We start from the raw sequence: 72,089 nt of genomic DNA on the forward strand, positions 1-72,089 counted from the left end.
TTATAAGCTAGTTACGCTATTAGTAGCTATTTAACCTAATCGTTTTATTTATAGCTAATATAGTATTATAAATATTATTTAAGCGTTTAATTAAGTCGTTTTATTTATCTATCTATTTATAGGTAATAAGCTATACTAAGCTTATATTTCGTCCTTAATTATACTATAAGAGCTTACTAAAACTTAGCTATAAATATACTTCCTCTATTAAAGATAATCTTATTTAATAGTCCGTAATTACTAATAATTATTCGTAGGAATATATATACTAGCTCTTTTATATTACTTACTTCTTTATATAGTAAAAAATACCTATACTTCGTTAGTCTATTAGTAATAATAAATATACTATCGTACTTAATATTAGTTATAGGTTCTTTTAATAGTAGTAGCTTTATAATATAGTCGAAAGCTATCGAATCCTATAGTTTCTCTAGTATTAGTAGCGGTTATAATTCTTTATATAGTTTATATTATTTAGCTTTACTTTATATATAAAGTTCGTATTCTTTAATAACTTATCGTACTACTTCCTTAAGCTATAGGAAGTTATATTATCGTTTAATCCGTTTTATTATTCTTTAGATTCCTTAGTATCTATATATTAAATATTCGTATATATCTTATATAACTTTATCTTATAATTCTAGTAGTATTTAGATTTTATTTTTATATATTAAAACTTTTAAATATTCTATATCGTATCTATTTAGTACTTTATATTCTTTTATCTATTTTAGGATCTTTTAGTATATTAAGTTATTAGGTTATACTTTAAATATTATATTTAGCTATTATTACTAGTAGTTCCCGTTTTCGTTAATTTCTAGGAGCTATCCTTTCGCTATAGGTGCCCCTATATCGTAGTTACTTCGTCGACTAAGGGTATTAGCTCGACCGTTTTCTATTCCTTTTTTATAGATTATTTTATAGTTAAATTCTAATAAATATTCGGCCTATTAGATCTATTATCTATTTAACTATTACGTCGTTATAAAATATAAGATATCCTTATAATCTATATAGACCTTAACTTTATATTTACTTTTAAGAAGGTAGTATCGAAATTTCTTAAAAGCTTAAATAATTATAAGGAATTCTTTATCGTAGATAGGGTAATTAAGTTCTACGCTATATAGCTTTTTCGAGTAAAATATAATTAGTCGTAGTCTTTCTTTATTATCTTTTTATCCGATTTATACTCTTAGAGTAAAGTTTAATATATTAGTTTTAAGTTCGATTTATTATTTTAAATTAAAGGTAGTTAAGACTAGTTCTTATATAATTATAGTTTTAATATATTTAAAAGCTTCGTTAGCTTTATCGTCCTATATAAATTCTTTTTCCTTCTTTATTAAGTTATATAATAGTACTATAATTTTTCCGAAATCTTTAATAAATCGTTAGTAGTAATTTATAAATCCTAGGAAACTTTATATATCCTTAACATTCTTTAGCGTTAGCTATTCTTTAACTAAGTTAATCTTATCTTATTATATATATATCTCTTTTAGTAAGATTATATATCTAAGGAAGTTTACTTCTTATATATAGAACTTACTTTTCTTTAGTTTAACTAGTAACTTTATATTTTAAAGTATGGAGTAGTACTTATAGACGTATTCCTTATATTCTTCTAGGGTATCTAAGAAGATTAGGATATTATCTAGATATACTACTATAAAGATATCTAAGTATTTATATAGGATATTATTAATTATTTATTAGAAGGTAGCTAGTATATTTATAAGTCTAAATAGTATTACTAGATATTTAAATAGTCCGAATTTCGTTTTAAAAGCTATTATCTATTTATATCCTTTTTATATATATTAAGTTATAAGCGCCTTTAAGGTTAGGGCTATAAACTATTTTTACTATATAGTCGATCTTATAGTTTTAATATAAGCGGTAATAGTATTTAGTCCTTTATTATAATATCGTTTAGCGTCTATAGTTAATAACTAGTTATAGCTTACTGTTTTTCTTTAAAATAAATATAACTAGATAGCCTACTTTAGATATTAATATTTATATATATCCTTTTTATAGATTCTTATTAAGGTAGTCGTATAGCGTTTATAGTTACTTTTCGTTTAGGTTATAGATTTTATAGAACGTCGGCGTTATTCTATCCTTAAGATAAATTTCGTAGTCCTATTAGCTATATTCAGGTAACCCTATCTTAAGTTCTTCCTTAAAGAGTTTATTATATTTCTAGTATTCTTAGGGGATATTCTTTATTCTATCTTATAGGCTTTATTCTTTTTTTTAAGAGCTAGTTTCTCTTAACTTAAGCTCTTTATTAATTTATTTAAGGTCTTTCCTTAAAGTAGTAATAACTCTTTAGATCTTTATATTATATCCTTTATTTTATTTATATTAGATACTAGGTTATATAGCTATATTAGTTAGTATATAGGTCTTATTAGTCGATTTTATTATATCCGCTAGTTTAGTTACTATTTTTATTTATATCGCTAAAGCCTATAATAATTTACTTAAACGGTTATCCTTTTTATCCTATTTAGTAGCTAAATTATCGTAAAATTTTACTTTCTCCTAAATCTACTAGTCCTAGAAACTTATATCTTTATCCTAATATAGCTAGCTAGTTTTCTAGTTAATTAGTAGGTTGCTCTCCTATAGCTATAGAAGCCTTAATATAAGGTCATATTCTTTAATATCTATAATATTAAAGTTAACTTATTTATTATAGCCCTAGATATTAATATCGAGGTAATTAATCTCTATATTAATAATTCTATTATTATAGTTAAAGGCCTCTCCTTTAATATTTATAAGTTTATATAGATCTATCTTATATCTCTATATAAGTTAGTAACGATTAACGACTTTAGGTAAAACGTAGTTACCTATCGCGCTATAGTCTAAAAGTATATATATATAATATCCCGCGATTTAGATATCTAATACTATTTAGTCGCTATAGCTTACTATTACTATATATAGGGTCCTTAGATCTTATTATATTATACTAGTCTATAGCCCTTTTATAGATAGCGTACCTCGTTTTTTACTTAGTCCTTATTTATTTTATTTAGGTATTCTTCTTTAATTTATTATTAATATCGTTTCTTTATATTTTTATCGCGTAGTATTATATTAGGGCTTAAGAGACTAATTTCTTATAGCTAATTAAAGATTTCTTATTTCTTAACGCTATATTATTTATATTATATTACTTCGTAGTTAATTATATACTATACTTTATAATTTTATTTATTTTCGTACTAAAGGTTAAGTTTTCGTTTAGCGTCTTTTTATTTTTTACGTAGTATTTCTATATCGATTTTTCCTTAGTTAAATATAGCTTATAGCCTTTATATATATTACTAATAATCTTTTAGTATACCGTTATATCGTTTATACTATACTTATGCTTTTTCGTATTTATAAATTCTATAGTTTAGGTATATATATTTATTATAATTTTCTTTATTATATTTAACTTATTATATAAGTCTTTAAAAGATTAAGGGTTTAGATATCTTAAAGTAAATAGCGTTATACTATTCCTCTATTTTAGCGTATCTATAGATTTTATATATCTCTAAAAAACATCTCGTTAATAAACTATAATTATCGTAGTATTTAAGTAGCGTGCTATAATTAGGTTTTAATAATATAACTTAGTCGTTTAGGTAGCGTTAATCGATTTTCTAGTAGTCTAGTTCTATACTTAGGTAGGGTTTCGAAAGTACTTATCCTTTAAACCTAACTAAGAAGGCGTCGTATCGTGCCTTTATTTAAAAGTATATTATATAATCTAGGTAAACGTATAATATCTATAAAATATACTTATAGTACTTATAAGTAAGTAGTATTTATAGATCGTCTTTAAATTCTCCTTATAGTTACTATTCTCGTTATAGAGCTATAAAGGTATTAACTATAGCAATAGCTATAGCGTAGTCTCCTCTATATAGTGCTAGTTAATATTAAATTAATATAGCTTATTAGTTTTCTATAAGAATTTAAGGTATTTATTAGGTTTTAATTTTAAGTATTTCTTTAAATTCTTTAAAGTATAGAGCGTGTTCTCTAATCGTAGTATTTTCCCTTAGTAGTAAGGGTAGTAGTATAAGTTCGTTCTCGTCTTCTATTTCTCTAAGTATTTCTTATTCTTTAAAGCTTATATCGTCAATACTTTATTATTCCTCCTTAGGTTATTATCTAAGTTTCCTAAGTATAAGGGCTATATTTATATCTTTTTTATTATATTATTTATAGACTACCCGTTATTATTATCGATTTTTATTTCGTATATCTTCTTAGAATCGTTTACTATTCTTCTTAATTTAGTTTTAGGAGACTCTTTTAAGATAAGGGTATTCCGGTTCTATAAATTTAACTTATCTCTATAATTTAAGATCCCTTTATTATATTATTATAAGGGTCTTCTTTAGTAGCTTTAAGAACTATCTAGTACTATTTTTATCGCTTAAGTATACTATATATTCGTTATTATAGTATATAGTCTAACTAAGGAGTTTATACTTTAGTTCCTATCTATTAATAGCGTTTAGGTGTTTCTTACCTTCTAAGGCTAGTACCTAGTAGGTTTTCTTCTCCTTATAAGGTTATCTATATTCTTTAAAGTAATATCTAAGTTTCCTATAGTTAAAATACTTTCCTTTACTTTTTTATATTATATTTAGATCTATCCTACCTAGGTTAGTTATATAAGCGTAGGCAATAAGAGTTTCGCGCTTTTTTTTATAGTTAGCGCGTTAGTTAAAGTTATTCTTATAAGAAGGGTTTTAGTTTCCTCTTCCTTATTTCTTTTCTTAGCGTCGCGCGTACTATCTATCGTCGATTTATACTACTATAGTAATATAGTCTAAGAGGTTATTAAGTCGATTTTCCTTATAGAGCTTATCCTTAACTTCTTCTTTAAGCCTATTATAGAATCGTAATATAAGGGGTTCGTTGTCCTAATTAAGCTTTAAGGTAACTTAACGGAACTTTATAGTATAATTTAATACTAAGATCCTTTATCGGAGTTCTTAGAGTTTCTATTCGGCTTCTCGTTCCTCGTTAGTTATTCTAAATACCTTTATAATAGCTTCTTTAAATCCTTAGAAACTAGCAAAGACTTTATTTATTTCGTTATCTTATCGCGCTAGTTAGTTATTAAGAAAGTCCTTTATAATAGGTTTAAACTAAGCGAGTACCGTTTTAAATAAATAATTTCCTACGTAGAGTACCTTTTCGACTAGGTCTAAGAGTTTAGTAAGGTAAAACCGGTAGTAGGCCTTAAGTTAGGTAAGAAAGTCTCGCGTGCTATAAGTACCGTCGAATAGTCCTAGCTATTTTAGTTTAACTACTTCTCTAGGTCCTAACTTATCTATTACCTCTCCGTTCCTAAGTAACTATACCTTATATCGAAGGGTAATAATCTCGCGTATTATATCCTAAGGCGATATAGTAGCTCTAGAGTTAGTTAATCTAGCTTACTATATAGGTATATTAATAGTTACGATATTACTTAGAGTAACGCGGTATAGAAAGAGCTATCTATCTAAAGTAAAAGTGGTAGCTATATATACCTATAGAGACTATCCTTAGATTATAGCCCTAGCTATAATCGCTAACGTTAGATCGTATAGAGCGTAGTAATCTAGTTAATCCTAGATTACTTAGATCTCTACGATCCCCTTAATCCTATATCTATTAAATAGTCGTGCTAACTATTTATCCGTTAGACCGTGTTACGTGCTTAACGCGGTTAACTATTAGCGGCCTAGTAGCCGTGGTCGTAATAAGACGATAAGGCTAAGTATATCGTTAAATAGATCTAGTAAGCGCGGTAAAAGTAAAGGAGGAAGGGTAGATAGCGATAGGTGCTCGTAAAATAATAAGGGTATATAAACCTATCGTAGTACTTATTAGACGACTTTTAAGAGATAGAAGCTTTAAAGGGATTTAAGAGATAGTAGGGAAATATAAGGGAGAATAATAGAGGAAGGGTAAGAGAAAGGGATAAAGAGAAGGGTAAAAGATAAGAAAGGGGAAATAAAGGATAGAAAGGGGAGAAAGAAAAGGAGGTAAAAGATAAGGGACGCTCGTTAAGAAATAAGAAAAAGATAAAGAAGAACTATAGTACTAAAGGGAAATAATAAAGGATAGATAAGGGATAAATATAGAATAGATAGTAATAAAGGATAGATAAGGATAAGGATAAGGGTAAGATATAATAAGATAAGATATAGATATAGTAAGACGTATTAAAGATACTAACTTAATTTTAACTAACTATAGACGCTTATTAACTACCGCCTAATTACTTTAAAATATTAAGGTATATTTAAGCCTAGCGTATAGATATAATAGCGCGGGTAAGCTTAATATACTAAAATAATAGTTAAAGATAAATAGGAGGATAAAGTTAAAAGAAGAATAAAGTGTATATATAAAGGTTACTTTAATAGTTATTAAATATCCTTTAAGATATATAGTCTTAGAGGGCGTTAATAATAGCGATCGTATCCTTAATATACTATTATTATATTAGCGTCTTATTAAATAAGTTGAGTAATAAATGGAAGGTAGCGTAACAGCGTAAGTATAGTAAAGTAGTTATAAGTACTGAAGACGCTTAATTTTAATAGGTACTATACTATATCTTAATGTAGCGACGTTATTTAGCCTATATAGAGTAAGATAGGGTAGCAGCTATAGTAGTACTATAGGTCGCGCTATACTACTAAGAGATAAGAGATAAGCGTATTAACTAGCGCGAGGGTATAGTATAGTCGCTAGCGTACTAAGAGGTAGGTGCCTTGATGAGAAGCTAGCGGGCGTACGGGCCTATAGTAGTTATAATATGGCGCGGCGCGGCGATAGAAGTTAGGTAGAGTAAGGGCGCGGAAGAATTAGCGTATACGTATAGTTAGTAAGGTATAGGGGTATATATATAGAGGAGGGAAGGATAGGGTAGAACGGGCGTATAAAAGGGCGGTATATAGAGGGATAGGGCGAGCGTAAAGCGAAAAAAAGTAACCGCGTACGCTAAGAAAAAGGGGGATAGCGATAATAGAAAGGTAGTAAGAAAGGAATAAGAGTACTACTAATAAGAGGGGGAGAGTAAGGGTAATATTATAAGCTATACTTATAAAAGGCTAAGGTTATATTATAGTAACTATAATAAAGTTAGGCTAAAGTAAACCTATATATAGGTAAAGCTTAACTTAAACTTAGGCTAAATAGTACTTAAATATAGGTCGAGCTAAGGACTAAGGAAGATAGATAACTATTATAACTAAGATAAAGTTTTCCTCCTTTCTCCTTAGCTTTAAATAAATAATTATTCGGCCCTATACTACTATACTAAGTATATACTAGCCCTTAATACTAAGAGAGCGTTCCTTTAAGTACCTAGCTACTATAGTTTACTTTAACTAATATAGACCGGTTAAAGTCTTACTAAAGTAGTACTAGGGCTTAAGAGAATAGGCCCTTAAGTATATAAAACGCTCCTTCCTATATAGACCCTTAATAAAAGGTAGTTTACTCCCTAGTAATCTCGTTTAAGGGTATTATAATATAAGAGAAGCCCTTAATAAATATCCTATAATAGTTCGCGAACCTAAGGAAGCTTTATACGCCCGTTTATATAGTTAGGGCCGCTTAGTCTTAAATCGCTTAGATCTTTATAAGATCTACTTATATACCTATGCTTATATAGATAATAAAGCCTAGGTATAACCTCTAACCTTAAATTTATACTTATTTAGGTTAAGTAGAGCCTATAAAGTTAAAGGCGCTTTAAGAACCTTTATGCTTTCTATATATAGTCCTTATAAGAGCCGCTTATATATATAAGGATATTATCTATATATAAAAGCGAACTTATTAAGGAAGTCCTAAAGTATATTATTAATATAACGCTAGAAGGTAGCGGGCGCTTTTAAGAGGCTAAAGAGCGTTATAAGCTACTTAAATAAGCTATAGTATATATAGAACGCCGTTTTTTACTTATTACCCTCTAAGATCTATACCTTATAAAACGCTTATTTTATATCTAGCTTTATAAACTACTTTACCTTTAAGAGGTTATAGAGCGTATCTAAGATAAGGGGTAAGGGGTAGCGGTCTAGCCTTATAATTACGTTTAGAGCCCTATAGTTATAGTAGAACTATATCCCGCCCCTTAGTTTATATATAAATAAGACTAGCGCTCTTACTTTAAAGCTATTCTCTTAAATAAAACCCTTATCTAAGAGGTCCCTTAGTATCTTCTTTAGTACTAATAGCTCCCTATATAATATATAATATAGCGGTCTAAATAGTATAGGTAGTTCTTACCCCTTCTTATTAATATAAAGTATAATCTTATAGTTTACCTTAGGCTTATATAGGTTAAGCTTATCCGCTTCCTAAGACTTAAATAGTAGTAAAAGGTTATAAAAGCGCTTTAGTATTTACTACTATAGCTTAGCGGTTAACTTTAGCTTCTTTATTTAAAGGGCTTTATTAATATCTATTAAGCTAACTATATAGACCGCTATATTAGCCGCTACCTAGCCTTCCTTCTACTTTACTTATTATATAGTTCCTATAAAGATAAAAGTAAGGACTTTTGGCTAAGTATAAACATATACTTAGTCCTATACTTATAAAACTATTATTATAGTAGACCTACTATTATGAGCCTAAACTATAGCTTCTTTTAGTATAGAACTAAGTATAACTCTATATATAATAACTAGGGTTTCCTAAGTTAAGGAAACTTTAGTTAAGGATTATATAAGCTAAAATAAACATAATAGCTATTAACCTATAGCTAGCTATATAATACCATAATTACTATACCTTTTATCGCTTAAAACCCTTTACTCGCCTTAAGGCGATCTTCTCTACTAGTATTTATATCTTTTATATAAGCGCCTTATTAACTATAGTATAGTACTAGTAGCCCTTATCTATAAGGGCGGCGATAGGTAAGGAGTTATTAATTATAACTTATATTAAAGTAGGCTCCTCTTTTATATAGGCGGATAATTCCTCCTTTTCTTTTATTAGTACTAGTAATTAAACCTCTAGAGCCCGTTTTTACTTTAGAGCTACTTTTTTTCTTTTAGGCCTAGGGGGGCAAAGTCCTCCTTATTATCTAAGGTAAGAAGTAGTTCTATCTTCGCTACTTAAACTACTATAGGCCGCTTAGCTAAAAGGAAGGGGCATTTTAGTATAAAGTATATAAACGCGCTATAATATAGGTAGCGGTTATTAGCCTTTCTCTTTTTAATTTCCTTACTTATTACTTACTTTACCCGCTACTTAAAGTATAAGGCGGTATAAGGGGTAGTCGACGGCGCCTTCTTACCGCGTTTAGCCCGGTCTATATAAGTAGCCGATATTAAGGTATCCTTATCTATATCGATAGCTAGTTATTTATATTATAAAGGGGCGGTAATCCTATCGCCGCTATATAGTATATACTTATAAAGCTTTTAGAAATATAGCGTTTACTTATAGCCCTATACTACCTTTATTAACCGGCTTATATACTTACTATAGTTAGTAGGTATAATTATAGGGATAAGTAGCTCTTATAGGGCCGGCGTAATTATATTCTATAGCTATATAAGCTTTACGCTATCTTACTATACTATAGTCCCCGCTACTTATAAGAGCGTCTCTTTAAAATTAAGGAGGAATTTACTAAAGGTTTATCTATCTCTCTACTTAAGGGTCTATAGCCTATCTTACGCCTTCTCCCGCTCCTATACGTTACTAAACGTATATATAAGGTATTAAAAGAAGTCTTATAGGTCGCGTTTACCCTTAGGGCCGCCCTTATCTTAGAATCTAGAGATCCGCTATATCTAAGGCTCTAGTAGTATATAAAGGAGCGAATACTACGCTATATCGCGTTAGCTATTTAGGCCCTATTTCTCGTTAGTTATAAACTTCGTCTATAGCTAGCTAAGGAAGAAGTAAAAGGACTCTAGCTTACTATCTTATATTAGCTAAGGGAGCGGCTTCCGCGTTAGTAGTATCGCTACTATAACCGGCGGTATAGAGGTCGTAGGGGTTAAAGCTAGTCCTATAGACGGCTCCCTTAGTATAGCGAGAACCTCGTCCTTCTTACTAGCTATCGCGCTTTTAATCGCTTCTAGGATTCTTAAGGTATATAAGTAAAAGCGGAATTTTAGGAAATTAAGGAATTACGTAAGACTATATAATAAAAGGGAAGAAAGAGTATAAGGTAGGATTTTTAATAGAATTTATTAGTAATATATTAGTATATAGAAGAGGTATTAAAGTTAAAGAATTTCTTTTCTCTATCTACTAGCGGATATACTATCTTATATAGATAATTATAGCTAAATAGAAGAACCTTTTAGGACTCGATTTAGGCTACCGTATAGCCCTAAGAATAAGGAATTTAGTAATACCTCGAGTATATTAGGAAGTGTCTTAGTTCTACTAATATTCGTGTTTAAAGGAGGTTAGTCGTGCCGGTATTCTTAAGAGGTCTTAGCTAGTATTCTAAGCTAGCTCTATTTCTTCTATTCCTAATTATACGATAACCGGCAACCCGTTTAATGTATAATAACATGCAAAATAACGAGTGATTCTTACTCTATAATATAGGATTTTATCTATAATTAATATACTACTTATTAGCTTATATAATCAGGAGAGAATATTATAGCTACTTTATTTATAGTAGGAATACTATTCCTTATAGCCTCCCTTAAAGAGTAGATTTATATACTTTTTACTAATTTATTTATAGTAGTATATATCTAGGTAAAACCTAATTTAGGAAAACTATTCTTATACCTTAATAGGATATATAAAAACCTATTCTTTCTTAGGAAAAAATAATCCTTAGGTATATACTAATAGAAAAACCTATAGTAGGAAAAATATATAGTTATAATAATTATCTATAGGATAACCTTATATAAGGTAAAACTTATTATTACTAGGAAAATCTTAATAGATAAAAACCTAGTAAATATTTCTCTAGGAAACCTAAAAAGAAAAAACCTAGTAAGGGAAAGATATAGAAAGTATAAGAAATATCTAAAAACCCCTTTTAATTACTTAGGAACTTATATTAAGAATAGACCGTCTCTATATTTATAGAGTAATCTAGGTCTTAATTCCTTTATAAAAATATTAGCTATATTATCTTTTAATTTAATATAAAAAACTTTAATTTCCCCTTCTCTTATACTAGTTTTAGTATAGTAATAGGCTAATCTTATATACTTAGACCTTTTATAAAATTCCGGATTTTCTGCTAATTTAATAGTAGTAGTATTATCTATTAAAATAAGAGTATAGTATTAAGAATCTTAATAGATAGATCCTTAGTAATATTTTTAAAAGTATATTTAAATAAATAGCTTCTTTATTTACCTCCTAAAGGCTAATATACTTTGCTTTATAAGTAGAAGAGCAACGGCTTTCTACTTAGAGTAAACCCTAGCATTATATTATTATATATATAAAATAGTAACCGGAACGAATCTAATATAGGAAATTATAGAATATAAGATATCTAGCCTAGTAAATAAGGCTAAGTATAATAGAGATCCTATATCTTTCTAAAATTATAATATATCTTTCTTAAAAGGTAATTCCTTTGCTTTTATAAGCTTAAAGCCTACTATAGCGGGTAAATTTAAAGTTTATAAACCTTCTTTATTAAATTCCTTTAATTTAATTAAGGTATAATTTTCTTAGGATATATATAGCTCTTTATTATCTTAGTTTATTATAATATTTAGACCTAAGAAGTCTTTTATATCTCTTAAGATAGTAAAATCTAGGAATTTAGATAATTCTTTAAATAACGGCTAGAAAGGAGGGGAAAAACCGGCAAAAAGCTCGGTAGTCGAAAGGACATTAGTAGCTTCTTTAAGCAGGATCTTCTTTGTTAATTAAGATGCTAGAAGGGTATAAAGAGGGGCGTTGGATAGAGGAAAGAAGGACAATCAAGGCAATACAACAATCACTCCCCTACCGCAATTAATGCTCCCGTAAGAATTAAATCCCTCTGCCCTGCCTATCCGACCCCTTACTTCCTATTTTACCTTCGTGCATTTTTATGCACTTCTCGTATCTCTCTTCGCGAGAGTTATAAGCCCGGGAGGAATAGAATTCCTGTACCTTCCGGCTACTATAAAAGGCACCTTCTTGCATCCTTTTACCCCTCTTACTAGAAAAGCCGATTTTTAACCGACTTTTCTGCCCCCCCTCTTCTTTCGCAACGATAACGAAAATCGACTCCTCTGCCGTCCCTACGGTCCGTAGGACGATTCTTGCAGAGCCCTAAGATTAGGATAAGTGGGTAAAGGAGCTACGGGCTCGTGTAGACAGAACCATCTACAATTTGGTCTTCTCTGATAAGCAGGACCCTCTTGAGCCCCCTCTTCGTCCTAGGGCAACGGACTTTATAGAGGGAGCTACCCTCTTCTCCGAGCTAACCTCTGCATAATAGAGAGCTTTTTCTGCTGCCTTAGGTGACTACGAGAGTTACCGTAAGGAATACCTTTACGAGACGAAGTTGCTAACTGCTGCACGCACGGCGATAACGGAATCCGTTAGTACCGCAAAGCTAATTACTCTTCGAGAAGAAGAGACTCCTAGGCAGTGGCTTTTAAAGCTCGAGACCTCGACAGCTCCCTCGAGGGGCTATATGACTGACCGTATTAGGAAGACCTATACGGCCTACCTAGGAGCTTTTTCTGCTAGGAACCTACTAGCTTCTTCGTGGCTAGCTAAGTAGGAAGAAATCCTCGAGGAAGCTAATTAATACTTCCTTATAGAAGCTCTTTCCGGCTAGTGGCTATAGGATATATCTCTGCTAATAAAGCCTATTAGTGACGGTTACTCGACTATCTTTCGAGAAGCTAGCCGGGAACTAGACGAAGAGGCTGCCAGAGTGCAACAACAAGCAGTCTTGTTCCTTCGTGGCCAGCACTCGACCTAGACGGCTCGACCTGCTGCCCCTGCAGCTGCTATAGCCCCTGCTGCTGCGGCTCCCGCTGCTGCTGCTGCGGCTATTGCCCCTCCGGCTCCACTACCCTCGAGAGCCTCAACACCGTCTTTAACGGCTGCCCCGGTCCCGGCCCCGGCTTCGCATCTTGCTCCGGGCCCGGCACCGGTCCCGTCTATCAGACCGGCCCGACTAGTCCCCCAATAGACCTTTTAGTCCGTTAGTCGAAAAATCAGGGAACTAGTCGAAATCGAACCTCTTCGTCAACATTAGTAATAAGGGGTAAAAAGGGGGGGTTTTTAAGCAGACCTTCCGGACCGGGACGAGGATTCCTCGAAGAAACAACGTACGAGGAGGAATCGACCTACCTGCCAAGCGTGCAAAAAGCCTTATTGGCTAGAAGACTGCTAGCAGGTCTTCGAGGAAAACCGACCTAAAGGAATTAACCCTTTAAAGAGGCTACGAGAAATAGTATAACAGTCTCTTAAGGAGGACCCCTCGTTGCAGAAGAAGATAGACGAGATTCGGGTTGCTAAGAAATAGCAACTAACGCCGCTGCCCTTATACGAGCCGCAAATTCGAGGAAAAATCGTTGGTATAGCAAATCCGGCCTTCGTCTTCCCTACGGATCAACAAGGCCAAGACCAACCGTTAGAGCCCTCCGATTATCCCCTACGAAAATCAGCTATCCTTAACTCTAGTGCTTCCCTCGATATATATAATATACTCTTACGATTCCGGTCCTTTAAGAAGGCACGAAGGGAATATCTTATTGCCGGGGAATTAACCGTACGGATAGAGGGATACGGAAGGGTAAATTTCACGATAAAATTACCTAACGGATCTATACGAATTCTTCGAAGAAAAAGGGTAGCTTTTTGCCCTCGATTTTTAATAAGCCTGATTTCCTTCCGCCTTCTTCGAGAGGAAGGAATCTTCTAGGATATAACGTCTAAGCCTACGAGGCTAGTCTAGAAGAATTAGACTATTAGGCTTATCGAGGAAAAATTCGGTTAATTTATTCTCGAATTCCGACCTATCCTTAGGAAGGAATCTCTCGAGAAGTTAGCTTTCCCTGCTCGAAGGAGGGTAGGTTTAAAGGACCCTCTTCCGGCAGCCTAAGGAGACGGTCTTCTTTGGCACGCACGACTTAGTCACCCGGGCCCCCTAGCTTTACATAAGCTAGGACAACAATAGGGCGTACGAATAAGGGGCCTAAAGACCGTCGAATGCGAACACTGCGGCTAAGGAAAGACTAGGAGACGAATTTCCAGACGGACCCCAATACGGCCGGACCAGCCGTGTAAGGAAATTTAGGTCGATTAGACCGACGTCTCTAGGGACCAGGAAAGCTTCGTTAGGGTAATGTTTTTCACAGACGCCTTTTTAGGGATGGTTTTCCCCTATTTCTTACGGACCTACCTAAGCAAGTATAACTAGTCTGCCCTCTAGGACTTCGTTAACTAGATGAAATCCTACTTTGGCTACGAGGTAAAGAAGATACGGTCTAACGGAGAGCTATTTACGAAGGATATCTTAAATTGGCTTCGAAAAAGGGGCATTTTACCCCTACCGTTAGCACCGAATACCCAGGCCTAGAACGGAGGGGCAGAAAGATCAGGGGGTGCTGTGATAGAAAGGGCCCGTACGATGAGACTTGCTGCAAGGCTTCCACACGACCTTTGGAGGGAAGTCGTTAAGACCGCCTGTTACCTACGGAACCGGACCCCTAGAGGGACTACCCAAGGAACAGACTGGAAATCCCCCCTCGAGCTCTTTACGAAGAAGAGGGCCTCGCTAGCCCACCTTCGTGCCTACGGCTATAAGGCATACGCAATAACTGCCGATGCATAGCTAAAAAGGAAGAAGAAAAGAAAGCTTAATCCTAGAGCCTTTATTGGTTACCTCGTTGGTTATAATTCTACGAATATCTTCCGGATCTAGATTCCTCTTCTACGGAAGGTTATTTCGACTAGGGATGTGATTTTCGACGAATTTAGCTTCTTTAACGGAAAGAGGGATCAACAGCCCCTCTTACTCTCTTAACGTTAGCTAATTTAGAAGATTTAAATCCCCCCTTCCTAATAGTCCTAAGAAGAGGTCCTAGACGAGGAAACGGAAGAAGAAACCGACGTCGAAGTAGTAGAGGATAACGCCGACTTCGAGGAAGAAGAAGAAGAGGAAGCTGCTAGATTAGATAATCTAGACGAAGAAGGAGACTATAGGAAAGCGGTAGAGCTGGAATACGCCTGCCTCCCTACGCCTCCTCTTACGGAACTAGAAGAAGATCTAGAAGCAGCTTTCTCTATTAGTCTTCCCGTCTCGACCCCTAAGGGGGTGGGAAAGGCACCTCTCTCGAAGGATTACCCGGCTGCCGCGTTCACAGCAGGCCGGCTTTTTAAGCCAATATCAGCAAGGAAGGTACATAAAAGAGACCTCCCGGACCCACTAGCAAACCAGAAGCAGCTAGAAGGACACCCCTTTATAGACCAGTTTTTCCAGGCCCAGAAAGACCACCTAGCCTCACACGAAGAGATAGGGTCTTTCGAAGAGGTCCTAAAGGAAAAAGCAAGAGGAAAACAGGTCCTTGGCTGCAAGTGGGTCTTTATCTATAAGACTAATAAACACGGCTTCCTTTAAAAGTGCAAAGCCCGGCTAGTTGTCTACGGGAACCAGCAGGAAAAAGGGGATCTTCCTACTAGGGCGACTACCCTAGCAGGGATGTCTTTTCGGACCCTTATAGCTATAGCAGTAGAATTCGACCTCGAGCTCGATTAGATAGATGTAGTCAACGCCTTTATTAACTACCTACTCGAGGAAGAAGAAGTTATCTATATGCGCCTTCTACCAGGCTTCTAATAGCTAGGAAAGGTTCTACGGCTTAGGAAAGCTCTATACGGATTACGAAGATCACCCCTTCTTTAGCAATAGCATTTAATAGGTTCCCTCGAAGCCCTAGGCTTTAAGAAAGTCCCTTAGGAACCGTGTATAATGCAGAAGGGTAAAATCACGGTCTTCTTCTACGTCGATAATATTATCTAGGCATACCCGAAAGAGGAAGAAGCTGCTGCAAGGGAGGCTATACGTAGCCTGCAATAAAGGTATAAGATAACCCGGCTAGGGGAGCTAAAGTGGTTCCTAGGGATACGAATCCTTCGGAATAGGTCCTAACGGACTATCTAGCTTACCTAAGACGCCTATATCGATAAGGTCGCGTATAAATTCCTCCCTAATTCCCTCGATAAGAAGCTTCCCTCTACGCCTATATTAGACGAAGAGCTTTTACCTGATCCGTCCTTTTAAGCTAGGGAGCAAGAGAAACACTAATATTAATAGAAGGTGGGCTCCCTGCTTTTTTTAGCTATTTCTACTAGACCGGATATCTCTTTTACGGTCTCCCGGCTAGCTAGGCATAACTAGAATCCTAGCCCTAGGCATTAAGAAGCAGCAGACAGAGCTATCCTTTATCTCTATTCAACGAGATCACATGGTCTGCGCCTAGGAGGGCAGGGAAGGAAATAAGCTGCCGAAATCTTCCTTTGTTCGAGCGATTCGTCCTTTGCGGACAATTCCTTAGATAGAAAGAGCTCACAAGGGTATATTATGTCCCTTTTTAGAGGAACCATTGCTTAGAGAGCTTCGAAGCAGGCCACCGTTACGACTTCTAGTACGGAGGCAGAGCTACTAGCTCTTTTAGAAGCGTCAAAAGAAGCGATTTTCCTTAGCCGGCTATTAATATCTCTACGACTGCAAATTCCGACCCTATTAGCTATAGAATGCGATAACACGCAGACTATACGAATTCTTACGGAAAACAGCAAGCTGTCGACCCGGCTACGGCATATCGATATCTACTAGCATTAGTTACGCTAAGAGGTCTAAAGGGGACTTATTTCCGTCCGTTAGGTTCTAACGGCATCAATGAAAGCCGACGGTCTTACGAAGCCCCTACCGAAGTAGAAGCTGGCTGTCTTTTTACAGCAAATAGGGCTAGAAGACGTTCGAGAGAAGCTGTCCTTAGAGGCCCGCCTTGAGAGTCTACGAGAGGAGCTAATAGCACGTACGAGAAGGTGACGTCTATAGCCGAAGAAAAGGAAGAGGTTTTTCCCTTTAGAGGGCCCCCTATTTTGATTGGGTTTTTCCCCCTTTCTTATAGGACTTTCCCCTCTTTAGGCCCCTTTTCCTTAAGTAGGTCTAAAAGAGCCTAGGGACCCGAAAGGGCCCCTACTTTCCTCGAGTAAAGGGAGAAGTGCAGAGCTAAGAACCTCCTCTATACGCTTACTAGCCCAAAGCCGTATTAGCTATGCCCTTACTATAAGGGCAGGCCATAGCTAAGGGTGTATCGCGAAGCGTGGCCTGATTTCGCAGTTCTCGGAGATATCCTTTAGTAAGAGGACTAAGGAAGCTAAAAACACCCGGTGTAGAAGAAGGAAGAAGGAGCTAAAAAGAGGTGCAGAAAGGAGGGTAGGGGCATAAGGGGAAGCAGAAGTGGCGATGGCTTCCTATAGAGGTGGCGAGAGATAAGACGGATGTGCCGGCAACGGCTAGAAAGGAGGGGAAAAACCGGCAAAAAGCTCGGTAGTCGAAAGGACATTAGTAGCTTCTTTAAGCAGGATCTTCTTTGTTAATTAAGATGCTAGAAGGGTATAAAGAGGGGCGTTGGATAGAGGAAAGAAGGACAATTAAGGCAATACAACAATTACTCCCCTACCGCAATTAATGCTCCCGCAAGAATTAAATCCCTCTGCCCTGCCTATCCGACCCCTTACTTCCTATTTTACCTTCGTGCATTTTTATATACTTCTCGCATCTCTCTTCGCGAGAACTATAGTCCTTATTTATAAATACTCCTTTATTTATTAAAAGAGGAAGAAATCTAAGTTTATTTAATATAAATTTTAAATGATTATACTAGAGCTTAGGACTTTATTTTAGGCTATATAATGCTTTCTTTAGCTTTGCTTTAATCTGACCGGTTTTATATAGGTCTAGGAATTTAGTTAATTTAATTCCTTTAGCTTTATAAGCTAATCTATATTTTAAATAATATTCTTTAAGAGCGTATTCTTTATAGCCTATAGGAAGATCGATATATACTTTACTATTTATATCGGTATATATAAAGGCATTTATTATATCTATTTATAAAGCTTTAAATTTATAGATAATAGCTAAAATAAGTAGAATTCTAATAGATTTAGGTCTAGCTATAGTCGAGAAGGTATCTAGGAAATCTAAGCTATAGATCTACTTAAATCCCTATATTACGAAACGGGCTTTATATTTTATTATATTATTTTAACTATCCTTCTTAATAGTATAGACTTAGCGGCCTCTTATAGCCTCCCTATCCCTAAGGAGGTAGGAAAATTCCTAAGTTTTATATTTAATTAGCTAGATAATTTCCTTAATTATAGCTTCTTTCTAAAATACTACTTCGGGGCTATTTATTGCTTATTTATAGGTCTTTAGAATTTTTAGATCTTAATTTTCTATACTAGCTAGAATTAACTCTATAAAATCATAGTTTAGAAATAAATTAACGTTAGGGTATTCGATATAGTTAGAATCGAACCCTTCCCGCTTCTTAGGTAATTCTACTACTATTTTACTAGTAGTAGGAATAGGATCGTTATTTAGAGACTCTTCTTTTATAAAGGGCGAGGGACTTTTATCTCTAGGTTCTTTAGTAGCTTCCTCTATAAGGATATAGCTTTCTAGCTTATCTTTATTTAGAATAGAATTAAAATTAAAGGTATTATTACTACTAGAAATTTTAGGATTTTTTAGAAATTTATTTTCTAGTATAGTAATATCTCTAGAAATAGTAATCTTTCTCTTAGTAAAACCCTAGATTTTATATATATTTTCTAAATAGCTTACTATTATTCCCTTAAAAGCTCTATTATCTAGCTTATCTTTTAGGTCTTTATTCTTATAATATATAAGGCTTCTAAAGGTCTTAATTTTATTCAAGGTTTCGAAGGGTAGTATTATATTATCCCTCTTTTTTATAGGACTTTTAAATCCTATTATAGAATATAGTAATCTATTATATAAATAGGTAGCTATTAAAACAGCTTCTCCCTATAGATATTTAGGAAGCCTAGTAGTAAATAAAAGAGCTCGTACTTTTTTTAATATAGTACGATTTATTCTTTCTATTCTACCGTTAGATTCCGGCGTCCTAGGAAGACTAGAATTAAAGGTAATTCCTTCTTTTTCGTAATAGAGCTTTATTTTATATATAAATTCTTTAGTATTATTAGAAAATGCTTCTCTAATCCTAGTATTTTTAGGGTTATTTTCTACCCTATTTTTAAATTCTAGGAACCTATCTAGAGCTTCCCCCTTTTTTCGAAGAAGGTATATTTCTAGATATTAGGTTCCTACGTTTAGGAAAGAAATATAATAGTAATATTTATTATAAGTAGGCACTTTAATTAGCCCTTAAATATATAATACTATTTTTTCTAAATAGGTATAAGACTTATATAAAGGTTATTTATTAACCTTATTCGTTGCTTTAGCTTTAATATATATTTTATATTATCTTATTTTATTTTCCTCTTTTAAAGGTATTTTTATATCCTTATTATATCTTTTTAATATTTCTAAAATAGCCCTACTATTTATATGCCCTAAGCGTAAGTGCTAAGTATAAAAATCTATATCCTTTACCTTTAAAGACGTAATAAGGATTAATTAGCTTTTTAATAAAGGTTCTATAAGAATATAATATAATTTATTTCTAAGAAATCCTTTAGTAAGGACCTTAGCCTTATTATCTAATAAAAGGACTTTATTTCCTCCTATTAAGGTATAGGTATTATTAAAATAAGATTAGGATAGTATATTTACCCCTAATTTAGGTATATAAAAGTAGTCTCGAAGGATATACCTTTTATATCTATATAGGAACTTAGATACTAAGTCCCCCTTTCCTTTTACTACTATAAAGGAAGCTTTTCCCTAGTAAACTTTAGACTTAATTTCTTTATAGTTAATAAGAAAATTCTTATTCGATACTATATGCCTAGTAGCTCCGGTATTATAAATAAAATCAAAGATCCTTTTATTCTTATAATAAGGAAATCCTCCTTCTCTTACCTTTAAAACTAATTCCTTTATTCTAGGAATCGAGGCTTCTAAAGGTCCTAAAAAAGAGTTTTTATTAGATTCTACTATAGGGGTATTTATAAAGGTTAAAATTACCTCTAAATCCTTAGACGTTTATATAGGGGTCGGAGCCCTAGAAAGGTTTATAAGGTCGATATCTAGGTCTATATTTTCTTACGAAGCTATATTTAAGACCTTATTACTATCGTCTAAATCGGACTCTAGCTTTATAATTTAAGCCTTCCTTCTTTTATTAGTAGTAGAAATACTACTAGAAGGGGATTTCTTCTTAAAAGAAGAAGGAGAAGAAGAAGATTTTCTCTTCTTAGAAATTCGAGTCCTATCGTCCTTTTTTCCTTTATTTAAAACCTAATAAGCAGGAGCCTTATTCGGGTATAATTTATAGTAATTTACTATAAAATGCCCTAGTTTTTTGCATTCCTTATAATAAGGAGTATCTATAGAATTTCTATAGGATTTCTAAGGCTTCCTTTATATTAAGAAGGCTTTCTCCGAAGATTTATCTATATCCTATATTCTTCTAGCTTTATCTAAAAGACTAGCTATTAAGGATTCGAGAGTAAACGCTATAGAATTATACTTAAGGCTCTACGTAATATTTATAATATAGCTTCTAAATTCCTTATTAAGGCAATTAAGAATCTATACTATAAGAATAACTTCCGGAATTTCTATATTATAGGATTTTAAATCCTTATAAATTTCCTTTACCTTATAAAGGTATTTCTCTAAATTAAAGTCCGAGGGACTAAGATTAAAGAGCTGCTTAATAAGTAGATAATTCGACGAAAGGTTCGACGGATTATATAGCTTTTTACGCTTATCCTACGCTTCTTTAGTATTTTTTAGATGCTAAATTTATATTAAGGGACTATCTTTAACTTAAAGGAATATTATAGATAAAGCCTCCTTAGTCTATATATAATTTGCTTGCTTTAAAGTAGTAATAAGCTTTTCTTTTATAAGGATAGCTTCTATCCTCGTAGTCTATAAGGTATAATTTAAATTTCCCTTAAGTTTAGTAAATTCGTATTCTTTCTATCTACCTTTTTTATATAAATTCGGTATTATTTCGTTTATAGGGGTTAAGAAATCTAGATAGGAGTTTAAGAGCGTAGGAATAGAAAAGAAGTTAAGGGGAGTTTCGAAAGGAATTTTAATTAAATATTTCGATAAGGAATTTTAAAGGTATAAGTTAATTTCCTAGCTTAAAAGGAGCAAGCTAGGCTTATAACCTCTTAAGGTATATAAGTAAAAGCGGAATTTTAGGAAATTAAGGAATTATATAAGACTATATAATAGAGGGGAAGATAGAGTGTAAGGTAGGATTTTTAATAGAAGTTATTAGTAATATATTAGTATATAAAAGAGGTGTTAAAGCTAATAATTCTCTCTTTATCTACTAGCGGATATACTGTCTTATATAGATAATTATAGCTAAACGGAAGAACATTTTAGGACTAGATTTAGGCTGCTATATAGCCCTAAGACTAAGGGATTTAGTAATACTTCGAGTATATTAAGAGGTGTCTTAGTTCTACTAATATTCGTGTTTAAAGGAGGTTGGTTATGCCGGTGTTTTTAAGAGGTCTTAGTAAGCATTCTAAGCTAGCTCTATTTCTTCGATTCCCGATTATACGATAACCGGCAGCCCGTTTAATATATAATGATATGCAAAATACCGAGCTATTCTTACTCTATAATATAGGATTTTATCTATAATTAATATACTACTTATTAGCTTATATAATCGGGAGAGTATGTTATAGCTGCTTTATTTATAGTAGGAACACCGTTCCTTATAGTTATAGTAAGTCTTATCGTATAGGCCCTTTTTATTATAGTACCCCTTAATCTTTCTACCTCTCCGTTCTAGGCCTAGGTATTTAGTGCTAACGGGAGGGGTAAAATACCCTTTTTTCGAAGCTAATTTAAGATATCCTTTATAAATAGCTCTCTATTAGACCGTATCTTCTTTACCTCGTAGCTAAAGTAGGATTTTATTTAGTTAACGAAGTCTTAGAAGGCAAACTAGTTATACTTACTTAGGTAGGTCTATAAGAAATAAGGGAAAACTATCCCTAAAAAGGCGTCTATAAAAAACATTACCTTAATAAAGCTTTCCTAGTCCTTAGAAACATCGGTCTAGTTAACCTAAATTTCCTTATATAGCTAGTCCGGCTATAAAAGGGTTCGTCTAGAAATTCGTCTCTTAGTCTTTCCTTAACTATAATATTCGTATTCGATAGTCTTTAGGCCCTTTATTTATACGCCCTATTATTAGCCTAGCTTATATAAAGCTAGGGGGCCTAGGTAACTAAGTTATATATACTAAAGAAGGCCGTCTCCTTAAGCTACTAAAAGAAGGTCCTTTATAGTAGACCTATTCCTTATAGTAAGGAAAGCTAACTTCTTAAGTAATTCCTTCTTAAGGATAGGTTAGAATTCGAGAATAAATTAACCGAATTTTTCCTCGATAAGCTTAATAGTCTAATTCTTCTAGACTAGCCTTATAGGATTAAACGTTATATCCTAGAAGATTCGTTCCTTTTAAAGAAGGTTGAAGGAAATTAAGCTCGTTTAAAATCGAGGGCAAAAAGCTACCCTTTATTATCATAGAATTTATATAGACCTATTAGGTAATTTTATTATAAAATTTACCCTTATATATCCCTCTATCTATACGGTTAATTCCCTAGTAATAAGGTATTCCCTCTATACCTTCTTAAAAACCGGAAGCGTAAGAGTATATTATAGATATTAAGGGAAGTACCGGAGTTAAGGATAGCTGATTTTTATAGGGGATAGTCGGAGGGTCCTAACGGTTAGTCTTAGCCTTATTAATCTATAGGGAAGACGAAGGCCGGATTTACTATACTAACGATTTTTCCTTAAATTTATAGCTCGAATAAGGGCAGCGTTATTATTAGTTACTATTTCTTAGTAACCTAAATCTCGTCTATCTTCTTCTATAATAAGGGGTCCTCCTTAAGAGACTATTATACTATTTCTTATAGCCTCTTTAAAAGGTTAATTCCTTTAAGTCGGTTTTCCTTAAAGACCTATTAGTAGTCTTCTAGCTAATAGGGCTTTTTATATACTTAGTAAGAAGGTCGATTCCTCCTTATATATTATTTCTTTAAGGAATCCTTATCTTAGTCTAGAAGGTTTATTTAAAAACCTCCCCTTTTTACCCCTTATTACTAATTTTAATATAGAGGTTCGATTTTAACTAGTTCCTTAATTTTTCGACTAACGAACTAAAAGGTCTATTAGGGAACTAGTCGGGCCGGTCTAACTAATAGCACCGGGCCTAGAGTAGTAAGCGGAGCCGGGGCCGGGACTAAGGCAGCCGTTAAAGACAGGGTTAAGGCTATTAAGGGAAGAGGAGCTAAAGGAGCAATAGCTATAGCAGCGGGGGCTATAGTAATAGGGGCTATAAGTTAAACCGTCTAGGTCGAGTACTAGCTATAAAGGAATAAGACTACTTACTATTATACTTTAATAGCCTCTTTATCTAGTTCTTAGCTAGCTTCTTAAAAGATAGTTAAGTAACCGTTATTAATAGGCTTAATTAATAGAGATATATCCTATAGCTACTAGCTAGAAAGAGCTTTTATTAAGAAGTATTAGTTAGCTTTCTTAAGGATTTCTTCCTACTTAGCTAGCTATAAAGAAGCTAGTAGGTTCTTAGTAGAAAGGGCTCCTAGATATACTATATAGGTCTTCTTAATATAGTTAGTTATATAGCCCCTTAAGGGAGCTATTAAGGTCTTAAGCTTTAAAAGCTATTACTTAGGAGTCTCTTTCTCTTAAAGAGAGATTAGCTTTATAGTACTAATAGATTCCGTTATCGCTATATAAGTAGTAGTTAGTAGCTTTATCTTATAAAGGTATTCTTTTTAATAACTTTTATAGTTACCTAAGGTAGTAGAAAAAGCTCTCTACTATATAGAGGTTAGCTTAGAGAAGAGGGTAGCTCCCTTTATAAATTCCGCTACCCTAGGATAAAGAGGGGGCTTAAGAGGGTCTTACTTATTAAAGAAGACTAAATTATAAATAGTTCTATCTATATAAGCCTATAGCTCCTTTACCTACTTATCTTAATCTTAGGGCTCTATAAGAATCTTCTTATAGACTATAGGGGTAGTAGAGTTATTTTTCGATATTATTATAGGGAAGGGTAGAAAAGTTAAGTAAAAATCGGTTTTTTAGTAAAAGGGGTAAAAGGAAGCTATAAGGGATATAAGAAAGGTGCCTTTTATAATAGCTAAAAGGTATAAGAATACTATTCCTCCTAGGCTTATAACTCTTATATAAAGAGAAATAAGAACTATATAAAAAATATATAAAGGTAAGAAGTAAAAGTAAGGGGATAGATAAGTAAGGCTAAGCTATTTAATTCTTATAGGGGCAGTAATTAAGGTAGGGGAGTAATTATTATATTGCTTTAATTATCCTTCTTTCCTTTATTTAACGCCCCCTTTTATACCTATCTAGCATCTTAATTAATAAAGAAGATCCTACTTAAAGAAGCTATTAATATCTTTTTAACTACTAAGCTTTTTACCGGTTTTTTCCCCTCCTTTTTAGCTATTACTAGTATATCTATCTTATCTCTTACTACTTATACTTCCCTTATACTCCTACCCTTCTTTCTATACTTCTTTTTAGCTCCTTCTTCCTTTTTTTATATTAAGTATTTTTAGCTTCCTTAGTCCCTCTTACTAAGGGATATCTCTAAAAACTATAAAATTAAGCTACGCTTTACGATAATAATAGCCGTTAATCTCTATAGCTAGCTATATAATACCCTTAATTACTATACTTTTTATCGCGCTTAAAGCGCCCTTTACTCGCCTTAAAGCAATCTTTTTTACTAGTACTTATATCTCTTATATAAGCGCCTTATTAGCTATAGTATAGTACTAATAGCCCTTATTTATAAAGGCGGCGATAAGTAAAGAGTTATTAATTATAACCTATATTAAAGTAAGCTCCTCTTTTATATAAGCGGATAATTCCTCTTTCTCTTTTACTAGTACTAGTAATTAAGGCTCTAGAGCCCGTTTTTACTTTAGAGCTACTCTTTTTCCTTTACGTTTAAGGGGGCGGAGTCCTCCTTATCGTCTAAGGTAAGGAGCGGATCTATCTTCGTTACTTAAACCGCTATAGGCTGCTTAGCTATAAAGAAGAGGCATTTTAATATAAAGTATATAGACGCGCTATAATATAGGTAGTAGGCGTTAGCCTTCTTTTTCTTAATTTCCTTACTTATTCCTTACTTCGCTTACTACTTAAAGTATAGGGCGGTATAAGGGGTAGTCGACGGCGTCTTCTTACTACGTTTAGCCCGGTCTATATAAGTAGCTAATATTAAGGTATCCCTATCTATATTAATAGCTAGTTATTTATCTTATAAAAGGGTAATAATCCTATCGCCGCTATATAGTATATACTTATAGAGCTTTTAGAAATATAGCGTTTACTTATAGCCTTATACTACCTTTATTAACTAGCTTATATACTCGCTATAGTTAGTAGGTATAATTATAAGTATAAGTAGCTCCTATAAGGCCGGCGTAATCGAATTCTATAGCTATATAAGCTTTACGCTATCTTCTTTTACTATAGTCCCCGCTGCCTATAAGAGCGTCTCTTTAAAATTAAGGAGGAATTTACTAAAGGTTTATCTATCTCTTTACTTAAGGGTCTATAGCCTATCTTATGCCTTCTCCTACTCTTATATATTACTAAACGTATATATAAGGTATTAAAAGAAGTTTTATAGGTTGCGTTTACTCTTAGGGCCGCCCTTATCTTAGAATCTAGAGATCCGCTATATCTAAGGCTCTAATAGCGTATAAAGGAGCAAATACTATACTATATCGCGATAGCTATTTAGGCCCTATTTCTCGTTAGTTATAAACTTTATTTATAGCTAGCTAAGGAAAAAGTAAAAGGACTTTAGCTTATTATCCTAAGTCGGCTAAGGGAGCGGCTTCTATATTAGTAATATCGCCGCTATAACTAGCGTTACGGAGGTTATAGGGGTTAAAGCTAGTCTCGTAGATAGCTGCCTTAGTATAGCGAGAACCTTATCCTTCTCGCTAGCTATCGCGCTTTTAATCGCTTTTAGGATAGCTATAATACTTCCTATCTATCTAAGAAAGGGCGGAGTACTTTCTTAAGGAGGTAGTACCCTCTTTAAAGAGATATCTATTAGATCTATTAGTTAATAGCTTATACTATTATAGAGTAAGTAGAGGTATATATATAGGTACTATCTATAAGATAATATTAATAAGCTATACTAAGCTTTTCTATATATAGCTAGCCTATATATATATATATAGGATCTAGCCCTTTATATATAACTATATAGCTTAAGCTATAGCTTAAGCCTATAACCTATAATAGTTAAAGACTTTTATATATACTACTATACTTCTTTACTACGATATTAATAGTAAATAAGATTAAGTAGGGCGGCTTAAAGCTATATATTATAAAGAAGGGAGCTATCTTAATAAAGGTTTATAGTTTACTATTTAGCGCGAGCTAAGTAGTAAGGAGCTAGCGGTCTTAGTTTACTTAGTTATAGGCTATAACTACCTATAAGTATACCTATACTTCTTAGTTAACCCTCTTAAGTCCCTTATTAGTCTATAAGTAATAGGCTATATTAAGTAGCTATATAATTTAAGTAGCTAGTATAGGTACTATTAAAAGCAGCTAGTTTAGTTCGACCTTTTATCTTTTATAATAAAGGCTAGCTAGCTATATAAGTAGGCCTAGTACTAAAGGAAGCGCTCTATATAAGCTTTTATATCTATAGATAGTATTAGCTTTAATATTACTAATTTACTAAGTTAGTCCTTAATTACCTATATATAGCGGTTACCGCCTTTTATAAGTAGGAGGTCTATTATAAAGTCTATTTATATATATATATATAACTAGTTTAGTACTAAAAGCTACTTAAGTAGCCCTTTAAGCTATACCTTTTAGATCTTTATATAGCTATAAATATTATAGTTATAAAGGAAGTAATAAATATAGTATTATAGGAGGGGCTAGTAAAAGTCCCTTATAAGGCTTACTACTATACTCTACTTACTTAGGTAACTTATAATACTAAAGTTATAAATAAGCTAGACTAGCTTCTCTTAAAGCTTATTTTATTTATCTAGCTTTAATAGTCTATCTTTCTCCTTAGCTTCTATAGTATATAGTACGCCTAGTACTTATAGTCTCCCTTACTAATATAAATGCCCTTATAGGTCGATATAATAGTTAGCTACTTATACCTTTAGCTTTAGCTTTAAATCTAGGTATTATACGCCGGATTCTATAGTATAGCGCACGCCCTTATAAGTATAGTCTAAAGCCGCTATCTTATCTTATAAGCGTTAAAGGGCCTTATCTTAAAATACTCTCGCCGCGCGCGCCCTTAGGCCGGTCTATCCCTCCTTACTAGACTAAGGTAAAGGTAAGGGGGGAAGCTTATCTAGTAGTAAAAGTATAAGGGAAAGCCCGTCTACTAATACCGCGCCTTCTTCTATTAAGGAAGCTCTTATATAAGTCTATAGCGCTTCTTATAGGATAAGCTATAGATCCTAGGCCTTAATATCTACTCTTATTAGCTAGTCTTAATCCCTTTAAGAAAGCGCGTTTAGGACTATAGAGTCCCGCTTAAGGTAGTACTTAATCGAAAAGTTAAAGTATAAGAGATACTCTACTTAGCGGGCTTACTACTCTAAGAGGTACTAGCGGGTTATAAAGTACTTAAGGTTCTTATAGTCTATAAGAACCTTAAAGCTCTTATAGCTTTAGAGCTTTACTTACTATTACTTAAGGTAGCTAATAATTACTAGTATCTCTTTATTATAAATAGCGTAATTCCGCTTTACTAGAGTTAGCTTATAAGAGTAGAACGCTATTAGTTACTTCTACCTATTTACCTCTTAAAAAAGCGTTCCTTTAAGTACCTAGCCGCTATAGTCTACTTTAACTAATATAAACTAGTTAAAGTCCTACTAAAGTAGTATTAAGGCTTATAAGAATAGGTCCTTAAGTATATAAAACGCTCCTTCTTATATAGGCCCTTAATAAAAAGCAGTCTACTTACTAGTAATCTTATTTAAGGGTACTATAATATAAGAAAAGCCCTTAATAAATATCCTATAATAGTTTATAAACCTAAGGAAGCTTTATATACTTATTTATATAGTTAGGGCCGCTTAGTCTTAGATCGCTTAGATCTTTATAGGATCTACCTATATACCTATACTTACGTAGATAATAAAGCCTAGGTACTTAACCCTTTTAACCTTAAATTTATATTTATTTAAGTTAAAGTAGAGCCTATAAAGTTAAAGGCGCTTTAAGACCTTTTATACTTTCTATATATAGTCCTTATAAGAGCCGCTTATATAAATAAGGATATTATCTATATATATAAAGGCGAACTTATTAAGGAAGTCTTAAAGTATATTATTAATATAATACTAAAAGGTAGTAGGCGCTCTTAAGATACTAAAGGGCGTTATAAGCTACTTAAATAAGCTATAATATATATAAAACGCTGTTTTCTACTTATTACCCTTTAAGATCTATACCTTATAGAACGCTTATTTTATATCTAGCTTTATAAACTACTTTACCTTTAAAAGGTTATAGAGTATATTTAAGATTAAAGGTAAGAGGTAGTAGTCTAGCCTTATAATTACGTTTAAAGCTCCATAATTATAATAGAACTATATCTAGCCCCTTAGTTTATATATAAATAAGACTAGCGCTCTTACTTTAAAGCTACTTACTTAAATAAAACCCTTATTTAAAAGGTCTCTTAGTATCTTCTTTAGTACTAATAGCTCTATATATAATATATTATATAGCGGTCTAAATAGTATAGGTAGTTCTTACCCCTTCTTATTAGTATAGAGTATAATCCTATAGTCTACCCTTAGCTTATATAAGTTAAGCTTATTTACTTCTTAAGACTTAAATAGTAGTAAGAGGTTATAAAAGCGCTTTAATATCTACTACTATAGCTTAGAAGGCGACTTTAGCTTTTTTATTTAAAGGGCCTTATCGATATCTACTAAGCTAATTATATAGACCGCTATATTAGCCGCTACTTAGCCTTCCTTCTACTTTACTTATTATATAGTTCTTATAAAGATAAAAGTAAGGACTTCTTAAGCTAAGTATAAAGCTTATATACTTAGTCCTATACTTATAAAACCGTTATTATAATAGACCTACTATTATATAGGCTTAAACTATAGCTTCTTTTAGTATAGAACTAAGTATAACTTTATATATAATAACTAAGGTTTCCTAAGGATTAAGGGAAACTCTAGCTAAGGGATTATATAGGCTATAATAAGCTTATAGTAACCGTCGACCTTTATAGCTAGCTATATAATACCCTTAATTACTATACTTTTTATTACGCTTAAAGCGCCCTTTACTTACCTTAGAGCGATCTTTTCTACTAGTACATATATCTCTTATATAAGCGCCTTATTAACTATAGCGTAGTACTAGTAGCCCTTATTTATAAAGGCGGCGATAGGTAAAGAGTTATTAATTATAACCTATATTAAAGTAAGCTCTTTTTTTATATAGGTAGATAATTCCTCTTTCTCTTTTACTAGTACTAGTAATTAAGGCTTTAAAGCCTATCTTTACTCCGGAGCTACTCTTTTTCCTCTAGGCCTAGGGGCATAGAGTCCTCTTTATTATCTAAGGTAAGGAGCGGTTCTATCTTTACTACTTAAACTACTATAGGCTACTTAGCTAAAAAGAAGGGGCATTTTAATATAAAGTATATAAACGCGCTTTAATATAAGTAATAGCCGTTAGCCTTCCTTTTCCTAATTTCCTTACTTATTACTTACTTTACTTACTACTTAAAGTATAAGATAGTATAAAGGGTATTTAATAATAACTTCCTACTATATTTAGCTTAGTTTATATAAGTAGCTAATATTAAGGTATCCTTATTAGTATCGATAGTTAGCTATTCCTTTTATAAAAGGGCGGTAATCTTATTACCGCTATATAGTATATACTTATAAAGCTTTTAAAAATATAGCGTTTACTTATAGCCCTATACTACCTTTATTAACTAGCTTATATACTTACTATAGTTAGTAAGTATAATTATAAGGATAAGTAGCTCTTATAGGGCTAGCGTAATTAAGTTTTATAACTATATAAGCTTTATACTATCTTCTTATATTATAGTTCCCGCCGCTTATAAGAACGTCTCTTTAAAGTTAGGGAGGAATTCGTTAAAGGTCTACCCGTTCCTTTACCTAAGGGTCTATAGCCTATTATATACTTTCTCCCGCTCCTATTAGCCTTATTTACTAGGCTAGATATCTTATATTCTATAATTTCCTATATTAGATTCGCGGCTAAGCCTAACTAGACGTATTTTAAGGCTTTAAATATAATTTAGAAATATTTAAATAAATTCCCTAGCCTAAAGATTAAATATAGTTATAGTATCCCTTTTACCTATCTATATATAAAGGGTTTTACCGACTCTAGCTAGGCGTTGGATTTAATAGACGGAAAATCCTTTTCCGGTTACTATTTTTATATATATAATAATATAATAAGCTAGGCTTACTTTAAGTAGAAAGCCGTTGCTCTTTTTACTTATAAAGCAAAGTATATTAGCCTTAGGGAAGTAAATAAAGAAGCTATTTATTTAAATATACTTTTTAAAAATATTACTAAGGATCTATTTATTAAGATTCTTAATACTATACCTCTTATTTTAATAGATAATACTACTACTATTAAATTAGTAGAAAATCCGGAATTTTATAAAAGGTCTAAGTATATACTCTAGCGCTACTATTCTTAGGTTTATCGGTAGGAGGAGTCGGATCGCGGCCGTCTCTATTATTACCGTTATCGTTATCTTAGCCCTTATTTAGCTAAGCCTCGTTTTCGATATTAGCTTACTTATTTTAAGGAGCGGCCTAAGCGATAATCTCCTATTAGCTAGAGCCGCCCTATTAAGATAGAGTAGCTAGGTTATTAGTACTTACCTAAGAGCTCTTAGGTATAATCTCCTTATTAGTATTAGTATCGCTAATAAGGGTAATAAACTTATAAGTTTCCTAGCCTATAAAGGTAGGCTTATTAGTAGTCGGAGTTAAGGTATTTAGTAAGGTAATAAGGGCACGACCTTTATTACTATTAAGTCCTAAACTAAAAGTTTCCTAGGACTAGGATTCCCTTATACCTTTCTTAGCTTTCTTTATTAAGAGGGAACTAGCGTTACTATAAGACTTCTAAGCTAATCGCTTATACTTTAAGGGCGAATACGCCGCTACTTACTCTTATATATAGTATAGGAAATCGGCGTTATAGCTCTTTATCTTCTTTAGCGTAAAAAGTATTATTATTAATAAATCGTTAATAAAAAGTAATATAAAAGGTATAAGGGATTAATAAAAAAAGGTATAAAACTCTATAGTAATCGTAAGCGGAAGAGCTAAAGAAGAAAAGAGAAGAAAAGAAGTAAGAGATATATACGCACGCTCTTTATATTATAGTTACGCGGCCGATATATAGGCGATACTATAATAGTTACTTAGCGGTAACCGCTAGTATAATACCTATTAATATTATAGAGCATAGACTAATATATACTTTTATAGGTATATATACGCGATATATAACCGAAACTACCTCTCTTCTTAACTAAATATATATAATATAGTAAAAGTAATATATATTAAAGATATAGCTAAGACGTTTATATAGGAAGGGAAATAATTATAAGAGCGCTATATAGAGGTATAAGCTAATAAAGTACTTAGGTATATAGTACTAATATATTAGTAAGGTATTAGTAGGGAATTATGCCTACCCCGCTTATAAGATATAGACTACTTACTACTTTAATAGAAGAGGAGAAATCCCTCTTCTTATAAGCTTTAGTCTTATAATAAGGAGAAAATAATATATATAGCGTAGTACTTCTAGCTATCTTTACTACCTAACTAATCGTACTATAATATATATTCTCTTATATATAGGCGCGGGTATAGGCATTTAGGTAGTATAAGTACTTACTAAGCGCGCGCGGTATAAATAGGCGGGGCGGGCTAGCCTTAGTATATATCTTAAAAATAAGTCGAGTATATAAATAGTAATATACTATTATATAAATAGTAATACTCTTTTATATATACTTCTTATATCTCTTTTTATAAGAATTATATAGTAGGTTAAGAGATCTAATAAATTACTAGTAAATCCCTTATATATATTTACCTTAGTATAATAAATTTTAGATATACTATAGTATAAGTAGGTATACCCTTTACTTTTTACTCTTATATATAAGTATATAAAATTAAAGTATAGACTAAAAGTTAAAATATTATATTTAGAAAAACCTATTTAAAGGGTTTTATTACTTCTATTATTTCTTATTTATACCTATAAATTATCTTTTTAGCCTTATACTTATTTTTATCGCTTTCCTATACTATTAGTAAATATACGTTTTCCTAGCTTAGTAAAGTAAAGAGGAACTAAGATATTAGCTAAAGTATAGCGTTTACTTTTTTAACCTTAGCTACGAGCTCCCGCTTTATAGGTAGCTTACCCTTTAAATTATCCGAGTAGTTATCTTCTTTCTTCTATTATCTATAATAGATCGAATTCTTTTATTAGTCTTATATATAATAAAAACTTAATATCTAGTATAAGCTAGCTATAAAATACTATTAAGTATTTAGCCCTACGCTATCTTTATTAGGGCGACTCCTTAGGTAGTTACTTACTATAACTCCTTTTAACGAAGTTATAAGAATCTAGTAAAAGAAATACTATTTTCTATAATTAACTAGTCCCCTTATATATAAAGATCTATCTTTTTAAGCTAGATAATCTCTAAGTTATATCTTTAGTATTTAATTCTACCCCTATTCTTAAATATATTTAGACTTAAGTTACTTTATTTATCTTATTATAGGATAGGTTATAAGTCGTACTAAGAAGTATATATAAACAGCTAACTTTAGCTTCTTCTTTTTTTAAATAAAAGCCATCGCGTAGGGGCGTATACCACCCTAATATAGGCATTAACTCTATCTCCTATATAGAAACAGAGGGTTACTAGTGCGGGTATAACTAGACGAAGGCACACTCGCAATGGTACCTAGCTATCTTAGATGCACTGCTTTCGTGACTTTTTATCGTCCTATTCCTAGAAGGCTTCGCGTCGAGTTGCTCGGCCTTTAGAAGCAGGATAATTAGTACTGTATTTTCAGGAGCGCATCGTCGGCCGTATCTCTAGCTGGAGCAGCGAGTACAAGCAAAGAGACGTAATAAGAGTAATAGCGGTAGAGAACTTCATTATTGCTTTTAACTTTGTTGCCGCTGCCCGCACGGATTATATGCCGTAGCAATAGTGATCTAATAGTAACGAGTATAAAGAGAGAGCCGTAAGAAAAGGAGTAGACCTACGGTGTGATTTTTGTGTTAGCAGCAGCTATAACGTGTCGTTACTGGTCTTCACTATGCTATAGTCTCGCTGCAGTCTCGATTAATCGTCTTTTACAAGGTTGGGAATAAAGGCGTTAGGGAGAAGAGATGCTATAGGGCGAATGAATGGTGCTTGTTTGGATAATCGCTACGCATAGCGAGCCGGGGTTTCCTTTCTACGAAGGCCTAATTCGTCACAACGCTATGAAAGCTATATAAAGTACTCCGGCTAAAGTCTATCACGTTCCGATGAAGCGGAATTTTACTATATATATATAGGGGAATGTGCGTATATAAACTATACGGTATCAGCGCTATACTTAACTAGCTAGCTACCCCTTTCCTACTTTTCGTCTACCCGTTAGGCGGGGTAGTTTACTGGTTAGTCAAGGCCCTCTAATGCCTTGCCGGCATTAGACGAGTATTTCTACTCTCTTCGCTTGACAGATACCCCCAAATAACATACAACTTATCCTGGGCGTTGCCGTCGTCGCGGCCCACGTTTATATCAGGCGTCGTCCCGGTATAGCCGTGATACTCCTTATTAAGGAAGCCATCAATGCCTTCGGTTCCGCGAAAGAGCGCCAGTCGTCGGATTTTCTGCCGCGCCTCTGGATCCTTTTTGCACGTAAGGTAGCGGAATTTGCCTCCTGCGCCCTTTGCTAAGTCGTTTGACCCGGAAATTTCCTTATCTTGAACCGTGACTTCAAAGGAGGAGCAAGCATCGTCACGATTTACAGTATACTTAGGAATAATCCAAACAGATCTAGCAAGCGTTGTTAGCTTTCATGTCAGGGATTAAAGGGTACCGGCGTGTTATAACTTACTCTCCCCCGAAATCGTGATTGATTTCTTCACTGAGGCCTTGGGCCTCAAGGAGCCGGTTTGGTGGTGGATTCTTACTGTACACTACCTATGATACCGTTAGTGAATGGTGTATATACCTTAGAGGGGGATACGCTTACATCCACGCCAGATACATAGGGCTTCAAGTAGGATTCGTACAGATCATAGAACTCTGTCCTGAATTTTGTTAGGAGTTCTTTTCCTGCCTTTCGCGCATTGCTCGGGTCGGCGGCGATTTTATCAACCTAAAATTATATATTAGTACTTTGTTTCCGTGCGGTTTTAGGAGGCTTAGACATGCCCAATTCCTGCTCTCCTCCTCCATTTCGACACTAGCAAACTCGATTTCAGTTTTAAGGTCCCCATCCAGTTCGACTAAAATAGGCGTTAGTGATTGGACCATAGTTGGGCGTTTAATTGGAGTGCTAGGCATCTTACGACGTTGTAGAGCTTGCGACATTTCCGAAACTTTAACAAGTTCCCTTAAGACTATAGAAGACTAAAGTTGGGTATTAGTTTAGATGTTTTCGCAGGAAGGGAGTATGGCCCTAAAGTTGTATTCCATACCACTCTGCTTGCGCTGCGGTAATCGAGTATCTTCTGGCTCGCGGGGAAGTTTTGAGCATTGGGATACTCTTCGAGAAAGGGCCTAACGCGCCGGTTAGTGGAATGCTCACAGCCTATAGCCTCTTCTTGCACTTGCCGATATTCATAATCGTGCTGGCAGCCATTCTCAATGAACTGGTCGGACCACTGTTTGACCTGCCGGAACGAGCCTTCGGTAGAAGCCGCAGAAATTTTCTCAGGCGCTCCCGAACCTCCCATCACTTTGCCCAAGTCGCCTTGGTAGAAGAGCGATACCTCAACGTCAGCATTTTTACTGACCTGCTCCATGCTGTACTTTACGTCTACGCTCAGGTCGCCCTTGACTCCCCAAAACTTCAACGAAGCCTCGGCGCTATCGACTTGAATTAGTGCCGTGTATCTCTTGTCTAAAGGCGTAGAAACTCACTGTGCTTTGAGATCAGTCTTACTGACCGATCCTTTAGATTGGAAGGACACTCGAGCAATCATTTTCCCACCCTTATGGAAGCCTGAAATATTATTAGTTTTTATTTAATTAGGTGGTGGTGGGATCTTACCGCGGATCCAACGATCGCCAAAATCCGCATTGAAACTTTCACTCTTGTAGTTGTCGGTATTGAATTGGAACCCGGTCGGGAACTTTTGCTGTCGCTCAATATCGATGATAGCCACATATGTCAAGGTGTCCTTAGATATCTAGGAAATAAGCGTTAACATAATATCAATCCGTCTTGAAATGGAATACTTGCTTGTGTGTGATCGAGATAGTGGCCTGATATAGATGCACTTTGACCCCAGCCAGAGACGGTCGCAGAAGCGCTGATATCAAGCGTCTTCAAATACGAACTTGAATCTTATCGTCAGTTTATGACTCGTTCCATCCTCGTTGAATTGGGGTCTTACTCGTATGATTCCGTGAGCTTAGAGTACACCTTTAGAGTGCCAGCGCAGTCAGGTTGATCGGCAGCCCGAGCACTGATGTGTTTCTCGTTCACATTCTGGCCCTGTTCCGGTGCCTGAACAGTCCCGTTGTTGCCTGTGCCTTCCTCATCAAGCAGTTTGTCGAGTTCGTTTGGGTCAGGTGGGGTGAAATATGACGTTGAATCTACGTCGGTCAAGTTTGCACTCGGTTTCGAAAAGGGGAATTCCACGGTTTGGTTAGCCATGTTTCTAGGTGTTGTAGTATTTATTGGCACGGTTTGGCCACCCGTGCCCTGTTCAGGTGCCGCAGGTTCATCCCGTTTTGCCTTGTTGGAGGGTGCGATGACGGCCCCAGGCTTCAGTCCTTTACCCAAAAACGAGTTATAACTAGTTTCCAGTTAGAGTCATGTCAGATATCCAAGACCAAGGTTAGTAGGGGTTGCGTACGCTTGTGCAACATTCAACAAACCGTTCCCTTCGACTTTCTTGTTGTCGGGCTTGGCCGCGGCATTGCCTTGTGCGCTGTTGCCCTTGCCCTTTTCAGTAGAACCATCCTTGTCCTTTCCAGCAGAGCCATCTTTGAGATCACAGCCGGGGTCGTCTCTCTTGCAGTGCTTCTTCTTGCAAGCCGTGTCCTCGGGCAGTGTCTCCTGTCCACGGGGCTTACGGCGCTCCATGAGGGGAAAGTTGCCATTCCAGCCGACCGGCTTTCCGTTTTCTTTCATGAATGCAATGGCGCTATCCTTGGTCGACCGACCCGCAGGAGGCTTGTGAGGCTTCCATTCAGGCTTTTCCCAGACGGGGTTGTTGTCTGCAAAGGGGGCAAGCTGGGGCACGTTGATACTTGCCATATATTGATCAAAAGTAGTATCGTATTTGGGATTTTTAACAAATGATTGGTGAGCAGCAATTTTGTCCAACTGGATGTCATCAGGGGCGTCGTGGCCTGGGGGCAGCCAGCCTTTGACCTGGGCCCAGCGAATGCCCCCTAGACACGAGACTTCAGCCTCTTTAGGGATTGGATTGGCTTCCGCAAGAGAGCTTTCTGCGTCGATACAGTTTGGCGTTGCTTGAATGAGGTGCACGTACCCCTTGTTATCCCGGGCAAACTTATTTGCGACGGAAAACAAGGTCGAGGTCGAGACGTAGGCGGTGCTTACGAGGCCGCTGCCGCCAAGGTCGCAATATGGACCATCAATGTGGTCTAAGAGGCTGTAAGGATCGTGGTTCCGCGTGTTGATATCGAGCTGTGCCGGAATGCCCCCTGCGGCCTCGAGCAATTCGGGCTTTGATCCGCCCCCACGGACGATGAGTTTAATGGGTGCTTTGGGTGACTGCTCTGTCGGGGCAGAGTGACTGTTGCCCGGCCATATGAGCAGACTGAGTGCAGCCGACAGGAACGGGGCAGGCCCGTGGCTGAACATGATGAATGAATGAAGCTGATTCGAAGTCGTTTAAACGATTGACCATGAGATGTGAGGAGTAACGAATGTGAGGTGGGTGTTGATGGCGAGGTAACGAGGTTCTGGCAAGAAGATTTATCTTACACTCGCTGGCGAGGACCAGGTGAGATATATAGTCAGGAACGAGGTATCCGCGGCGAGTCTAGATTCGTCTGGATACATGGCTACGTGCTGTCAACCCTGGTATGATCCCATAATCATATCTTATTGCATGATTCGCTCGCACTTGTCATGGCTGTCAATCCACCCAACCTGAAAGGTCACTCATGCAGCCGTTGCGAAGATCAATGCTCATCGCTCGTCTGGGAAACCAACCGAGCCAAGGCATTGATACTGCTCCTTCGCTGAAATACGTCGAGTCGCCTAGTGCCTCGTGGGTTTGCCCACTGCGGAATCAATCAATCAACTATCTTTAAGTTTCAGAAAAGCTGGGCTCCACGGAAATAATTAGCAGGCGGCAGGGTGCTCATAATAAACGGTCCACGGATTACCAGGAGACATCAGACTAATCTAGTGCGCAGTGGGGAAACTGGAGTGAACTATAACACTTGTGCTGTATGTAGTTATAAGGGCCAACAGGGAGGAGAGTCTCTTGTCCGGCCACACCGAAGGCGGCAGGTAAGTATGGCCGGGAGCATCGCAAGGCTGAAGGTGGGAAGAACGAGGTTCAACCCTACCGTCATTCCGCTAAAAGTTGATGCTTGCTGGTTCCCTTACCTAGAATATGTTAGTTCCAGTGATTGGTGGTTTCAGATGTGGTATAAACTTCACCCAAATTACGAATCGTCTAGTTCAATCCACATTTATTAAGCATAAAATGTAGTCTTGGTGAATCATTCGTTGTTATGCGTAAGAGGCCCAGCTCCTCACAGTAGGAACATTGTAGAACTATTGCGAGTAATAAGTCACTAGTCAGTCGCCACCACATGTACGTTTCTTAGCGCCCCCCCCCCCCTTACCCTCCTCTCTATAGTTTTCAAGTCGTCCGTTGGTTCACGCAGAAATAATCTCGCGGGGCAGTAATTTAGAATGGCAAGGGTCAATGTATAAATTTAGGTTTGTCTGTTTCATCCAAGAAGGGATGAGCAAGGGCCCTACCTATAACCAAGGACAGTGAAAGAGTCTAAGGGAAAGACACATTAACTAATGAGGATATTGTAGGTACGCATAAGAAAGGCCCTGAGTCCCTGACTAGCCGGCACATGAAAAAGCGGGTTAGTAGAGCTGGTCAAGGCGCAGCGCCGATAATTACTGTCTATTCATGTTTATATTCGTGTCTGTATATTCCCCGTAGAAAAGAAGGTTCTTAGACCAAAAGGTGGATAAAGGTCCATGTGGCCTCGTGTCTACTCGCCCCAAAAGACGGGCTTTTGTACCCCCCTACCGTAAAAACTCATGAACTTGGACCAGTATTAGAGTTCCAGGGCAGTGGGGGCTGCACGATCAGCCTCACAGCAGACTTGTACCTAAGACCAATCTGCCTAGTTATTGTATAATAGTCTCTACGTAATCGTCTATTATATCTGGCGGGCTTATCAGCCTTATTAATAAAGGCGATAAAAGCGGCAGGCGGTTAATTCCTATAAATAACGATAATAAAGCCGGCAAACAGCTATCGCGAAAGCTTCAAAGTTGACTGTATTTTATGTGCGTGTGGGCGGGCGGCGTGTCTGCCTGCAGTGGCTAGGGCGGGATTGGGCCGATATGTATACAGTACAAATTTGGTATGGGGCAGATCCGTGCCGCCCCCACTACCCCATGCCGCTAAGGCGGTCCAATTTCATGAGTTTCTACGGTATATATCTAAAGATATACCTATACCGACGGTAATATTAGTAACTAGAAGCAGCTAACTAGATACTAAAGGATAAGGGGGTCTAGGGCGAATAAAGGAAAAGAGAAAGCACTAAGTAGGGCAAGGTAAGAGGCAAAGAGAGAAAAAGGTATATTAATAAAGAGAAAGAAAAAGATACTAATAATTAATAATGCCGTCTGCTAGCAAAGGGGAAAAAGAGACTTCTTTTATATAACGAAATTTCCCTCCTTCTTCCTTAGACAAAGAGAGGGCTAAGGGATTATCTAATTAAGAAGAAGGCTAGCTAGAGACTCTACTAAGGATCCTACTAGGGATCCTACTAGGGATTCTGCTAAGGACCTAGCAAAGACTCTACTACGCGGGCTATATATTTGTGAGGGTATAGAATAGAAGCCCCCGTTAAAGTATATATTCCAGCCGATATCTATAAGTACTTAAATAATAGACCAAACCCAAACGACCACTTTTTAATACGAACGGTATATATAAAGAAGTATATAAGGCTATATAGACCATTAGCGTAGTCTTAGCGTTAGCTTAGCTAGGGACCACTTACGCCCAGTTAGAGAAGCAAAACGCGAGAAAGATGCTAAAATCGCGCCACTTCTGGCTTGGCTCAATGTCTAAAGCTGCCAAATACTCCCTCCCGTTGCTATACGGACAGTAACTGCAGTTGTCTCTTCCGTCCGGGTCAATCAGGTAACCAGCTCCTGCTTGCTCTATAAAAGCGCTAGCGAACTGGCTGCACATCTGACCACTAGGGATGCGGAAGTGAGCAGCCTCGTTTTGGGCACACCGAACTGCTTGCCGCGGGAGAGTGGCAGCTAAAACGCCGCCTATCCAGTATGTGCTGGGGTTCAGCCAGTACACCTATCTAGCCCGTCAGTATTTGTCAGACGTTTCATCCTGCAAGTTGTCTACGGTGCTTACCCAGTATTTCCAAAATGGGTTCAGCTGTTCGTATGGGACCACCACACCATTAATCAGTGAGAACATGACTAAAAAGAAGGGAAGAACATTGCTGATAACGGTAAAGCTAGGCGCCCAGGCACAGATCCACTGGCCCCAACTGGACTGGAAGAGGAAGAAGAGAATCGTCATCAAGAACACGTAGCCAGATGTCGAAGAGTCGGTGGGCAGACCGGTTGGCCAGTACCAGAGAGCCCAGTATAAGATACCGGAGATGAGCGATCCTGGAATTTCTGAGAGAACGGAGGCGGTGCAAAAGGCCACCCAGCCGTAGATGCGGCTGGGGTACTCGCGACCCTCCCAAAGGGCGCGATCCATGTAGAACTTTGGCAGGATGGCGTTAAGGACCGTCGGTGGAATGAGCACGATGAGGAAAGACGTGAACATCCGGCTCTGCATATCGTTGACGGTGTCACCGAGCTTCCAAAATGTGAAACCATTGAAGATGCCAGCAATGACGGCGACAAAGAGCTTGCCGTAAATGTACGATGGTGCTCGCCACTGGTTGACAAACATGCGCTTGGTCAGAAGCGCCGCCTGCAACGCTACAGGTGCCGCAAACTCATGCTGGAGCACTTGCGCGTCTTCCTGTGTTTGGCTGCTTCGCTCATCCTTGATGCGCTGAATCTCCCGCTGGAGCGCCCTGTTCTCGTCGGACGTGCGCCACAGCTCGTTCCATTGTTCACGCGCACTCGCCGACGTCTCAATCAAGAATTCCGCGACGTTCTTGCCTTCGGGGCACCTGGCACCTCGAGCCGCAAAGTAGTCTATGACTGCACTGCCGTTGTGGCCCACGGGACCGAAGTAGAATGTGTTGCCTCCAGGGTTCAAGGCGAGGATGTAGTCAAAGGTCTCAATCAGCTCCGATGAAGGCTGATGGATTGTGCAGACGATGGCCTGTCCAGAGGCACACAACTTCCGCAGGAAGCGCACAATCGAGAAGGCCGACTGCGAGTCGAGACCGCTTGTCGGCTCGTCCAGGAATAGCAAGAGAGACGGCTTTGCGGCCAGTTCCACCCCGATAGTCAGGCGTTTCTTAGGTTCGACCCCCAGGGAGCCCACCATGGCACCTTGGATGTCGGTGAGCTCAAGGAGGTCGATGACTTTGTTGACGTAGTCTATCTTGTCGTGTCGCGGAATATCGCGGCCCTGGCGGAGGAGCGCCGAGAACTCGAGTGCCTCTCGGACTGTGGCAGTTCCCTCGTGTAGGTCCATCTGCTCGACGAACCCTGTTCTTCGCTGAAAGTCCGATTGGAGTGGTCTGCCGTCAACGAGTATGCTGCCCTTAACAACGCCGACGGTCTGCCGCTGCGACAGGGTGTTGAGTAGAGTCGTCTTTCCTGCTCCACTAGCTCCCATCAAGGCAACCATGACGCCGGGCTTCGCGTAGCCTTGGATGTCGTTAAGGAGCTTCTTCGGGCCTTGCGGCGTCGGCACGGTATAGCCGATGTCTTCCCAAGTAAAAACATTTGCGCTTCTCGTAAACTGCTCGAGGACGTCGTCAGGCGTCTGCTGGCGCTCAATAGCGGCGCCCGATGTGTCGCCCGATGTGTCCAGATGACCGACTTCCTCTTCGTCGGCGTGGGACGGGCGCTTCGTCAGCTCCTTGGCTTTCTTGGAACCCGTAAACACTAGCCCGCCCATGCCGGAGCTCGCAAACGAGAGCACTTCTGTGGCGGCGACAGTGACAAGAATGTAGAGAATGGTGAAGGCAACGATTACGCCAAAGTTTCGCCACAGATGAGCCCGGCTGTATTCGAATTGCTCGCTCAGGTACCGCGATCCGGGGACGACTGGGTTGCCCGGCTGCGACCCGGAGATTGCACACCCTTGGTATTGAGGCTCGATGCCAGGGCCCCGCGGAACGAGCTGGCTCGAGGCGCACTCCATGTCTCGGCCGGAAAACTCGTTGGCCAGCACCGCCTCAAAGGCGTAGCTCACCTGTGTGCAGCAACGCTTGTCAGTCATGGGCCGCGAACACGCATATGCAGAGCACATACTGGGTTCAGATAATAGATCCAGCCGAACCAGATCTTTTGATTGAGCAAAACCGGTTTCGGAATGGCATATCCGGTAAAGACGATTAGAAGATTGAGCGCGGTGCCGGCGAAACGAATTGCTGCGTCCATGTTCGGCGAGCAAGCCGCAAACATTCGATAGAGGGCCGTTACGCAGATTGTAATGGCGTAGACGAAGAGCATGTAAATAAAGAACTTACCTGCTTCTATATCAAGGTTCGTCATAAAGTACATGATGACACCAAAAACAATGACCTCGGCGACGAGCATGGGAAAGTCGGCCAGCACTCGGGCCAGATTGACGGCGCTGGGCCGGTAAAAGGCATAATCTTTCTGCCGCAAGATGACGGACCGCCCTGAAACGGCCTTGGCGAGCTCCGACAGTTGCAGCCAGCCCAGGAACAAGATGGAGAAGAAGGACACGCCGCCGCGCAAGAACGCGCCCCGGGTGTTGCTGGGGGTGTTGTAGAAGAGGGAGCCCACAATCAGGCCGTTGCTGATGATGATGAAGAATTTTGTGTAGAGCGACGTCTTGTCGCCCCAGATTAGCCAAAACTCACGACGCGTGCATGCGAGGATCTGCTTCCAGAAGGAGACTGTGTAGCTGGACCCCTTCATGACGGTCTTAGACTTGGACTCCCGAACCGACTTCTGGAAAGTCTGCGCGTCGACGTTCTCGGTCTGGCTCATGTGCTGCTCGAAGTCTCCAACGTCTTCAAGGACCCTTTGGTACGCGCGACTTTTCCGGAATGCTTCCTCAAGCTCTTCGGCGGTCTTGGGGCACCTATCGCTGTAACCATGGCGAAACCGCCGAACATTGACGTCACAGACGGACGTGAGGAAGTCGGCGGTCGTTTGCCTCGGCGGGCAGTGAAAGCCTAGATCGATAAAGTACTGCCGGGCCTCGCTTACGGGTCCTTGATACAGCATCCGCCCGTCGTCGATGACGAGCACCTTGTCCATCAACTCGTAAATACCCTCGCCGGCTTGGTAGAGTGTCGTCAGGGTGGTGCGGTCGGACACGTCCGTCATGATGCGCAGAGACTTGGCGTAGTTGAAGGCCGTAGAGGCATCGAGGCCGCGAGTGGAGTTGTCCCAGCACGTCACGGTGCTCTTGGTGGCCAGCGTCTCGGCAATGCTGACTCGCTTGCGCTCGCCACCAGAGACGCCCCGAACATACTCGTCGCCGACGGGCGTGTGCTTGACATGCGACATGGCAAACATTTTGAGGAACGAGTCTATGATGAGCTCGATGTTGCCTCGCTCGTGTTGCCTGGTCTTGGTCCGAAGGGAAAAGTCGAGTGTCTGGCCGACGCTCAAGTTGGGAAGATGGCGGTCGTCTTCTGCGTTGTAAACGACTTCTCCCCGGAATCTCTTGTCCATCTCCGAGGCAGAGATGCCGCCGTAGAACACATCCCCCTCGACGCTCTGAAAGGATCCGCGATTGTTGGCAATGACCTTAAGAAGCGTGCTGCAGCCGCTTCCAGGTCGTCCCAGCACGAGCATCATCTCTCCCGGCCGGATGACGCCGGTGAAGCGGCGGATGAGCTCTCGAGAAGGGCCCGTCTTCGCGAGTTGCAGGCCGGGCACCCAGCCGGAGAGAAGATCGTACAGGTCGGGGCCAAAGGTTCCGGCAATGGCCTGGGGCAGCGTGCGGACAGTTGCCGCGCTGCTTCCGACACCCTTTACGGATAAATCCTTGAAGACAACGCCGACCTTCTTGGTCGACTTGCCACTAACTGGATGTCGCTTCTCGAGGTGCCCGCCACGCATAAATTGCTCCAAGTGGAAGTCATCATGCCCAAGAGACTTGAAGCTGTCGGCTTCTTCACCCGGCCTACTGCGGTTTGCCTTTTCGACGTCGGTCTTATCGGATCCAAAGGAGGCTATGTGAAAATTCTTCGCAATGCCACCTCTGCCCTTGGTCTGCTTTTTCTTGCTTGCCGACCGTGTCGTGCTTCGCCTGCTTAGTTCCTGTTGCAGCTCGTCAAAGTCATGTCTGGCTTCCTGCGGATCGACCGGACCGCCCTCGTAGGAGTCGCCCCAATAGCCATCGCCAGAGGCATTGGCAGACAAGGGGGTCTTTTCCGACCCTTGGGGTGGCTTGTCCTCGCTGTACTGATTTTGCCTATCGGCCGCGACCTCGTCGTCTCCCGCTGGAGCTTTGTCTGCCATACTGCCAATTGTTCGCTAGACGCTTGTTGAATCACTCGATGCCTTGTGCGAGTAGAAATAGAACCAAGGCAGTGAAAGAGGACGGGACGAGAGACAGTTGAAAAGCCAAGTCTCGGCTCACTGCCATAGACCAGCCGCGGAAACGATCGTTTGGCCGCAACACACATCGGGGAAAATAAAAAGCAAGTCGCTTGCCGGAACGGCATTGGTAAGCAGGCAGGGCCGTCTCTGGAGATTACATAGCTATCTCCGATGGTCATCTTTGCCTTGGCGGACTTTGTTCGGCCTGGGGAGATCTCCTTATCGGCCTCTGCATTATTATGCATTATTAATTGAAGCTCAGGGCTTGTGCGTGACGGACAGTTGTCCCTCCGTAGGCTTAGAGCTCTGCCGGGGCGATTTCGGAGCCCACAATAATAGTAGGTTATGCGAGGAGCTTTTTTCGACCTCACCGGCGAATGACTCGATTGGGACCGTCAGCTTTGGGCTAGCGTCCGGGGTGGTAAGCCGGTGCGGCGGCGGGCTTACCGGGAATAACAACGGCTTGCAAGTTGCGGTCTAATTAACTACTGTATGTATAGGGCGCCTTATCCTCCCCCCGTCGCTTGTTACGGCGGCCTATATAGATGCAGCCTTTAAAAGTTATCGGCCACGCTAAATTAGACCCTATAAGGAAAAAGGAAGTAGCAAAGTAAATAGAGTGCCCCGCACGCGATTTTATATAGCAGCCGCCCCTCCGCCTTTCTTAACATTCCCGATAATAATAAGGCGAAAAATAGATATCGCGACTCGAGCCCTTATTATAGTGCTTCGAGACGGCGGGAAATCGGCTACTAAAGTTACTACCTTAACTAGCGTGCCTCTTAGAATAGTTAAATATATCTATATACGAGCTCTTTAACGCGGCTTTAAGCTAGATACGCTGCCCTTAACCCTTTAAGACGAGTAGCTCTAAGATGCCCCTCGTTCTAGCTATCCCTCTAAGTAGCCTATAATCTAAGATAAGGTTCTTACGAAGGTTCGCCGCGATAGGTATAGAAGGGAAAAAAACTATACTAATATTACTAGCGAGCTAAGTTTAGTAGGGCACCTAGTCTTAGTAATAACTATATAGCGAGTCCTCCGCTTAATAAGCTTTTAAAAGATAAAGCCTATAAGGAAGCTAGGCTTAACAAAGAAGATATAAAAAGTACGACTAGCCTAGTATCTTAAGGAGCTACTATAAGAGAAGATATAGGCTTAGATTAAATAAATCTCTTATTATATATAGAAAATAATTAAACTTAAGGGCGGCAATAAATATCGCGAGGGTAGGCTATATTACGGGATACCCTATAGTCGATAATCTAGGTACCTATAACGATATCGGCCTCCCTTAGGGAAGTTACCCCTAACTCTCTAAGGCTCCCCGCGGAAGAAGGAACCCGGAAGCTACCGGGTAAACTCCGGGAAATCACCCGGAAATCCTAGAAATAATAACCGAGCGGATTATACGGACATTTTATAGAGATTTCCCCTAAGGATATATTATATAGGGAATATACTACGATTTCCTAAGTAATAATAGCTCTTTAGGGATTATACCGATATTTCCCTAAGAAGTTACTATAAGAATATAGTAGGGAAATAATAGAGAAATACCTATGCTTACTTAAGGAAAATACTAGGAAATACTACTAATACGCCGTACTACTATCGTACGATTATAAGGTTAAGATATTACTTAGTTAAAGCCCTAAGTAAGGTCTTACGCTTACTATAGTATATATAGAAGATAGAGAACCCGCTAGATCTTAAGCGGGTAGAGAAGAATATAGATAGTTATTACTACTCTTACTTTAACTCGTAAGACTAGTAGCTAGTTTATATTTAACGCGCGTAATAACGTATAGTAGCTAGTCCGTATAATACGTTTAATTACGTATAGTAGCTAGTCCGTTTAATTACCTATTAGACCTATACCGGATCTAAGTAGACGGTAAGGTTAACATACTAGCCCCGTACTAAGGGACTAGTATATAATAGGCTAGATTAGGTATAAGCTAAGAGCGGTGCTATAGTAATTTAGTTGCTACTTCCTTTTTCTATATAGGGTCTAATTTAGTATAGCCGATAACTTTTAAAGGCTTCCTTTATAAGTAAGTTAAAGATAAAACGTATCTTACTATTTTTAGAACTAATATATAAACCTTATAAGGGTAGATTTTATTTTTTATATAATATAATATTAAGTATATAAAAAGAATTTCTCTTATATAGGTAAATATATATAACTTCTTATAATTATATAACTATAATACTCCTTTACTATATAATAGCGTTTAATATCTACCCTATAAAGGGGTTTAGGTATAAAGCTATTTAATTTTAGTATCTTAACTAAATACTTTATCTATATTATATATAACCTTTCTATTCTCCTTAAGATATAAACGATTTAGATAATAGTAAAGTAATCTTTATAGAATTAAGGATTAAGCCTAAGCTAGCTAATAAACCGCTACTACTAATAGATATCGCTTTTATTTTAACTACTACTACTACTATAATTATAGATCTAACTACTTTATTAAATAATAATAGCGCGTATTACCTTACTAGGGCGTTAATATCTTTAACTATAACGCGATAAATAAATATAGTAAGAACTTAGATAAAATAGCTAAACTCCCTTATTATAGTATTTATTTTATTATTTTCGGCTTAGTATAAGAACGTATAAATAAGTACGCTTAATATATAGAGGTATAAGGAGGGACTTATTAGTTTAATATATATTTCGCCTATTTATATTCTCGATCTATTATAATAGTATAGCTCCTATATTAAAATAGTTAATATTTTAATCTATATAGCTTTAACTAATAAAGATTATTAAAAGATTAACTAGATTCTTTATTATATAATTAAGTAAAATAAGCTAATAGCCCTTATATAATTCTCTAGGGCTATTTATAAGACTATATTATTTATTAACTTCTTTATAAAGGTATAAATTACTATAGTAAATATAAAGTATACGATCTATATACTATACTTATTTAAGATTAAAGATAATAATAATTTATTATCTTTATTCTTAAATAAAAAGGATAAGGAGAGTCTAAAGCTAGTTTAAGGAAGTTATATAAAACCTATAATAAATAAGTAGGAAAGGAAAGCTATAAAGCTATTTATAGGGAAACGTAAGTAATTAAGCTAGATAGCTATTAAATAAAGTATAAAAAAGAAGGATATAATAAACTAAGCGCGTTTAGTATTTAATATACCTCTAACTAATATAAACTCTATTATATTATTTAGTATAAAAAGGAAAGAGGAGAAATAAGTAATAATAAATTATTTTACTTTTAATATAGATATATTATAAGTTAAATTCTCGCAAAGAGAAATATAAGAAGTATATAAAAATATATAAAGATAAAATTAAAAGTAAGGGGCTAGATAGGCAGTATAGAGATATTTAATTCTTATAGGGGTAGTAATTAAGGTAAAGGAGTAATTATTCTATTGCCTTAATTTTCCTTCTTTCCTCTATCTAATACCCTTCTTTATACCTATCTAGCATCTTAATTAATAAAGAAGATCCTACTTAAAGAAGCTACTAATATCCTTTTAACTACTAAGCTTTTTACCGGTTTTTCCCCTCCTTTCTAGCCGTTGCCAGTATATCCGTCTTATCTCTCGCTACCTTTATAAGAAGCTATCGCTACTTTTACTTCCCCTCTTTCCCCTACCCTCTTCTTTATACCTCCTTTTAGCTCTTTCTTTAAAATATATTTTTTAGCTTCCTAGGTCCCTCGTACTAAGGGATATCTCTAAGAACTACGAAATTAAGCTATATTTCGCGATATACCCCCTTAGTTATAGCCTGCCCTTATAGAAAGGGTAAAGCTAAATACCTAGGCCGGTAAGCGTTTAAAGGAGGTCTTAGTCTATACTTATCCCTTACTTAAGAAATCCGGGTTTTAGCCCTAGGCTCTTTTAGACCTACTTTAAGAAAAAGGGGTCTAAGGAGGAAATTAAGTCCTATAAGAAAGGGGGGCTTCTTTAAGGATAAGTCCTTAAAAAGGGGACCTTTTAAGAAGAATAAGTCTTAATTAAGCTAGGGGCCCTTCTTTAAGATAAGTCCTAATTCCTTTCTTTAGTTATAGACGTCTCCTTCCTCCTATATACTATTAGCTCCTCTTATAAACTCTTAAAGAGGGTTTCTAAGGATAGCTTCTCTCGAACGTTTTCTAGCTTAATTTACTATAAAAAGACAGCTAGCTTCTACTTTAATAAGGGCTTTATAAGACCGTTAGCTTTTATTAATACCGTTAGAACCTAACGGACGGAAATAAGTCCCTTTTAGACCTCTTAGTATAACTAATACTAATAGATATCGATATACTATAGCTAAGTCGATAGCTTACTATTTTCCTTTATAAGAATCTATATAGTCTATATATTATTATATTCTATAGCTAATAGGGTCGGAATTTATAGTCGTAAAGATATTAATAGCTAGCTAAGGAAAATCGCTTCTTTTAATGCTTTTAAAAGAGCTAGTAGCTTTACTTCCGTATTTAATATAGTAACGGTAGCTTACTTTAAAGTTCTCTAAGTAATAGTTCCTTTAAAAAGGGATATAATATACCCCTATAAGCTCTTTCTATCTAAGGAATTATCTATAAAGGATGAATCGCTTAAATAAAGAAAGATTTTAGTAGCTAATTTCCTTCCCTACCCTCCTAGGCGTAGACTATATAATCTCGTTAAATAAAGATAAAGGATTACTTAGTCTACTACTTCTTAGTGCCTAGGGCTAGGATTCTAGTTATGCCTAGCTAGCTAGGAGACTATAAAAGAGATATCCGGTCTAGTAGAAATAGGTAAAAAAAGTAAGGAGCCTACCTTCTATTAATATCGGTATTTCTCTTACTCCTTAGCTTAAAAGGACGGATTATATAAGGGAATATATATCACGGTACGATTAGTTAGGTAGTAGAGATAGCTAGAGGTACTACGCTATATATATTATATTTTCCTCGTTATAAGACTAAAGCTTACGAGAAGAGGGATTTCTCCTCTTTAGTTAGAGTAGCGAGTAGTCTATAATATATAAGCGGGGTAGGTATAATTCCCTACCGATACCCTACCGATATATTAGTACTATATACCTAAGTGCTTTATTAGCCCGTACCTCCTAGTAGCGCTCTTATAATTATCTCCCCTCCTATATAGACGTCTTAGCTATATTTTTAATATATATTACTTTCGCTACGCTATATATATTTAGTTAGGAAGAGAGGTAGTTTCGGTTATATATCGCGCGTATACGCCTATATAAGTATACGTTAGTCTACGCTCTATAACGTTAATAGTTATTATACTAGCGGTTGCCGCTAAGTAACTATTACGGTATTACTTATATATCGGCCGCGTAACTATAATATAAAGAGCATACGTATATATCTCTTACTTTTTTTATTTTCTTTTTCTTTTTTAACTCTTCCGCTTATAATTACTATAGAGTTTTATACCTTTTTTTATTAATCCCTTATACCTTTTTATATTACTTTTTATCAACGATTTATTAATAATAATACCTTTTATACTAAAGAAGATAAAGAACTATAACGCTAATTTCCTACGCTATATATAGGAGTAGGTAGCGGCGGGTTTGCCCTTAAAGTATAAGCGATCGGCCTAAAAGTCTTATAGCGACGCTAGTTCCCCCTTAGCGAAGAAAGCTAAGAAAGGTATAAGGGAATCCTAGTCCTAGGAGACTTTTAGTCTAGGACCTAACGTTAGCGAGGGTCGTGCCCTTATTACCCCGCTAAATACCTCGACTTTAACTACTAATAAGCCTACCTCTATAGGCCTAAAAACTTATAAGTCTATTACCCTTATTAGCGATACTAATACTAGTAAGGAGATCGTGCCTAAGCGCTCCTAGGTAAGTGCCGATAACCCGGCTACTTTATCTTAATAGGGCGGCTCTAGCTAATAGGAGATTATCGCCTAGGCCGCTCCTTAGAATAAGTAGGCCGATATTAATAACGAGGCCTAGCTAAATAAGGGCTAAGACTATCTTAATACTTAGCCGAATAAGGGCTAAGATAACGATAATAGTAATAATAGAGACGGCCGTAATCCGACTCCTCTTACTAATAAACCTAAGAATAGCAGCGCTAAAGATAAGGGTACCTAGGCGGCGGTATAAGGCGGTCGCGCTCCTATAAAGAAGCGCACCTAATCTAAGGCTAAAGCCCGCTTAGTTAAGGCCTATAGGGTTATCCCTTATAAGCTCTAGTATATATATTATTTTAGGACGGTCGTTAAGGAGTATAGTACGACCGAGCCTAAGCCTATTAAGGTACTTTTAATTAGCTATATTTTCTTAGGGGTTTCCTCGACGCGCTATAAGTAGTGCTATAAATATACCGCGACCTATAACTAAGTAAGTTTCCCCTTAACTTTAAATATTATAATTAATAAGCTAATCCTTCTTAAGGCCGCTACTCTTATATCTAATAACTAGGCCGATATAGTTACTATCGTTAAGTACCTACGCGAGCTTAATAAGCTAAAGACTAGTAATAAGGATACTAAGGACGATAGCTTAGATATAGGCGTACTTGTTTTCGAGGAGGCTAATCGGCGCCGTCTCGCTATTATAGTATAGTATTTAGCTAAGGCTTTCGACGCCGCTAAGACGGCCTATCGTAAGTCCTTTAAGACTATAGGTATATAGAAGTCTACTATCGTAAGTTTTATCCGACCCTTTTATTAGCGACCGCCTAATAATATACTAGGTCGAGCGTGCCGACTACTATACGCTAATTAATAAGCGTTATAAGCTTATTATTCGCCTTAACCCCGCGCCCTTATTCGATATCGCCTATATAAGCCCGGAGTACTAGGCCTAGGAATCCTAGTTAAAACTCCGCCTTATCGACGGCGATATAGGCTATAGTTTATAGTAATACGCCTTACTATTTACTAAGGCTAAGGTAAGTACTATACTAATAGAGATAGGTCTTAATACGGAGGATAAGGAAGGAGCGGAGGATAGGGTGGTTCTAGTATTTCTAGAGGTATTCGGTATAGTAAAGGGGGCGCCTTAGTTAGTTCCCGCTATACCGGTAAAGAAGAGGGGTAGTTAGAAGTAATAGATAGGTCTTATCTTTCTTTTATTTAGCTATAACTATCCTTCTCTCTTTTATTATTAGGGCCTTAGTAGAGTTATAGTTTAGTTTTATTTTCCTTAATAATATTTAATAAGTAGTATAGATAGTTTTCCCTATTCTCTTATTTTACTATTTTATATATAGTTATAGGACGTTCGGGCGTGCCGATATATTAATAAGTCAGTAGCGATTTAGTAGGGATTCGTTACCGATTCGGTAGCGTCTCTTTATACTAGTAGGTTTCCCTACCTTACTTAGTCTTATACCTCTTTTTCTTAGTTAAGTAAGTAGTATATTCTTTAATAAGGTCTTAGCTATTCGCTATATCTTTAGCTTCGACCTATTAGTTATACTTAGCTAGCTATCCTTTCTATTTAATAAAGAAAAAGGTATCGCCCTTAGATCTCTTTTAGTCTTTAATCTCTTAGACTTCCTATTTACCTTTATCGTCCTCTAAGTCTAGTATTAATAGGGTTTCGCTATCTTTATAAGTGCCTTTACGCTCCTTCTATAGCTCTAAAAGACTAATATAGAAAACGTTATAAAGGTATAAGTACTTCTTAGGGAGTATAAGATAATATACTTACTTTTTAATAGCTTATAAGACCTAAAACGGTCTAATATACTTAGGTAAGAGTTTTCTTTTTTCGTCCTTAAGGCGTAAGTTCTTTATCGATAATACTATAAGGTCTCTTACTTTTAGTATAAGCGGTTAGTGCCTTAAATCGTAGTATTTCGCTTACGATTTAATAGCCTTTCCCTAGTATTCCTTAAGCCTCTTTCGTAGCTCTTATAGCCTAGTAACTCTTACTCTTACTTTAGGTACCCCCCTCTAAATAATATTATCTTTAGTATTAATATAGAAGTTTAGTTAGTAACCTATTAACGCTTCGTTAGGTAATAACCTAGTTATCGCGTTCTTTATATTATTATATATAAATTAAGTAATACGTAGGAGTAACGCTTAGTTAGTTTATTCTAAGTTAGTAAAGTATCTTAAGTAGTACTATATAGCTTAGTTTATTTATTCCGTTTACCTATCGGTTTATAGGTAAAATACTATCGATAGCTTATATTTTACTTATAAGATAAAATAGAGATCTAACTAAAACTTACTTATAAATAAGGACCCTCTATCTAAGATAATGCCTTTTAGAGGTCTATATACTAATTTAACTTAGTAATAGAATAATTCTACTAGCTCTAAGGCTATTATTATCTTAGAGATAGAAAAGAAGAGGCAATACTTAGTATATCGGTCTATAATTACTAAGATCGTATTAACGTCTCGTTTATTATACTATACTTTAAGTAGACCTATAGTAAAGTCTATTAATAATTCTTCCTTTAGTCGTATAAGATATAGTAACGATTATATAGTACTATAAGGGCGATGCTTCTTAGATACTATACCTTAATATACTAGGTATAACTAGACGTATTTATTTACGTCTTTTATTATTTTATCCTAGTAGAAGTTCCTCGTTAGTAGTTTACTAGTACGTTAAGAGCTAAAGTATCCTACTAATAGATCGTTATAGAAGAGCTATATTAGCTCTTACTATAAGGCTGCCTCTAAAGGCACTACGATATAACCCTTCTATAGTAGTAGTCTATCTAGGCGCACTAACTAGAAACCCTTTCCTTTTAAGAAGTCTTTAGTCTCCTTTAGCTTACTAATTACTATATTAACCGACTAAGTATATTTTAGTATCTCTAGTAATAGTTCTAGAACTTCTACTATATAAACCTTTATATAGTAGGCCGCTTCTTTAGCGTAAGATTATAACTAGCTCTCTCTTTAGCTTAATCGGCTAATCGTTTAGGTCTCGCGCTTAAATTATTATAGTTTCGCTATAGATAAGCTTATATATTTTCCTTATATAAAGGCACTTTACTACGCTTATATTAACTTAAGGTTAAGTATCTCTTTACTTATAAAAACGCCTTATTATTTCTCTATATAGATATAGTATTAATAGTAGCTAGCTTCGCTTATAGCTCTAGTAATAGTTCCGTAAATAGGGGCCTCTCGCCTTTATATCTAGGCATTCTTAATAGTACGTCCGCTAGGTTAGATTTACCTATATAATACTTAATCGTAAAGTTAAATAGTATTAAATATATATACTATCTTACTTACCTCTTATTTAAGGAGGTCTAGTATATAAACGTTTAAAGGTTATAGTAGTCCGATAATACCTTTACTTTATACGCTGCCCCTTTAATATAATATCGCTAGTATTTAAATAACTTAACGATAGTAAAGAGTTCTTAGTTTAGAATACTATAATTAAGTTCGGCTCTAATAAACTTCCTTAACTAAAATATAATCGGATAATAACGCCCTTCGTTATTAGGTTAAGAGATAATCCCTACTATTACGAATTACGATATATCTATTTCGATATAAATATGTCTTTTTAGATCGTAATATTAAAGGAGTAGGGCTCCTTAAAAAGTATCCTTAAGAGCCTAAAACGCTACCCTTTTAGTAAGGTTTAGCTTTATACTCCCTAGCTTCTTCCTATTCTTACTCCCTTTTAGTAATATAGTTAAGGGCGCTATAACTCCTAAATACTTATATATAAATCGTCGGTAAAAATTATAGAACCTAAGGAAAACCTAAATATTATAGTAGGTTATAGGTTTAGGCTATTAAGCTATTGCCTCTACCTATTAAGGGTCTATTAATACCCTATCGATAGATAATATAAACCTAAGGAACTTAACTAACTATTAATAGAAGATATACTTCGATAGTTTTATATAGAGCTCTATAGCCCTTAGCCTTTCTATTACTTATCTTAAGTATTTAATATATTCTTCTCTTATTTTAAAGTATATAAGGATATCGTTAAGGTAGACTATATAGATTATATCTATAAGCCCCTTAAGCGCCTAATAGATATAGCTTTAAAATATAGCTAGTGCGTTAGTAAGTCTAAAGGGTATTACTAAGTATTTAAAATATCTATAATATATTTAGAAAGCGGTCTTTTATTTATCTCCTTCTTAAATTTAAATACGTTAATATATATTCTATATATTAATCTTAGAAAAATACTTAGCTCCTTAATAGCGGTTAATAATCTCTAAAATAAGGGGTAAAGGGTACCGATTCTTTTATATAACCCGGTTAAGTCCTTAGTAGTCTATATATAGCTATAAGGTGCTATCCTTTTTTAGAATAAAAAGGATAAGCGCCCTAGCTAGGCTCTTTAACTCCTAGATTATTTTCCTTTTTATCGCGTCTTAGATCTAATCGCGTAATACTTAGAGTTCCTTTTATAATAGAAGGTAAATCGGTCTATAAGGAGGTTCTATATTAAGGATTAAATTAATTAAGTAATCTATTCCCTTTCTAGCTAGTAATAAATTAGATTTATTAGCTAAGATGGTATCTTTAAACTAGTAGAGAGTTAATAGGATTTCGGCCTATTCTTCTTATAGAATCCCTTTATCTTTATCTTTATCTAGTAGTAGGATTAGCTTAGGATTAAGCGCTATTATATATACCCTTACTTCGTTCTTATATTCTTAAAGGAATCTATAGGGGTTCTATAGGGTTTCGCTACTTAGTTAATACTTAAACTACTACTATCGTTTCTATAAAATAATATAGATATATTTATCCTCTAAGGTAGTAACTAATAAAAGGATTAGTACCTAATCGTTTAGCGTTAACTTATTAGTACCGATATAGAAATAAGTAATTATCTTTTCGGTGCCCCTTATATTTATTATTTAGAGTAGCACTAACTATACTCTATACTCCCTTACCTTACTATTATTAAGCCCTAATAACTTAGGGTATAATAGCGCTATTTATAGTAATCCCTACTATTAAGTAAAGTATATATCTATAAGGTTAACGGTATTATAAGTATCTAAGTATATAGGGACTTTAGTAGGGTTTCGCCTTAATATTATTATAGGAGTTTTAAGTAACTATCTTATAAGTATTAAGTTTACTAAGGGAGAGGCGTTTACCTTAATATCTTACCTTTTCCCTATTTTATAGTATTAAGTCTAAGAGTCTTTACTAGGGTTTCTACCTTTAGAGAATTAGTATATTCCGTAGATAGGTATCCCGGCTTATTATATTAGAAATATATAATTCCTAATCGAGTAAAAGATCCTCTTCCTCGATAACGTCCCTTAGTTCGGCCCTTAGTAGGTATATCGCTAGCTTACTAGTTATTAGTTAAATCGGTAGTATTTCCTTAACGATTTAGCCTAGCTTATCGGCCTCTTTAATTCCTTCCCTTATACGTACCGCCTTAAGGTATAGTACTACTTCTATTCCCGGTTCCTCTAAGGGTAGAAGTAGTATTAATACGTCGCCTCTTATTAGTAGTAGTATCTTAATATCGTTAGGCGACTTATATAAGCTCTTCCCGTTAGTAAGTATAGATAGGTATCGAATAGAGGTTAATTTAGTCTCGAAGTTATAGCTCTAGCTTAGCGAAAAACGTAAGAGTACGCGCCTTTTCCGATAAGCGTTCGAAATACCTCTCTAAGGAGTTAAGGTATAAGCTAAACTCTAGGAGGGACTAGCCTTCTTATTAGCGAGCCTCCTTTAATTACGTCGCTAATAGTATCTCCTTATTTATAGTATCCTTAATTAAGATAAGTATCTATTCCTTAAAGTATACCTAATCTATACTATATTTAGTTCGGTTAATTAGCGTTTATTCTTTAAGGTATCGGCGCTATCTCGCTTTATAGTCGCTATATATATAATCTACCGTATAGAGGATCTTTATTTTATTATAACGAAAGCGTCTAGGCGCTGCCTTAAAGGCGTCCTCTAGATCGTAAGTCTAGTCTAGATATTTCCGTATATTAATAGGTTAGGATAATTAAGCGATGTTTTTAATCTTAACCTCGCTACCGCGACTACCGTCCGATTTAGGGGAGTAGGACCGTCGACGTTTCCCTAAATAGATAGCGATAGTACCGGCGCGTTTAGCAATTTCTTCCTCTAATTATATAACGCGATCTTATAGGCGTTTTATCTTCTCTAGCTCCTTAACGCGCGCTTATAAGGCCGTAAGCTTTTCCTTATAAGACGGTTATCTTATACTTATAGGTAGCGATATCTTTAATATAGTTATAACGCCGTCTATAGTAGGGGTCTATTCCGAGGATATATCTTCTTATTCTTTATCTCTTAAGTAGATACTTAATATATATAACGAAGAGGCCTCGACTAGTTAATTACTACGTCGCGCTATAGGAGCGTTATATAGTCTTCTCTAAGTAGCTATCTTTACTAAGTAACTAAAAAGGGAAGCTTTAGAAATTATAAGGGAATATATATTATAGTACGATTAGTTAGGTAGTAGAGATAGCTAGAGGTACTACGCTATATATATTATATTCTCCTTATCGTAAGACTAAAGCTTACGAGAAAAGGGATTTCTCCTCTTTAGTCGGAGTAGCGAGTAGTCTATAATATACGAGCGGGGTAGGTAGGATTCCCTACTAATACCCTACTAATATATTAGTACTACGTACCTAAGTGCTTTATTAGCCCGTACCTCTTAGTAGCGCTCTTATAGATTAAGTAAAAGCTTTTTATTTAATATTAGTATAAAGGGAAGCTTCTTATTAAGGGAATTAAAGAGGAATTTATAAGCGACCTTATTAATATAGGCGTCTTAGGTAAGCTAGATAGTCCGTTAGGACCTATTTTAAAGGATTTATATCCCTAGGAACTACCTTAGCTCCCTTAGCTTAGTTATCTTATACCTTTATTATAGGCCTTATATAGCCTCCCTAGTAGTAGCTTCTTCCTCTTTTAGGTAGGCCTAGATAATATTATCGACGTAAAAGAAGACTATAATTTTACCCTTTTATATTATATACGGTTCCTAAGGGACTTTCTTAAAGCCTAGGGCTTTAAGGGAACCTATTAAATGCTATTGCTAAAGAAGGGGTAATCTTTATAGTCTATATAGAGCTTTCCTAAGCTATAAAACCTTTCCTAGCTATTAGAAACTAAGAGTAAGTTATATATAGATAACTTCTTCTTCCTTAAGTAAGTAGTTAATTAAAGCGTTAACTATATCTATTTAATTAAGTTTAAGGTCGAATTCTATTACTATAGCTATAAGGGTCCGAAAAGATATCTCTACTAAGGTAGTTACCTTAGTAGGTAGATCCCCTTTTTCCTATTAATTCCTATAGATAACTAGCCGGGCTTTATATTTCTAAAGGAAGCTATATTTATTAGTCCTATAGATAATAACCTACTTATAGCTAAGGACTTATTTTCCTCTTACCTTTTCCTTAAGGACTTCTTTAAAAGACCCTATCTCCTTATATAAGGCTAGGTAGTCTTTCTAGGTCTAGGAAAACTAGTCTCTAAAAGGGTGTCTTTCTAGCTGCTTTTAGTTTACTAGTAGGTTTAGGAGGTCTCTTTTATATACCTTCCTTACTAATATCTATAGCTTAAATAGCCGGCCTACTATAAACGCTCTATAAGAACCGTCTTTTATATACGTTAGATAGAAGTTAGGAAAACGATCGAAATAAAGGAGAAATTAGTCTTCTTTTATATTAGTTACTATACCTTCCTTTACTTCTTAAAGTAGGGATAAAAAGGCAGCTAGGTAATCCTTTAAGAGAGATACCTTTCCTACCCCCTTAAGGGTTAAGACAGGAAGACTAACTAAAAAAGCTGCTTTTAGATCTTCTTCTTACGTAAGAGGAGGTATAGGGAGGTAGGCGTATTCTAGCTCTACCGCTTTCCTATAGTCTCTTTCTTCGTTTAGATTATTTAATCTAATAGCTTCCTCTTCTTTTTCTTTAAAGTTAGCGTTATCCTCGATTACTTTAACGTCGGTTTCTTCTTTTATTTCCTTATCTAGGACCTTTTCTTAAGACTATTAAGAAGGGGGGGTTTAGATCTTTTAAATTAGCTAACGTTATAATAGTAAGAGGGGCTATTAATCCCTCTTTTTATTAAAGAAGCTAGATTCGTTAAAAACTATATCTTTAGTTAAAATAACTTTTTATAAAAGAGGAATCTAGATCTAGAAGATATTTATAGAATTATAGCTAACGAGGTAACTAATAAAGGCTCTAGGATTAAGCTTTCTTTTCTTCTTCCTTTTTAGCTATATATCGTTAGTTATAGCGTAATCCTTATAGCTATAAGTATAAAGGTAGGCTAGCGAGGCCCTCTTCTTTATAAAGAGCTTAAAGGGGGATTTCTAGTTTAATCCTTAGGTAGTCCCTTTAAGGGTCCGGTTTTATAAGTAATAAGCGGTCTTAATAACTTCCTTTTAATAGTTATAGGGAAGCTTTATAGTAAGTCTTATTATATAGGTCCTTTCTATTATAGTATACCCTAATCTTTCTACCCCTCCGTTCTAGGCCTAGGTATTTAGTACTAATAGGAGCGGTAAAATACCCCTTTTTTAAAGCTAATTTAAGATATCCTTTATAAATAGCTCTCTATTAGACTATATCTTCTTTACTTTATAGCTAAAGTAGGATTTTATTTAGTTAACGAAGTCTTAGAGGGTAGACTAGTTATACTTACTTAGGTAGGTCTATAAGAAATAAGGGAAAACTATCCTTAAAAAAGCGTCTAAAAAAACATTACCTTAATAAAGCTTTCTTAATTTCTAGAGACGTTAGTTTAGTCGAGCTAAATTTCCTTATATAGCTAGTTTAGCTATAAAGGGGTTCGTCTAAAAATTCGTCTCTTAGTCTTTCCTTAGCTATAGTATTTATATTTAACGGTCTTTAAGCCCCTTATTTATACGCCTTATTATAGGCCTAGCTTATATAAAGCTAAGGGGCCTAGGTAACTAAGTTATATATACTAAAGAAGACCGTCTCCTTAGGCTACTAAAAGAGGGTCCTTTATAATAAACCTATTCCTCTTAGTAGGGAAAGCTAACTTCTTAAGTAGTTCCTTCTTATAAATAGGTCGGAATTTAAGAATAAATTAACCGAATTTTTCCTCGATAAGCCTAATAGTCTAATTCTTTTAAATTAACCTTATAGGATCTAATATTATATCTTAGAAAATTCCTTCCTCTTAAAGAAAGTAAAAGGAAATTAAGCTTATTAAAAATTAAGGATAAAAAGCTACCTTTTTTTATCGAAGAATTTATATAGACCTATTAGGTAATTATAAGAAGGTATAAGTAATAAGCGTATATTCGGGTAATCGATAACGTAAGCGGAAAGATCGGTTAAAGGAGTATAAGGTAGGATTTTATCCGGAATTTATAACGAGTATATAAGGGGCTAAATAATATATTAAAAGAATAGCGTTATAAAAGATACTTATAAACTTACTTATTCTATCTACTACTCCTAGGGAAATCCTTTGTCTTTTATAGACTATTGCTTATATACTAGTAAACTAATTAGTTAGCTTTCTAGTATATTCTATAGTGCTTAAAAAGCTCTATCTATAGTATGTCTTCCTAACTTAGTAGGTAGTCTAATTATAACGTAATAGTTAAGGTAAGACTATAGGTTCTAGTATAAGTAGCAGATTTAACTAGAATATTCTATGCCCTACCTATTCTCGTATTATAGATATCTTCGGAACCGCTATACTAAAATAGGTAATAGGGTATCCGTTCTACTTATAATTAACTTATGCATTTTATATATATTTTATTTTATTAGGATAGGCTTATCTTAACCCGCTTTTCTTAAAGGAAGGTATAGATATATAGTAGAGGTCTTTATCTTTAAGGGTTATTCCCTAAGACTATATTATAGAGCCTCTTTTTACTAGCTTATTCTATAGAGCCTCCTAATGCCTATTATTTCTTTATAATAGTAAAATAAGAATATAAGGGTATATTCTTATAGTAATTTTATTGTAAAATTTACCCTTCTATATCCCTCTATCTATATAGTTAATTCCCTAGTAATAAGGTATTCCCTCTATACCTTCTTAAAGAACCGGAATCGTAAGAGTATATTATAGATATTAAGAGAAGTACTAAAGTTAAAGATAGCTAATTTTTATAGGGGATAATCGGAGGGTCTTAATAGGTAGTCTTACTAATCTATAGGAAAGATAAATATTAGATTTACTATACTAATAATTTTCCCTTAAATTTATAGCTCGAATAAGGGTAGCGGCGTTAGTTACTATTTCTTAGTAACCTAAATCTCGTTTATCTTCTTCTATAATAAGGGGTCCTTTTTAAGAGACTATTATATCGTTTCTTATAGCTTCTTTAAAGGGTTAAATCCTTTAAGTTAGTTTTCCTCGAAGACCTATTAGTATTATAATAATTAATAGCCTAGGGATTTATAGGCTAGGTAGCTGTTTTATTTAGTCTTTTATCTCTTAAGGAATCCTTATCTCGATCTAAAAGGTCTACTTAAAAACCCCCCCTTTTTACCCCTTATTACTAATTTTAACGAGGTTCGATTTCGACTAGTTCCTTAATTTTTCGACTAACGGACTAAAAGGTCTATTAAGGGACTAGTCGGGCCGGTCTAACTAATAGGACCGGGGCCGGGCCCGGAGTAAGAGGCGGAGCTAGGGCCGGGACTAAGGCAGCTATTAAAGATAGTATTAGTGCTCTTAAGAGAGGAGGAGCTAGAGGGGCAATAGCTATAGTAGTAGTAGCGGGAGCTATAGTAATAGGGGCTATAATAGCTATAAGGGCAGTAGGTCGAGCCGTCTAGGTCGAGTACTAGCTATAAAGGAATAAGACTACTTACTATTATACTTTAGTAGCCTCTTTATTTAGTTCCTAGCTAGCCTCTTAAAAGATAGTTAAGTATCTATTACTAATAAGCTTTATTAGTAGAGATATATCTTATAGCTACTAGCCGGAAAGAGCTTTTATTAGGAAGTATTAGTTAGCTTCCTCTAAGATCTCTTCCTACTTAGCTAGCTATAAAGAAGCTAGTAGTTTAACGGGTAAGATCGCACCCTTATAGATATTAGCCCGTTAAAGGGATAAGACCCCTAGCACCCCCCTTCTAACTTACTTCTAAGTATACTTAAAGGCGTTATAAAGACCTCGATTATCTAATTAAGTATCTTCCTTAATTATAGTTAATTTAAATTTTTATTTTTCCCCTTTAAAGTAAATACCGCTAGTTACGCGACTCTAGTAAAGATAAAGAGGTATAAAGTAAAGAAATCTCTAAGACTTATATTTATAACCTAAAGCCCTTAGAGCTATATATAAGACCGATAATTAGATAATTATATAGTTAATTACTTTACTAATCCTTAGCTATATACTACGCGTACTTTAGGTATATACCCTTATCCCTATTAAAACTAGTCTCTAGGGCGTAAACTCGTTATTCCGTTTTATTTATATAGCGACGAGTAGCTTTATAAAGCCGAGAATACCTAGAAGACGACGGTACTATTTAGAAAAAATAAAATCTAGGGATTTAATAATTAAAGTAGTAACTACCTTAATAGCTAGAGTTAGGGACCTAATAAAGCGATAGACTTACTAGGAAATAAATAATTAGATAATACCTTTACTAATAGTAAAGGAAAAGTAATAAGCTAATACTAAAAAACCCTAAGCTCTTATTATCGGCCCTATAACCCTTAATACTAGCGACTTAGTTAAGAAACTATAATCCTTATATAATACTTTAAAAGATATAAATAACGATAATAGCGTAATCTAGACCGTTCTAAAACCCTACTAAGACCTCTTACTTATATACGTACTAATAATACTAATATAGGTACTAATAAGGGATACCTTAATAACCTTAACCTTAGCTCTCTTTTATATAGTAGCTTATAGAGAACGCTTACCTCTCGCTAATAGATAAGAAAGTAAGTAATAAGATAGTTATAATAAGATATCCTTTAACTCTAAAAACTCTAACTCTAAATTTTATAACCTTATAATTTATAAGTATACTATATTTAAAAACACTAGCTATTAAGAGGGATTATCTAATCCTACTACTAGCGATATAAAGAAAATTAAGGTAGATATTAATAAGATTACTAATAGACTTAGAAATATACTTATTAAAAGCTAAGATAACCTTATAAGAAGACTTTACTAACTATAACTCTTACCTATTAGTAAATTTAATAGTAAAAACGTAACTAAATTCCTTAAGAAGTTTAAATAAGAGATACGCGTTAACTATATCTATAATAAGGATAAAATAGACTAGCTTAAAGTCTATATCTCCTTTATATAAGCCCTTACTATTAAAATTCTTATAAACGGACTTACCTAAGAAGAAGTAAAGAAGAGACTCCTTTAATACTACTATATATATAATATTAAATAACTAGAAACTACTAACGACCGCTTAGACTATTATAATACTAAAAAGCCTAAGACTATTACGAAAGTTATAGAATAGCTTAGTCTCTACTTATACCTATAGTATAAGATATAACCTAATAGCTAAGAAGAATCTATAGTTTAGTTATACTTTATCTACTATATAATACTAAAGGAGCTTATTATTAATATTATAAAGAGAAATAGGAAGATATCTAAAGTTATCTTAAACCTCTTATATAAAAGCCTTATCTATATAATTAATAACTACTTAGCACCTCGCTAGGATATTAAGCGACGAGATATAGTATCTAAAGTCTATAATTAAAAGCTTAAGAACCTAAAGAAAGACTAGCTCTTTAAGGAAATTAATAAAGTAATAAAAGAAGCTGAATCTAATAAAGGTAAAGAAAAACTTCCTAAAAAGTTAAAGAAAATAAATAAGAAACTTAAATAGCCCGTAAAGGAGATCTTAGACCTAATAAAAGCCTTTAAAGATATAAAGATTAACCTTACTCGCTAGTAAGAGTAGATATTTAACTAGCTTAATAGGGAATAAAGACGCGTTAGTAGTAAAAGCTATTCTTTAAGTTATAGATAAGGAGGTAGTATAAATACTATCGGATTTTACTACCTATTTAATTAATATATATAGTTTATTTTTTATTTTTTTATTTTTTTATTTTTTTTAAAAAAAACTTCTCGCGAAACTAATATACGCCTATAGCGGGTGCGCATCGCGACTAAAACACTAACTAATACTAGGAATTAATTTAGTAGCATTAATTACCCTTAGTAACGATACTACGCTAAGGCCGAGGGGTAGGTAGACGTAGTAGCGGCCCTCGACGTACCGGGCTCGATTAAAGCGCGTAGCGCGAAAAGACGCCACCCGAATTTATACACCCCGATAAAGCGAGTCAATAAACCCGAAGCAGCGATATAATACCGGCCTAGGCGCTAAGCGACCCTATAGAAAAAGCAGCATACGACGAACTCGCGGGCTTTATCCTTAGCGTATAGTTCGGTAGGGTATAGGCAGTAGTCGAACGGCTCTTTAGGGCGAAGAGCCGCGCCGGTAGCGCGTTGTCGGCGGTGCTCTACGCGGACGAGAGCTTTAAGACGATAATCCGGGATGCAATTAAGGAGGCAGTTAAGGAAGAACTCCGCCTAGGCATCGCTTTAGGCCTAGGGGGCCCTAAGCGAACCTAGGCCGCGGTCGTAGCCGAGACTAAGGGACCGACCCGATATAAAGCTACGGTAAAATAGGTCTTACCGCGCTATAAACGCGAGATTATTATAGTCCCTACCGGGGCACCGCCCGAAATCCTAAGCTATAAACCGAAGGATATAGTAAAAGCGGTAAATACGGCCCTAAAAGCTACGAGCGCTATAGCGGCGAGGCGCCTCTAAAGCGGAGATATCGCGGTTATATTTAATACCGCGGCGAGAGCCTATTAAAGGGACTAAGGCTAGGTTAAGGCCGTGTTTAGACCGGAGGCTACGATCTCCTACCGCGCGTATATAGTGGTCGCAAAGAACGTCCCCTTAAGGGTAGCGATAGTAGATAGGGAGCGATTACTCTACGAGATTATAAAGGCGAATAAAGTCGAGGTCCTCTAGGCCTAGGCGCTACGCCCCCGATCTAAGACATCGATAGCGACGACTATACTTATTAGGGTCGGTAGCTTAGAGGAGGCTAATAGGCTCTACGACCTAGGCCTAGTCCTCGAAGTATAGATCTTCCGATATAAACCCTACGATAAGTCGGTCTAACTATAAAGGTACTATAACTACTATAGATACGGCTATATCGCTAGGCGATATATATCGATATAACTCTACGGCCGATATAGGAGTATAGTATATAACGGAGGCGAGGATAAATATAGGGCTAAGAAGGGCGAAATCCCCTATAACTATATCTTATACTAAGGGGACTACCTATCGTAGACCTAGACCTACCCTATAGCGAATAAAGCCTAGGAAAAGGCGAGGGAAAACTACCCGCGATAACCCTAACGGTTCGCGAATACCTAAACGTACGCCGAGTAACGGGTGCTCCCTACCGTCGAAACCTAGGGCGTTCTTAAATCGACCGTAGTCTAGAAGCGGGGACTAGGTAGACCGCGCTAGGATAAGAGGTCGAGCTCGAGATACCCGCCGGCTAGTAGGGCTAAGGAAGCCGAACCAAGTACGAACGACATTCGTAGGTATAGTAGATAGAGAAGCGCTAGGAGACGGAGCGCCTCCCTCCTTATATAGACGACCCCTTTTACCCCGACCCTACCTATATATAACTAAAAGTACTATTCTAGAATATATAGAAGAGATACGAGCTAGCTTAGTTAGCGCTTTACTACTAGGCCGGCTTTAACCTAATAGCACTATAGGAAGTAGAAGCTATACTAGGAGGCGGCCCCCTAGAGCAGCGCCCTATAGCCTAGTCTATAGGGAGGGGAGGTGCGCGCTATATATATATAAAAGGCTCGGGCCGGGGACTTAGTCGCCCTAGTCTAGACTAGACTAAAGCGAGGTAATTTTCGGGGATAGTACTAGACTATAGGCGATTTACTTACTACCGGGGGCCGCGAGGGTAGGAGCGCTATATAACCTAAGCGTAATCGAACTAGAGTACCCTATAGTAATAGTAAGGGACTTTAATATCTATTACCCGCTCTAGGATAGATACGATAGAACCTTAGATAGCGCGATATAACTTATATAAGAGGCGATAAGGCTATAACTTAAACTCGCTACCCCGAAAGGGGAGTATATAAGATTCTTCTATAGCTAAAGGGATAGCACTATCGACCTAGCTTAGGCAACGCCAGAGACCGGAATATAGTATACCGGGCCTAACCTAGACCTAACCGGGTTAGACTATATCCCCTAAACTATTATACTATAGGTTAATACCTAGGCCTAGGCACCTAAACCGGCCCTAAGGTAAAAAGAAGCGGAAGTAAAGCTAGTCGAAGCTAAGACTACGTCCTAGCTAGGACTATACTAGCTAATACTCTAGACGCCTAAGGATATCGATAAGGACCTAGACTACGTCTTCGCTACTCTAGCGTAGATCGCGATAGCTATAGTTCCGCGCTAGGGGCGAGTATTACCTAAGGGCAACGTATAGTTTACCCTAGAGGTAGGGAGGGCAACGAGGGAGGCTAAGAGGGCAAGGAGGAAGTATAGGCGGGAAAGGAATAAGGCGAACTAGGAAGACCTATACGAGGCGTCTACGGCTTAAAAGTAGACCGTCCGCGAGGCGAGGAGGGCCTACTAGCGCGAGTTCCTAGAAGAATTTAGCGCCGATAATACTAAGCTCTAGAACGTAGAGAGGTAGGCAAGACTCTATAGTAGGCTACTACTAGAACCGACCTATATCCTACCGCTAGTTAAGGAAGGCGAGGACTAACTAATAGAAACCTTTAAAGGGAAGGCCTAGCTACTAGCCGCTAAGTTCTTCCTACTAGAGGCCGGCACGACCTAAGGGCTACCCCGGCCTATAGCCGAGGCGACCCTTATAGTTAACTAATAGATCCGGCTAGCCGACGTTATAGGGGCGCTAGGTAAGATAGTAAGCTAGAAAGCGGCGGGTCTAGACGGCGTCCCCTTAAGGTTTATTAAGAAGTACGGCCTAGCCCTAGTCTAGTAACTAGCTATAATCTTTAACGCCTATACCCGACTCTTATATTTCCCGGGTCGGTTCTATAGCGCGAATATAGTAGTTATCTAGAAGCTAGGTAAGAGGCCGGACGCCTACCGCACGGTAGGGGGTTAGAGACTAATCTCCCTCCTACCTACGGTAGGAAAAGTACTCGAGTAGATACTAGCCTAGAGGATCGCGGGAGTAGTAGAGGCAAACGGCATCCTACTAAACGGATAAATAGGGAATAGGAGGGAACGCTCTATAAAGGCGGCGATCCTACTAGTAACGGAACTAGTACGAGCGATATAAGCCTAAAGGGGCATCGTATTATTCCTATAGCTAGATATTAAGGGCGTATTTAATACGGTTAACTATAATAAGCTTATAAGGGAACTAGAGCTTAAGGGATACCCTAGGTAGCTTACGAGCTTAATATAGAGCTTTATAAGCGATAAGAGATCGACCCTTTACTTCGATAGGAGGACCTTAGAGCTAACTTAAGTACTAACGGGAGTCCCTTAGGGCTCCCCCCTATCCCCGATCCTATTTCTATACTATATAACCCCCTTATATAAAAGGCTTAGCACGATATATAGTATTTATACCGTCGGCTTTGCCGACGATATAAATATAGTTAGTATCGGACCTAATAAGGCTACTATAGTAGCACGCTTAAAGGAAGCCTAAAGGGTATACGCGGAATAGGCGACCGAGTTCGCGGTTACTTTTAAACCGTCAAAGAGTAAATTAATATACTTTATATAAAGGAGATAAGCGATAACGACGCCGGTACGCCTTAGGGCCGACGTAGTAACCTTAGTCTAAGAGGCCCGCCTACTAAGGGTTTAGGTATACCGGAAACTACGCTAAAAGGCGCACCTAAAATAACTCCGAGCGAAGTTAAAGCGCTAGACTATAGCCCTAACCGGGCTCGCGGCGTCTACGTAGGGCTATACCCTACTACGCGCTAGGGAAGTCTATAGTAAGGTAATCCGGTCCCTAATCTCCTACGCTATAGTTATATTCTATAAGATAACGCCCGCGGGGGGGAAACTACGCGGAATCGCGCGGGACCTTACCTAGGACTAGTTAGCCTGCCTCTAGGTAGTAATAGGTACCTACCGCGCGACCCTAGTCTACTAAGTCGAAGTAGAGGCGTAGGTGCCCCTAATCGACCTCTACTTAAACTAAAGAATAACGGACACCCTCTAAAGGCTAGAAGACTTAGGGCTCTTAGGCTAAATCCGACGCGCGTCTAACGCGGTCGCGGACATACTTAAAAGGAGGCGACGCTAGAGAGAGGGCAGACCCCCGGCGGCACTACCTCTAGGCAGACCCCCCCTCGCGGAGGAGATAAGGGGGGTCTAGAGCTAGATAAGAATAGACGACCTCCTAGATAAAGCTAAGTCGCTTAAAAGGCTAAACGAGGAATAGGCCACCTAATAGAACGCTAAGGAAGACGCGATCTAATAATACTAGACTACCCTTTACCCCGCTAACTTCCCGCCTTAGTTCGATAAAGCGATAACGCTAGACCGTTACGAGGGCCTCCCTAAGTATATTAGCACGGCAATTACTTAGATACGCACGGGAAAGATCGGGCTTAACGACTTCCTCTTCGACTAACGGGTCCCTAGCGTGGTTTCGCTAATATATACCTATAGATAAAGATAGGATACTATCTACTATACGATAATCGACTATCTATTAATAGTAGGGGCGAGGGAGTCCCTCTTAATACGGGCCTAGGACGTAGGTAACGTAAGAGCGGGCCTCTAAGGGAAAAGGACTATAGCGCCGCTAGCGTAATAGTTCCTCCGCTTAGGTAGGCTCCGCTAGTTCGACCTAGCTCGGAGGCTATATATAGATATACCGGATAATAGAACCGGGGTCGCACTAAGGATAGAGCGGCCCTAACTAGGACTACCCTAGCTAACTACCTCCCCTATTAAGGCGACCTAGAAAGAGAGAGGACTTACGATTATAAGACTATGGCTTCGACCGAACCAGACCTAGACTAAGCGTAAACCTCGCCGATTAAACTATAGACCGAATAAAACTAATATAACCTAACCGAACTAACCTTAATAGCTATAGAATAAGACCTATTACCGAAAGACCGTAACCGAATAAGACCTAACCTAGAACCGAACTAAGATAGAGCCGATAACTAGCCCCCCTTAAACTACGACCCTAGCCTAGCTCGTCGGTAGCAACGTCTACCTCGTTATCGCGGCGGGAATAACGAGACCCCCTTAGGGTAGTACGCGGAGTATAGGAGGGAGTAACCTAAGGCTTATAAGGAGTACGGGGACTACTACCGCTACGAGAACCCTAACGACGACCGAACGGACCTAACCCTAAACCCGAACCGGAGCTAGCTTAGACGGCTAGCTTATAAGATAGAGTAACGACCGGGGTCTCTACTAAGGCAGGACCTATACTAGCGGCGGCACGGAGGCGTTCGCTATAGCCTATACTATAACTATAGATCTAATCGAGGTTAAGACTAGTAATAATCTCGGCTAAGACCGAACCGCGATAGCTATAAAGACGCTACTAGATAAAGTCGGGAGCGTTAGTAAGATCGGTAGGCGACGTAAGACGGGGACGCTTTAGGGCGGGCTCGGCGCTAGGAGAACTACCGGGCTATAGCTCGGCGTCGGAGGGAGACGCGGTTAGCTCCCGAGCCGGCTCCGCGACGGCCGCGGGCATAGATACCTTAGCCTTAGCCTTAGATAGGGCCTTAGACGCGGCTACCGCCTTACCCTTACCTTTGCCCTTCCCCTTATCGACGGGGATTAAGGCTAGAATAGGCCTAGTAAGACTAATAAGATTAAAGCCGCTATCCTCCGCGTTACGTTATGGCTATCGCTAGTAATAGGATAGAAATAGTCAGCGAGATCGTTAACCGCTATAAGAGTCTTCTAGGCGACTAAGAGCGACTTAGGCCCGACCTAGGCTAGGGTCTTAATAGCGTCGCTAAACTTACCTAGGTGCTTCTTTAGGGACTCGTATATATAGCGGGTATTATCTATAAAATAGGTAAAGGCTAACGTAAGCGTCTCTATATTCTTAGCGACCGTAGCTAAACTAGGGGCGGACTCGCTTAACGCGCCCTTGCCCTTAGCGGTAGGGGCCTTCTAACTAGCGCGAATATAAGTTTCTAGAGTAGTATAATAAAGGCGCTCCTATACCGAACCCTTAATAAGGGAAGGGCTATTAACCTCGGACTATGCCTAGTAGAGGGTACTAGCGGCCTCCTCGCCTTTAGAGGTAATCTAGAACTTAGATTAGTACCGAACTTAGATAGTACTATAGCGGGAAGGGGTTACTTACTCGGTAATAAGACTAGTTAGAGTTAGCGTAAGCGATATATACTTTAGCCTTTACGGCTATTAAAGTTAGTAAAAATACTAAAGGTAGGACCGACCTAGGATAAAGCTAGGATTAATACGTATAAGACTAGTTCTAATAGCTAGCGAAGGACTTATAGGTAAGCTTACTAGTAAGACGCCCGATATACGTAAAATATAGGATAGAGCGCTCCGATCCCGCTACTATAGCGACTTTCTTATAAGGAGGGGGTTTTAGAGGAGGCGAGCCGCTACTACCCGAGTCGGCTTCTTAGTTAGATATTACGACGCGACGACGAGCGAACTAAATATAGTATTAAGGAGACCTAGAGTTATAGAAATAAGGCGGGCGAGGTAGTAGTTAGGCCTATAAAAGAGATAGATAATAGAGGGATAAGAGGAGGTACGTATAGAACTAAGGGGGGAGGGTAGGTATATATAGGCGCGAGCCGGGCGCGTATAATTAGTAACTACGAGATAGAGGGTAAATATAAGCCGCCGCGCCCCCGATTAGGAAGTTATATAGCTAGACGGGAACCGATTTACGATTAGCGGAGCCGGCCGACCGAATTTCGATTAGCCGGCCCTACCTAGGAGCGACCTATACTAGCGCCCGGCCCGGCAACCGGACATTACCTGCCCTACTAACTAACGGACCGATAAGCCGACGCAACCGCGGCTACGCGGCTACGACGCGGGAGCTAGGGTAAATAGAGGCGCCCGCGAGTTAGGCCCCTAGAGAGAGACTACTGCCTATAACCCTAGGCCCGGGCTAGCGAGCCCGGGCCGCGGCCGCTCGGGATAGTAGCGGCTACGGCCTAAGAGGGCCCGCGCCGAGACGCGATTTCGCGGGAGGAGCCCGCGGTAGCTAGCGTAAATTTCCTACGTACTACTACTACGACCTCGTTCGAGGCGGACCTATACTAAAAGAGGGGAGGGTTTTCCCCTAGGCACTCTAGTTTTTCCCTCCTATTTAATATTAAAGTTCTAGATACCTCTAGCTAGGTCCCTAGCGTAATCTTAATAATAATAATAATATATATAGTTTTAGGTTAATACTTTTAATTAGCTTAGGAGATACTTTTATTATAGTAAAGAAGGATACTACCCTAATAAGTATAAGGTATACTCTTAGGACTATAAGATCGGATTTATAATATATAAAGTAGTAAATAGGACTCTTTACCTTAAAAGAAAAGATACTAGAAGCGTAATTCCCTTAGTACTTACTAATAGGTTTTCTTAAATAGGTATATATATTTAAAGGCTTATTATATACTAAGTAGATATATAGCTAGACTCCTTTATATTACTACTTATAAAATAGGTTAAAGCTATAGTTATACTATCTTACTTAAATTAAGCTACTAGTAAAAGAGAATCTAGTTTCTTAGACTAGTTCTAGAGATATAGAAGCCTATATAAGTAAAAGCTAAGGAATCTAAAAGTAAGTAATATAAGAAAAGAAGTAAGAAGGATATTAGTTATTATAATTATAAATAATATATAATAAAGCGATATATATAATTAGATAATCTATATAACTATAATAAGGATTAATACTTATAAGGGGAAAAGATAAAGAGTTAAAGAGAATATAAAAGAAATCGAGATAACGAGAATAGTAAAAACTAGCTTAAAGATTATCCTTATATACTATAGATATAGAGTAGATCTAGATAAGAAGTTCGATAGACTTATAGATAAAATCGTTAGAGAAATTATATATAAAAGAATCTTAATCCCTTTAAATTACTTAATTAACTTTATTCCCTAACTAAGTAAGAGACTTAGTATAAGATATATAGATATAGCCTAAGGTATAGAAAATCCTAAATTCTAGACCCTAGAGAAAGTAAAGAGTAATATAAGACCTTATAAAGCTATAATAACGGTTATAAAAGTAGCCGAAGATAATAAAGAAAGTAGTTTACTCCTCCTTAAATATCTATAAGGAAAACTCGCGGTAGCTTTAATATAAGTTAAAGAATAAAACAAAGAATACTAAGTTAAACCGATTAAGCTTACTTACCTTACTTATAAAGAATCGGATTATAAGTGCCTTAAAGTTTAATAAGTACTAAAGGAAGTTAGGTTTATAACTAATATAATTAGCGTAATATAACTAGCCTAAGGACTATTTAATTAATAAACTTTAAAGGTAATAAGACTAAAGAAAGATAAA

The 72,089-nt window shown here is 36.9% G+C and overlaps 2 protein-coding genes across 2 annotated transcripts; both read right to left on the bottom strand.

Annotated features, from left to right (window-relative positions):
• Window positions 1-34,045: 34,045 nt before the first annotated feature.
• HRG_08312 (heat-labile enterotoxin alpha chain domain-containing protein) lies at window positions 34,046-37,425 on the bottom strand (the record flags this gene model as incomplete). The annotated part of the gene is made up of 14 exons (XM_044866783.1): window positions 34,046-34,052; window positions 34,116-34,415; window positions 34,477-34,562; window positions 34,615-34,740; window positions 34,797-34,870; window positions 34,934-34,994; window positions 35,063-35,144; window positions 35,199-35,453; window positions 35,508-35,589; window positions 35,638-35,776; window positions 35,830-35,926; window positions 35,984-36,185; window positions 36,372-36,388; window positions 36,449-37,425. The coding sequence occupies 14 exons, from the start codon at window positions 37,423-37,425 to the stop codon at window positions 34,046-34,048; spliced, it is 2,505 nt and encodes an 834-aa protein (XP_044717670.1).
• A 2,279-nt stretch (window positions 37,426-39,704) lies between these two features.
• HRG_08313 (ABC-2 type transporter domain-containing protein) lies at window positions 39,705-44,442 on the bottom strand (the record flags this gene model as incomplete). Its single annotated transcript, XM_044866784.1, has 7 exons — window positions 39,705-39,783; window positions 39,837-40,150; window positions 40,211-41,488; window positions 41,543-41,758; window positions 41,816-42,190; window positions 42,250-44,133; window positions 44,212-44,442. The coding sequence occupies 7 exons, from the start codon at window positions 44,440-44,442 to the stop codon at window positions 39,705-39,707; spliced, it is 4,377 nt and encodes a 1,458-aa protein (XP_044717671.1).
• Window positions 44,443-72,089: the final 27,647 nt, after the last annotated feature.

The sequence above is a fragment of the Hirsutella rhossiliensis genome (assembly GCF_020360975.1).
Source record: "Hirsutella rhossiliensis strain HR02 chromosome Unknown scaffold00010, whole genome shotgun sequence".
Classification (NCBI taxonomy): Eukaryota; Fungi; Ascomycota; class Sordariomycetes; order Hypocreales; family Ophiocordycipitaceae; genus Hirsutella; species Hirsutella rhossiliensis.